Source organism: Mytilus galloprovincialis, chromosome 10 (assembly GCF_965363235.1).
Source record: "Mytilus galloprovincialis chromosome 10, xbMytGall1.hap1.1, whole genome shotgun sequence".
In the NCBI taxonomy this organism is placed as follows: domain Eukaryota; kingdom Metazoa; phylum Mollusca; class Bivalvia; order Mytilida; family Mytilidae; genus Mytilus; species Mytilus galloprovincialis.
The window spans coordinates 81,488,366-81,560,454 of record NC_134847.1 but is presented as its reverse complement, the minus strand read 5'-3'; the positions used below and the strand labels follow the sequence as shown (position 1 = coordinate 81,560,454).

General features: G+C 32.6%; 4 protein-coding genes and 1 long non-coding RNA gene across 5 annotated transcripts in view; 3 read left to right on the top strand and 2 right to left on the bottom strand.

The window, feature by feature from the left end:
- Positions 1-1,937, bottom strand: part of LOC143048557 (uncharacterized) — a 4,611-nt gene extending 2,674 nt beyond the window's left edge. Inside the window, exons 1-2 of the long non-coding RNA XR_012969879.1 lie at positions 1,626-1,937; positions 1-438 (exon numbers count right to left, since the gene is read on the bottom strand). The exon at positions 1-438 is cut by the window's left edge and continues 2,674 nt beyond it. This is a non-coding gene — a long non-coding RNA (uncharacterized LOC143048557). The remainder of the gene's footprint in view (positions 439-1,625) is intronic.
- A 7,162-nt stretch (positions 1,938-9,099) lies between these two features.
- LOC143049381 (uncharacterized) lies at positions 9,100-18,679 on the top strand. Its single transcript, XM_076223041.1, has 8 exons — positions 9,100-9,224; positions 9,644-9,805; positions 10,720-10,845; positions 13,071-13,199; positions 14,111-14,236; positions 17,168-17,293; positions 17,775-17,900; positions 18,569-18,679. The coding sequence occupies exons 1-6, from the start codon at positions 9,131-9,133 to the stop codon at positions 17,275-17,277; spliced, it is 747 nt and encodes a 248-aa protein (XP_076079156.1). The 5' UTR covers positions 9,100-9,130; the 3' UTR covers positions 17,278-17,293; positions 17,775-17,900; positions 18,569-18,679.
- A 25,749-nt stretch (positions 18,680-44,428) lies between these two features.
- On the top strand, positions 44,429-47,243 carry LOC143048556 (toll-like receptor 2 type-2). The gene has a single exon (XM_076222303.1). It carries the CDS (start codon positions 44,478-44,480, stop codon positions 47,037-47,039), a length of 2,562 nt encoding a protein of 853 aa, XP_076078418.1. The 5' UTR covers positions 44,429-44,477; the 3' UTR covers positions 47,040-47,243.
- A 1,438-nt stretch (positions 47,244-48,681) lies between these two features.
- LOC143048555 (toll-like receptor 2 type-2) lies at positions 48,682-55,181 on the top strand. Its single transcript, XM_076222302.1, has 2 exons — positions 48,682-48,738; positions 52,481-55,181. The coding sequence occupies exon 2, from the start codon at positions 52,572-52,574 to the stop codon at positions 55,155-55,157; it is 2,586 nt and encodes an 861-aa protein (XP_076078417.1). The 5' UTR covers positions 48,682-48,738; positions 52,481-52,571; the 3' UTR covers positions 55,158-55,181.
- A 5,377-nt stretch (positions 55,182-60,558) lies between these two features.
- On the bottom strand, positions 60,559-69,272 carry LOC143048554 (eukaryotic translation initiation factor 3 subunit H-A-like). The gene is made up of 6 exons (XM_076222301.1): positions 69,158-69,272; positions 65,804-65,960; positions 63,570-63,737; positions 62,765-63,014; positions 61,871-62,006; positions 60,559-60,897 (listed from the first exon to the last, which is right to left on the bottom strand). Exons 1-6 carry the CDS (start codon positions 69,212-69,214, stop codon positions 60,676-60,678), a joined length of 990 nt encoding a protein of 329 aa, XP_076078416.1. The 5' UTR covers positions 69,215-69,272; the 3' UTR covers positions 60,559-60,675.
- Positions 69,273-72,089: the final 2,817 nt, after the last annotated feature.

The window sequence follows — 72,089 nt, the reverse complement described above, 5'->3', positions numbered from 1 at the left end:
ATTGATTACTTCTCATTGAAAGCCACCTAAGTTTGGTTAGACCATAGAATGTTTCTTTTTCAATAATCCCCAAATTAATATAATCAATCTTTAATATCTCTAAAAGTCTAAATCGTTCAAATACATTGCTTCCGAGGATCGATATATTATTATAATTGAGATCAAGCTCTGATATGTTCAGTGGCAAATACTTTGGTACATCATGTAATCCCATACTTGTGCAATCGGCCACAATTTTCTCTTTTGTTTCTTTTAAACGACATGTTTTGGACGATCCCATATAACAACACAACATAAGCAAATATAATATCAGTATATCAACATTCCTCATGACGTGAGATATAGTATCAGTATATCAACATTCCTCATGACGTAAGCTTCTATTGTGTGGAATATTATTGTTTGAAACGTAGAACAAGATAGCAGCTTATCCAAGATCTGTCAAAATAAGAATAGTATAATACAGTTGAATATCAAGAACTGGGTTTGATTTGTTTTATGATTGTAAAGGTTGCTTCTAAATCGCTAAACAAAGCAACTAATAAAAATATGAAAATAAAACGCGTAGCTTACGTGACATAAAATTATAGTTATGAAGACGAAGTCCTCATTAAAGGTAAACAATCCAATTAAAAGAGATAGCAGCATAACAATCAATACACTAATAAAGACAAAACAATTGTGCTTGCGCATTACCCTGTCGCTGTTCCGTTGATCCCCACTGCCATGTTGTAAATCAAACTATTTCTCACAATTGTTTATCTGATAACCAAAACAATAATGTCAACATTACAAGCGAAAGAGGAATTCGTAATACGGAATTAGTAAACTGTTGATACCGAATATATCATGTGAACATAGCGATATATTTTTTTTAATTACAATAGAAATAAAAACTGGAAATGGAAATTGTAGTTAAGAATATGTCAAGAAGACAACTACCCGACCTAAGAGCAGATAACAGCATAAGGCCACAGTGGGTCTTCAACACAGCCAGCTATATATCAACCCTCAACTATATACATCTACCCAATGAAAAATAAATAAAAACACAGTAAAACTAAGTTTAAAAGAAGTCAGAGTCCGATGTCAGAATTGGTACCAAATGGAACAAATCAAAACAACAATGATACACACATTAACAAAGGACTACAAACCGTTACTGACATACCAGTTCCAGACCTCAATTAAACTAATTGAAAGAAATATTTGTTTCTTGAAAATAAAAATAACATCAGTATTAATTTGGACCCTGTCTTTTATTAGATCCTATATCAAATTTATCAACGTTTTTGGAATACATTTGGTAATGAAAGCCATTTTCCATTTGAGCCATATGTGTTTAATACTACAGTGGTAGTAATACAGTTCATAGGTTAGTCTGACATCCGTGGATAATATTTCAGTATCAAACTTACAGACGATGTAATGGAATTCATTAAATTTTAACATGTCTTTCTTATTATGATTATAGAAGATACTCAATTAAGCCACAATATTGTATTAAGAGAGCACGAGTTTCTGTATGATTCAAACATTTGTCATGAAATATGTGCTTAACAATAGATGTAGACTTACTGATCGATTTGAAATGTTTACGTTAATAAAAGAAATTATTTACTTACTTTTATTTTTTCTTAATGTTGATCCATTACAGAGCATACTTTTAGTCCTATTATACGCCTGTTTGACATTTATTTAATATATCTATGATGTTTCTTTATAGAATTTAGTTTTTGAATCGCAATAATTGTCACGTTTATCAATTATATAACAAAATATAACGGAACTGTAACCAACTGTATTGTAGAAGGGCAGTTAAGCTTGCTTTACAACCAGCACTAATCCACCACATCTTCATTAGAAATACCTACACAAATTTTAGAATATTACTTTTGTTTTTAAGTCGGTTTTTTTTTGTTGTTGATAAAGTTGAGTGGTTAAATTGTTTCAGGTTTGAAGTAGATCTACTGTTTAGATTTACCTTAGAGTTTGTATTTTCTTCGTTATCATATATTTTTGTTTTTAAAAAAAGTATGTTTTTCTAAATAATCTTAATAGTCAATCGGTTTTAAATTACAAAGACATATTCACTGCCTTTGTCAAACATTTCAGTGATTATCTTTATGATAATAACTTTCTTATCAGCATACTACATCCGTGTTTAAAATGTTACGATAGAATACAAAAGCATACAACAAACTGATGTATAAGAAATTGAGGACACAAGTACTATCTACGTATAAGAAATTGAGGACACACGTACTATCTACGTTTAAGAAATTGAGGACACAAGTACTATCTACGTATAAGAAATTGAAGACACAAGTACTATCTACATATAAGAAATTGAGGACACAAGTACTATCTACATGTTTAATGTTTAAACAATAAACACGTAATGTACAAAATTGAAGGCATAGCTTTCAACTATTTTAGACCAAATATAAACCATTTGTTTAGACAATAATATAAAAGTAAGAAACAGTCTAAAAAATGTAGATTTTTTTAATTAAAAAATAATTCCTTCATGTCATGCTCTATGCTCATTTTAACATGGGTAGGCATTATATGTGTCGATATTTTACACTGAGCGTAAGCGAGGTGTGAAATTTTTGTCAAATATAATGCCTTCCCGTGTTAAAATGAGCATAGAACATGACATGAAGGAATTATTTCGATTCTAATAGGACAATTACAGTATTTTTGTAGGTCGAAGCGTACGAAAATACTGTAAAAATGTTTGGCTATTCCTGTTTCCTCCCCAAGGAGTCTGTACATTGCATTTCATATTTGATCAATTTAAAAACTACGAGCAGGGTAAATATATGTTGTTTGATTAAAATATATAATCAATGTTGATTTTAGCTGCTTAAATGTATATATGTTTAAAAAGGATAACGATGGAAATAACGTTAATTAAAAAAGTAAGTTCGTGCACATGTGTCAAACATATAATTTGTGCTAATTAGAACACGGCTTTATTTATTGTGTCTGTTTAGTTAACGCATCAATGTAAATATAACGGAATTTGATGAGACTGTCATCAAAGTGAGAGGCTTAGCGCTATAAAACCAGGTTTAATCCACCATTTTCCTCATTTGAAAATGCCTGTACCAAGTCAGGTATATGACAGTCTGTTTTTGATGCGTTTTGTTATTTGAATTTGCCATATGATTATGGACTTTCCGAATTGATTTTCCTTTAAGTTGAGTATGTGAATTAACTTTTTGTTTACATAGCGTAATAAGGACGTCATATTAGAATTGTTATTGTACAATTGAAACTATTAACATGCATGTTGTGTTTATATGATTTCTTTGTCTTTTCAAACGAAAGACACGAATACAAAAATTTACCAGAGCACAATAACACGATGACGGGATGAGCAACGTCAAATGGATATTAACAAAAAAGACTAAACAGTAAAAGTTATTATTTACAAAACAAGTTAAAGAATACAATAAGACGTTATGAAGATAATGAACAACTTTCTCTGGTGATTTTCGTTGTTAAAATAAAGTAGGCAGAACTTCTGAAGGAGAAGTGTTATTTTCAACTGAAATGTCATTTGCCTGCGGAACACAACTATCCAAACCGGCTATATATCTATGCACATGTCCTGAGGCAGGAGTCTGTTGTTCAGTAGTTGTCGTTTGTTCGTATGGTTCAAAGATATTTCTTGGTTTGTATTCATATTTTGTCGTTGGTTTTCCTCTTTGAAATGTTTTACACTATAGTCGCCGTCAGCTGAAATTCGTAGCGGTTATCGGTATAAATAATTTACACTATCAACCACGTTCACTCGTGATATAGTTTTTAACATTCCATTCATAAATTGCCAAAAGAAAAACCACTACTGACCTACCTTTTAAGTGATTGCACTGTGATAATCCTGACCTTCACATTTTCCAAGACAATTTTGAATAGTTGAATCAGCCATTGTTTTTACCGGAAGTGTTTCCATGGATTTCAAGTTCAGAAAATTTGAATAAAGACCGGAAAACTTTATCACACCAATGACAAGAATATTACAGGAAACTCCGAAAGTGACATGTAAACAAAGGATCTTCATAGAAACAAAGATGACGGAATTACAATAGAAAGCATTCTGGAAAATGTGAAGGATAGAGTTGTGAACAATTTGAACTTATCCTTCAATTTTCTGTGAAACAGATTTTTCATAATGGTAAACCCACTGGTGATGGCGTCCGTAAATTAACGAAGGGATGTATTAAATTTACTACTTGAAATGCTTGGTTTATTACCTTCCTCATGAGCATTAACCTTCTATCAAGGAAATCATTATAAAACATTCTGGATATTGTATCAACTCGGAGGTATGTATTCCATTGGCAGGCACTGCTGGAATGTTGCTACTTATAATTGCAAAAACCACAATTATGAAGCTGAAATCATTTCTTTTTGTCGTACAGTTTTGTTCCCAATCAACTAATATTGTCAGTCTCTAGATGAACGTTACATTGAGAGTCAGACTTAAATGTATTGGTTGTATTCGTTAACACAAGTTCGAAGGGACAGACGTGTTTTACATAGTCACCAAACTCAAACAATTTCTTTATTAAAATATAAATCACTTTAAAAAGAACAGTTGTTATCTCAAACATACCAAACGAAAAGGGAGTTCCCAGTTGTTAGGTTTGGTTTTTTTTTTTTGGTTTTTTTTTGTGGGGGGGGAATACATATTTACCTTTACGGGTATATCAACATTGTTAGTTTCATTTGCTTTATTAAGTTAGTTATAATAAGATTTGACTTCATGAATTAACATGTTTTTTAGGATGTGTGAATCATCAACGAAATAAACATGTCTATAAATATGAAATTGACTTTGTGAGGAAATCACGAATTGTTTATTTCAACGACATTATTATCTGTTACATATAATTGATTTTAACCGATTAAATTTTTTTTTAAACTTTTCATGCAAATTCAAGGTCGTATGATTTGATGGTCTTAACTGAATACCACCAATGGTTTAAAAGTTATAATAGCTCAAAGTTATAATGTATTTTAACAAACTGTCAACAGATCTGAACATTTCCCCTACTCAAGACTTCTATTAATATAGACCGAACCTATTTTTTAAGGTCACATTTGATAATTATCAGAAATCTTCTAGGTGTATACAACTTACGGTTTCTGAGTTTAAATGGCAACAGATATCGGTTAATTTTCAAAAGCATAACACTAATAAGGATTCTTTTGAATGTGCTATGTCTCAAACGGGTACTAGCTACGAGATATATAAAAAATTTAAAACATGATTCTATTTTGTTTAATCAAAAATAAAAGTAAAATAGTGAAATAATAATTTGCTTTTAGCAGCCAATACGGTTTAATTTTGTCAAAATATGTTTCGAAACATCGATGATGAATTATTCACTTGCAGGTGAATAATTCAACCTCATTGTATCTGTATTCATGTGAACTTCAACCCTTAGCAAATGATGGATCACATGAATTGTGCGTATTCTGTTAGAAAAAAAGGAAAAGAATGTCAACATTGATCAAGTGAAACAAAGGTACATCATTTGATTGACTTACTCGATCCACAAAAACTCATATCTATACAAGTAAAAACGATTATTAAAATATATTTTCAACCTATAGTATGAAATTAAAAAGCCCTACAAACATCCATGAGATCTCTATCTATTTATATATATGTTTATGTTTTTATTACTTATATGACCATCGACAGTATTCGGAGATCAACTCGAAAGTTAATTACTAGTACATTGTGTCTAGACTAAAAAACACACGAAACGATGAGACATATTATCGACCATAACTATTGTGTATTGTTTGTTTGTGACTTTCTATAATTTGAATAAAAGTTTAATATTATGGTAAAAATCAAATATAATAATTTGAGTCACTTCGGTGACTATGAATTTGACAACTAGTGCCCCTTTTATGTAACAACGTACCTTTTTAAAGTCCTAAATAAAAACCTCTTTTCTGTTTGGTGTGCCTATTACGGTTACTGTGTTTCCATTAACGGGGATTTTAGGTTTCGGATTGATAACTTCGTAGTGACATCGTAAGACTCTCATTTCACGAACTCTCATACCTGAAAATAACACTATCAATTTCGTTCGTCCGGAGAGCTTTTCTTCATAAATGATTAATCATCTTTAATACCTGAAGGACTATATGGCCAAAAGTTTCCTAACAAAATAGCCAAATTTATCTGAGGTCAACTTAGGTATTTAGAACATAAGTTTCTCCTTAACTTTTTAATATATTAACGGAAACTTTTTGAACAGTTTCTTATAAATGAATTCACTACCGGATCTGGAGCACACTGACAACTGAGTTGGATGATACGAACAAGTGCTACCCAAGTGTTTCCAAAAAGAGAATGCATTACATTTCATATAGATGCAGAAATGGAATAGAATATTTAGAAACTGTGATGTCAATCGAAAATGCATTCTCAATTCTGTTTGATAAGCACAAACCAAACCCTGAATCATATAAATGACCTTTATGCATTGCCTATATGTAAATGTCTAAAATAAATATTGCCTTTAAAACTTTTATCAGCCTAATAATTTCCGTTATACACCGTTTTATTCTAATAAATATATAAAGTGATGTAATTTTCTATGATTTGGAAATAACAAGCTTTAGATTTTATTGATATTTACTGAAATAAAAAGACAATTGCGTTTGGCAACAATGAATTTGACATTTACCGTCCAAAGGTTATATATACGAACTTAGTTGATAACTTGTTTTATAATATTTTAATACACAGATGGTAAGTTGATACAATTTTGTAAATCTTTCGTTCAAAAACTCATTGCTAACGTTATGGCTATTGACAACTCTTTCGTGTGTTCTTAAAACGTTTGCTTTACATGAACAATCATGGTCATAATTTAAAAAAAAAAGATAACTTTCATTCAGTAAACAATAATATTTTTTCAAGACTTTTCAAAGATTTTTATCTAATCTAATCTAATTGACAAAATAACGTTAGCTATCAGGTTTTTATCTCTTTTAAGACTCGACAATTCAGCAAATAAATGTTCCTAAATTCAGAAGTATTTTTCCAAGAGTCCTTCTATAAATAAGTGTTAACGTTTTCAGAAATGGCACACGAACTATTATGTGAAAATTGACTCGTCCATTTATAGATATGCTCTGACTTTTCTTTATTCTATTTACTGATTACCCATCATCAAAGTTTCAATTGTTTTTAATGTTCTAGTTTCTGCTAGAATAATTTTTTTCCTATAAGCTTCCTTGTTATGAAAATGAACACTCATATCCAGAAATCAACGCCACTTTGCTTATTTGCATATTATACTAAAGAAATCGGATACGGGTCACGGAAATTATATTGAAATGATAGGGAATTTTGAAAAAATATCTCTTTTAATTTTTATTTAAGTGATAGACTGGTTGCCGGGGCAGAAAATAAATATACACAACAATATACACTATTGACACGAAACATAATGACTGTTGTTGCAAAAATCAAGGTTCCTGAGCTATTTTAAAAATCGAAACGAGAGGCTTTTAACATTGCAGTATAAAATACAGGCTAAAATGGCTGAAACGTCAAATTTGCAAACTTCGTGTCGAAAATTGGCTAACAAGGTCATTGAGTAGTCGTTAAACTCTAGGTTCCCACGTAAAGTGAAAATGGCCCTATTTCAAGAAGAATTACTCCCGAAAACACGAACAATTGACTAAATTCGCGTTCATTGTTTTGATTTTGACCGCCTGACAACTTTACGGAAATACCAGAGTGATTATAATCAAGGACTCTGTGACGGGCAACTTATAATATCCGTGTTTTAAAGATTTTATTGATATCAAACCAGTCCAGTTCAAACTATTATTACGTGGTACAATTCTCATTTACATATTATGAATATTAATTAGCAAAAGCGTTACTAATTTCTGGCTATGTGGTACGTGTTGAACAAATTCAAAAAATCTTTATTCTACATTCACTAACTAAAGGTTAAGGCATCCCCCCCCCCCCATTTTTTCCAAACATTCCTTTCAAAAAAATATCTAGAAATTAATAAAATGAGAACAAGTTTATCGCATTGACCTTGGGATTATATCCTATATGTTTACCAATTAAATTAGTCAAAAAAAAGAGAAAAGAACAACAATTCCGATTTCAGAGGGAATTCTAAACGGAAAGTTCCAATTCAAATGATCAAATCAAACGCTCAACGATAACAATTGTCACATTCCTGACTTGGTAAAAGCCTCATATGGCAAAATTTTTGGTAATTTGCTAATTTGCATAGCGGTCATTTTGCCTTATCATGATGGCAGCCATTACAATAGGATTATATAAGCCCCTTAGATAAGAATGCCAATATGCCAATACCTATGTCGAATGAACAATTTGTTCGCATATAGGTGAATTGTACATTGTTTTTAGGCTTCTGTCCGAATATAAATTGACATTGTCTACTCTAAAATCTTTCGGCCTTTTTAGTTTAAAAATTGGAAGCGTAACTATAGTATAATTGACATACAAGATCATATAAAAAGACGGAAAATCGTTAAAAAAAATTAGTAAGATTCAAAACAAAAATACATATGCAAGAAGATGTTGTTCATCATGATTTGTACGCATATAGGGAAACACCTTGTAGTATTGATTTTTAAAGTTAAATAACTTTTAATTTACCTGCTTTCTTAGGTTTTTAGCCAAATTCTTTTAAAATCATGATGCTTTCAACCTTCCCATTTCGTAAAAAATCAAATTTTAAGCATTTTCACTTAGAATTTCTCTGCATTTTTGTAAATTTCCGCCAAAGGAAGTTTTTAAAGATACATTAGTTTTAGATACATGATAAATAAGGACTGGATTATCCGCAAATATAAAATAAATTATATTTTCAATCTTAGGCTATGGGAAGTAATTTTATCAAAAGGGACAAAGTCACGTGGTGCAAATCATTTAAATTAAGTACCTTTGATTTTGCCATATGTGTTTTTTTATGTAGAAAACCTGGTTTTACAGCTAGCTAAACCTCTCAAAAAGGCGTAAATAGACACCTTACGATATGGAAATAGATAAAACTGAACATATGCAATCCCTTTTGAATTTTGTTTTAGCTAAAGAATGATCCTCATGTATGTAAAAGTGGTCTTAGCAATATTGTGTTTAACAGTTGTCTCAGTAGTTACAGATGAACACGGAACAAGGTCCATACAAGGTAACAAATGTGATATGTTCATTGTCCAATTGATATCCGTGTGATTAAGACAGACTGCAGAAATCGATAATAAAATTGTTACCAAATTGACGTGAGGTAAACAGAGTGGAGTGAAAAATTCTAGTTTCTTTAGTCGCTCTTTTAACTTATAATTCAACAATACTGTACTAGTATATTATTGGAAAATTAAAATATATCAAATCTATCATGTTCATATACGGGTTCTTTCAAGTTTTAGTATATGCGAATGTGTTAATGTTCCCTCTAATCTATCTGTTAATAAACGTGTACGAATGAGACGTTATTGACCATCGATGTTTTAGCATTCAACTCAATATATAAGAATTATACTAAATGAAATATCTTGTCTTGTATAAATGAAATGAATGCTTTCTAGTGGTTTATACATTTAACTACAGATTGCACCCTATGGATAGCAGACGACAGTTTTACTTCCTGTTATCTATGTTTGCCGTGTTCTGATGGTTCGGGTTTTCCTGGTTACATTTCCCGTACATCATTTTGTGACGGAAAGGAAGATTGCAACAATGGTGAAGATGAGGATGGATCCTTATGTCAAAGTAGGTACACAAGAAGGAACGTTCTCAATGTTAGAACACAAACACCATATCTTGAGGTTGAAACTTTGTACTTTTACATCTTGTCATTATGTTATTATTCTATGATAATTCATTTTTTGCTAAATGTGCTTAGTCTGTATGCCTTTTAATGTTTCTTTGATACATATGACGTGGCTCTGTACTTATACATCCCTTTATTGTGCTATTGTAAAACATTTTAATTTGTATTCTTGTCTTTCATGTTTGTCAATGTACTTTGTCTATAAGCGTATTTTATGTTTCTTTGATACATATATGACGTGGCTCTGTAATTTAACATCTCGTCTTTGTGTTTATGCTATGGTAAATTTGTGTATAATGGTCTTTTATTTTTGATAATATGCTTTGTAGATATACCTTTTTGAGCTTCTTTGTTACAATTTTTTTTCTTTCAAAAGTGATAAAGATTATAATACAGTGTCGACTGCAATACCCCTATTTTTGACATTTTTATGTACTAGTATTGTGTCTGTACGATTTGGTTCGCACAACGTTGTCAATATAATGGAATTTGATGCGAGTGAGAGATTAAGCTAGTTTTTAAACCAGGTTTAATCCACAACTTTCTATTTAAGAAAATGCCTGTACCAAGCCAGGAACATGATAGTTGTTATCCCTTAGTTTGATGTGTTTGAACTTTTGATTTTGTCAATTGATTAGGGAGTTACGTATTTTCTTGATTTTACTTGTTGATTATATGAAGTTTTATTGACTTTCCCATTTTGTGAATTTACCTTGGAGTTTGGTACTTAATAAAGTTATATCAAATATAAAAAGGAACATTCATTACCAATATTCTAATTTTATTTAAGCATATTGAATGTTGTATTAAAGAAACAACAACAATGATCAAATAAAATAATGTATCTCAATAGCGGAACCTTGTGCAACTTCCCAATGGCGATGTAGCGATGACAAGCAATGTATCCATCCATTTGCACGGTGTGATGGAAAAACAGATTGTATAGACGGGTCGGATGAGGATCCTAACGCATGTAGAGGTAAACGAATTTCGTTTATACAGATAATCGACGCATTTAGATTTAAAAGAGTATTTCACACAATGGAATAAACTTGATCCAAAAATTCGCAGTTTCGACTCTATTTCTAAATTTAAGAAAGAATTAAAAAACGATAGTCTATTATGTAAAATTGAAACGTTTTATTTGTACGGCCCAAGGAAATTAAATATAATCTTAACGCAATTGCGATGTTCCGCTTCATTCTTAAACAATGACCTATTTAGAGCTAATATTATAGATGATCCTTCTTGCCATTGTGGGTCCGATATTGAGAATGTCTACCATTACTTCTTCGTTTGCCCAAAATACACATTATGTATAAAAACCTTATTCCATAACCTCAACTGGCTATCTGAAAACTTTGTTTTAGATACAAAACTATTAATTTGCGGACACTTGGAACTTTCGAACGAACAAAATATTCAAATTTTCAAACATGTTCGAAATTTCATAAAAAGGTCAAACAGATTTCTTATGCCTTGATAGAACGTTATTATTACTGACACGGAACGTCATCATTGTCATCAATTCACAAGTCATCGTCACAGAATTATACGACTTTTCAAACGTTCTTTTTCTCTTTTTACTTTCTATCCTCTTTGTTCACCTATCAAAGCTAGTATTATATTGCATAAATTGTTTGTTTTATATGCATGTCCATTATATTATACTATTATTGTAACTTTATATTGTATTATGGAGAAGACTTCATAAGTATGATTTACTTGTGTCTAATCCATTTTGCTTTAATTCAGCAAATACAATATGTATAAACTAAACTTTGTCATTTGACAAATCTATGAATTTAGATAAAATAATATATGAAATACAATGCGTACACATTGACTAGAGGTATAGGGGGAGGGTTGAGATCTCATAAACATTTTTAACCCCACCGTAATTTTGCGCCTGTCCAAAGTCAGTAGCCTCTGGTCATTCTTAGTCTCGTATGATTTTTAATTTTAGTTTCTTGTGTATAAATCGGAGTTTAGTATGACATCCATTATCACTGAACTAGTATACATATTTTTAAGGGGCCAGATGAAGGACGCCTTCCGTTGCGGGAGTTTCTCGCTACATTGAAGACCCATTGGTGGCCTTCTGCTGTTGTCTGCTCTATGGTCGGGAACAAACGACAACCACTGAATTACAGGCTCCTGACTTGGGACATGCACATACATCGACAATGTTAAACATATAAGCGGGATCCCAACCCTCCTCCTTACCTGGGACATTGGTGTAACAATACAACATAAGAAAGACTGTTTACGTTGGACGCAATATTACATGAAAAAAAACATGGATGGGTGCGTTTTAAATTCATTTGATATTTGTACTGTATAGTTTGTCTTAAAACAATTACAATTTTGCATCACAAATCTTTTGTATTCTAGAATAAAGCTTTATATTAAAGATACTTTTTTAATAGTACCATTCTTATAAGATAAAGTTTATCTCCGAAATCTCTAAAACAAATCGAATACGAAGGTAAAGAGTAATAATATGCATTAGAGTATATATATAAGACTTAGTGTCCCGCAAATTGAAAACTCAATGCAGCAAAATTACCACACCATTTGTATTTTTCAAAACACGCAATCTGGTGGGCTGTTGATACCTTAAGGAACAAATCAACAATCAACGTTGACATCTACCTAATGATTATAAAAGTCATCAAAGATACCAGTTTTAATATTTTAAACTAGACGTATTTTTGAGTATCAACAATGACACAATCTCTCCTAATTACAGAACAGATTATCGAGAAGGCGTTTTGTATTGTTATAGTGTAGTATAACATGTGTCGGGTAAAACAACGCAGAACAGGCGTAACATTCCAACATTGAGTATTAAAAATATTAGTACGTAAAATGAAGGATGGTTAAGTAAAGAAGTTAAACCCTTACAATTTCGTATTCTGCCAATGAACTGAATGTACCTGAAAACATTTACATTATGTGACGTTATATTTCAAAACACTCGATCTTCTACTCATTTCAAGTTTAAAACACGACAGAAATATTTGTTTTGAATTCCCTTTTATATTTAAATTGTTTACACAAATTTTCGAGACAAGATCTTTTAGTTTCGCACTTTTATAAAATTATGGTGCAACTATTTTGAAAGAACAGCTAACGATATACGAGTAGATGATGATTTAAGATTGTTGTAGTCTTCATTCATAATTTAGTGTTTGTGTTTAGATTTAAAAGCACAACTATGCTCGGTTTATGAATTGGAATGTGCCAACAAACTGGTGTGCTTCAATGAGAATGGACGTTGTGACGGTTACCGTGATTGTAACGACAACTCAGACGAGGCTAATTGTACAGGTATTGAAAACTATATTTTTGAACAGATACTAATGGTACGATGAATCGCCTTTTTTTCGTATGCCGATTGATTTTCATTTGTTCTAATATATAAATTAAATGAAATACGACAGTTCCTTACGATATCTTTTAGAACAGAACGATTAATCAACAGGAAGCTACAACCCCTCATCGTCCCTTTTTTTTAATTGAGGAGTTTAAACTGATAAGCGTTCCATTTCAATCTATCTTATTGATCAAAATAGCAACCATTTTGTTTTATTTACTTTTGTATATTCTAACAATTTTGTCTTTCACTTTGAAATAAAACATACAACAGATAGACATAAGAAGATGTGGTTTGAGTGCCAATGTGCAAATGAAACAACTCTCCATCCAAGTAACAGACACAGAAAAGTCTACCTCATATATCAAAAAAAAATGACAATGAGGTTCGGTCGAGATCAAAACTGTAAGCTAAATAATTTCTTTGAAAATGTTACGAGTGGCATCACAAATTAGTTGATAGTTTTGAAATGTTTGATACACTGATGATAATGCTACGTTGCAATCGTCGTAACCGCGATCCTGTTCTCTTTTTCTCACATGTGACCTACACAAGAGAATTTCAACCACAAGAAGTTGACGTGAATTAAAATTCATGACAAATTTAGTTTCCTTTATATTTTTCGGAGCTGAGTTTGACATCCATTATGACTGACCTAGAACACACTTTTGTTAAGGGGCCAGCTGGAAAAAAAAACTCTTGGTGCGGTATATACTCGCTGTATTGAAAACCCAATAGTGACCTTCGGCTGTTCTCCTCTTTTGTCGGGTTTTTGTCTCTTTGACATATTCTTCTCAATTTAAACTGTACATAAAACATTACAAAGAAGAGATACAATCTATTGATATTGAGTTATATGCTTCAGAATTTCAGTGTCCTGGCAATAAGTGGAAGTGTGACGACAGACAACAGTGCATCAGTAGGAAAAGGGTTTGTGATGGTTATAACGATTGTCATGATGGTTCAGAAGAAATCTTAAAAACATGTCTAGGTAAATGAAGAAATAGCATTTGTCTTTTGGATTTCCTCTCAATTATTTTTTAAAATGTTACACCTAAATATTACCTCCCAAAACCGATGTTCAAAACATTATATTACTTAACCGAGCGAAACGTCGCAAAAGGAAGTTCACATATTCAGAGGAGAACATGATACTAGTACTCAGAGGGGGTTATGATACTATAAAGGGAAGATGCAGATGTGTTCAACGTCACGTGGAATTGTGTCAACAAATCAAGTATTGATTTTACTATTAACATGTATATACAGTCGAACAATAAGGTTTATTGCACTTACTGTAGTGACTAAAATAGAAGTATCATCCCACCCACCTTTAAAAAGGTGCAAACTTCTCACCTTCCAGAAAAGAAACCGGTACTTACTAGAAAACCTAGAACAAACCTTACACATGTTCATGATAAGACACCAATATAAATGTCCCACAACATTATGAAAGTTAAACATTTCTGGATATTATTAGTGACACAGTGTGTTATTGACCTAATATGATTACTGACTCGTATATATCGTATAAGGTTACTAACACAATATGTAATGAATTTATCTTACCGACTATCTTTATTTGTTGAATTTAGACTAGAGTTGTCTCATTGCAATCATACCTCTTTTTCTTATTTTTATATTAAAGTGTTCAAGTAATCAATTTTAAGATAAAATTGAGAATGGAGATGGGGAATGTGTCAAAGAGACGACAACCCGACCATAGAATAGACAACAGCAGAAGGTCACCAATAGGTGTTCAATGCTGTGAGAAACTCCCGCACTCTGAGGCGTCTTTCAGCTGGCCCCTTAACAAATATATATACTAGTTCAGTGTTAATGGACGTCATACTTAACTCCATATTATACACAAGAAACTAAAATCAAAAATCATATAAGACTAAGAACCTACTTTCATTGGTGTGCACAAAAAACAAAATAATGTCAACAGTTACAATTCAATATCAACAACCTTGATATAACAATATCAAACAGATCATTTAATACATTTAATTAATAAAAGAGTGCCAAAGTCAACTACTAACCGTGTATTGAAATAAGCCCCGTCTCCCTACTAGCCTAATATGTAATATACACGGTCTCCGATGGTATCCGGTCTAGAAATGTATAGGAGTTAAGATAACGTCCTTAACTTGCGGTATTCTATGAAAATATTGAAAATGGTTGAAAAGTCGTATTTAAGCATTTATAAATGTATTTTCTACGACATTCATTTCTACGTATACATAGTGTTACGTGTATACCAGGTAAGCATGCCTGTATAAATATGTACAAGGTTATTTACTTGTTTAATAATGAATCCAAAATCATGATGTTCTATTTAAAAAAATATATATGAAAATTATCCAATAATTAATATGTATCAATAAAATAATATCAATGAACAAAATATGTACAACTGCACTTTACGTTCTTTAATGAACTGTCTTTAGATATCCTTCTTCAAGTACATATAAAACAGATGCAAAATTGTACAATTACAAACTTTTCCTAGGTCAGAATTAAACTTTTCCTGTTTGTAAAATTATATTCCTTACACGCATTCACACTTGTTCAGTACAGTACAACATTGCAAAGCTTCTACACGTCCGTAATTTTCCTTATAGACACCAATCCATTTAAGATCTAAAAAAGAAGATGTGGTATGATTGCCAATGAGACAACTATCCACAAAAAACTAAAATTACACAGACATTAACAACTATGGGTCACCGTACGGCCTTCAACAATGAGCAAAGCCCATACCGCATAGTCAGCTATAATATGCCCCGATAAGACAAAGTAAAACATTTCAAACGAAAAAACTTACCGCCCTATTTATGTAAACAAATGAACGAAAAACAAATATGTAACACATAAACAAACGACAACCACTGAATTACAGGCTCCTGACTTGGGACAGGCACATTCATAAATAATGTGGCGGGGTTAAACATATAAGCGGGATCCCAACCCTCCCCCTAACCTGGGACATTGGTATAACAGTACAACATAAGAACGAACTATAAAAACCAGTTGAAAAAAGGCTTAACTCATCAGTTGGACAAAAATACAAGTGATACAAGTGGACGTGGCCGGGTACTTATACATCCCGACACCAAAAGACACAATGGACAGATCTGAGAGTACTCGCAGTTATTTGACAGCTAGTTAAAAGCCACTAACAACTAATAAAAAAATCATGTATCTAAGACTAAACTATAAATCATTAAACATCCAACATCCAATGGATTTAGTGTAAAGACGTCATAAACAGCCAGAGAAAAACATGACCTTGTGCAATGCCAAGTTACAGGTATCGACAGATTGTAGATCCATGAATGAATATATGTATATAACATACTAGTAATATTTAGTTAGCTTTTCATTTACTGATAACAAAATCAATATTTATACCAATAAAAACAATATTCGATGATCTTATTACAGTGTTGAATAGGTAACCTTTTAAAATAAGTTTATTTAAAGAAGCGACAAGTTTACATGGATCATTAGAGACTTCAATAAATCTCAAATATCCACGTACCATACCTTTGTCGTATGTCTACTGAGATTTTTTCAAATGACCGTAAGTGAAAATCCAGGCCTGCTTATAAACGACTTTGGAAGCCGTACAATTATTGAACATATGCACTTTTTTAACGTGCCTTTATTGTGTATTAGAGTTTCGTTTACCTCCTTACTAAACATGTTATATCGCAATATCTTCCTCCTTTCTACGTTTTATCTCAGTATATACAAATACTTCAAATAAATATTCTACCGAACAATAACCATGGTAACTACTCTTACTTACAAAATTATCACAACAGTATCCTCTTATGTAGTATTAACATGTAAACTTATGAATGTCTACTGACGGAATTATAAACTTTTTTTTTATACTTTGTTTATAATATAGACTACACGTGTTCCCAAAACCATTGGAAGTGTTCGAATGAACTGCAGTGTATCCCTGAAGAAGGATTATGTGATGGTTATAGCAACTGTAAGGACAAATCAGACGAATAGATACAAGTTTGCAAAGGTAAAGTATATATATAGTAATAAAAGGAACAAATTTGGTGGACTTGAAAGAAAACACGTGGGCTCCAACTGACATAGACATGGTTAGTTATGTACAAGTTGTGCTGGCGTAAAGAATCCTACCTAGACGTTGAAAAAGACTGAAATCAATTATTGTACACAAAATATCGATAGGCTGCAGACATTTAAGTCTAAACAAATATTTGAGATATAAAAACTTTGTAGATAAAAGATAGTTGAAACAAATCAACACAACGAAATATTTCTTTTCAAACAACAATTAACTTTGATCATTTAAGCAGCTGATGTTATCAACATGGATATAAATGTACTAAAACTAAACGATAAGATCATCGGTTCTTTTTTTGTGTGTGCGTTATTTTTTTATTTATTATAAATTATTATTGTGATTGCTTCTTTTGCTATTTCTTATAAATAATAATATATAAATCAGCTTTGCAAAGTTGTATTCCTTTTTTCAGATTACACCTGTCCATGGTGGCATTGGAAATGTAAAGACAATGAAAAGTGCATATATGATCTAGAGGTTTGTGATGGTAATTACGACTGTACAGACGAGTCAGATGAGAATGAGGGTTTTTGCAGAGGTATTTTTATGCCCCATTGATGGGCATTATGTTTTCTGGTCTGTGCGTCCGTTCGATTGTTCGTTCGTTCGTTCGTTCATCCGTCCCGATTCACGTGATTCTTATGAAATGATCTTTCTAGTTTTAACGCCAAATTAGAGATTTTATCACATTTTCACGGTCCACTGAACATAGTAAAAGATAGTGTACTTAGGACACATTCTTGTTCGTTATATTTATTGATGCGAATCTTACGTGTTTTGTCAGATTTTTTTCTTTTTCGATTTCAGAAACGTTTATAAACTAAACGTTTAAGAATGAGTCCTGTTTGTTTTGAAATAACTTAATATGCCGTGTTCATATCCTTTCTCTTTTTTATCAATCGAATTCTACTATTTTGTTTAACATGTTAACATGGTTAAATATTTTATTTAAACTCAGCGGTATAAGTTTATTTGGCAATGGAACAAAATGCGGAGAAACATTCATTATCTGTATTCGATTTATCTAAACACCATAACGTTGGTAGTATTAAAGTAATAACATTTCCTACAAGATAGCCAATTCGAAATAATTCGTTGATTATCCTATTTAACTATGGAAACTGAGTGACTCATGAATTGTGCTTTAGTTGCTTTTTATATGATGCATGTGAATGCTTAAATAAATGAATTTTATTATTCTGTAAGATTACCAGTGTCTCGGAGGCAAGACTAAATGTGCCGACGGATTACAATGTGTTTCACAGACTGATGCATGTAGGTGTATGTTGCCCGGATGTAGGACGGCAGTGGATGTGTGAGTAAACAAACTTCATTGCGAATCTTACATAGACGCTAAAAAATTATCGAAATCGATTATATTACTGAAAAATATCGACAGACTAGACAATTGTGGCTAAATCAACGTGTCTCCGGGGGGGGGGGGGATTGGAGTGCGTAGACATTTTAAAAAGAATTTGGCCCTAGATTCTAGAATATTTCATCTAATTCATATATATGTTTTTAAAAAATCGATATTTTCTTCACTACTTAATTGTTGTGTGTGCTTGTTTTTTTTAATATTGTTTTATAATATTCTTTTGTTCTAATATGTTTTGAATCTTCTTTTAACCAGAAATATTTCGTTATTTTTCTGTTTATACGTACATATCGAAAAAAAGTATTATATAATATTTAGGATCGAGTGTGTGCATGGGAACACAATTTAGTTAATCAGTAATATAAATCGTGTAAATAACGTATTAACTTTTTAATTGCATATACATGTATAGAACATAGTTCTCTTTTAACAGATCCGTGTGCTTATCCTGATTGTGGATACATTGTGATACAACTATACAGAAATATATCTGGTTCATCGATGATGGGTCCTGCTGGTCCTCCAGGATTTCAAGCGTGTCCTTGACTTCAAACTTAAAGAACATATTCACAGAATAACTTAGCATAAATACATATAGCTGTATATATAACTTTATCTTACCTGCTATGCAATTTTTAGAATATCATTGATTTAAAGCAAACAATTGAAAACAGTGTAAACTTAATACCAGGTAAGGTCGAATGTTTGTCGCAACTTTTCTATTCCTTTGTAGACGAAACGCGCATCTGGCTTAAATACAAAATGTAATCCTGGTATCTATGATGATTTCATTTCCTATTATGTGTATCATGTTATAATGATTGTGACCTACCGAATTAGAGTATTTACCGGATTTGTAATCACATAAGCAACACGACGGGTGCCACATGTGGAGCAGGATTTGCTTACCCTTCCGGAGCACCTGAGATCACCCCTAGTTTTTGGTGGGGTTCGTGTTGTTTATTCTTTAGTTTTCTATGTTGTGTCATGTGTACTATTGTTTTTCTGTTTGTCGTTTTCATTTTTAGCCATGGCGTTGTCAGTTTGTTTTAGATTTATGAGTTTGACTATCCCTTTGGTATCTTTCGTCCCTCTTTTATAAAAAGTAAAATGACAAATATACCCATCTACAAGACGGGGAGTCAACAATTAAACGGAAAAAGCTGGAAACACATCAAACGAATGAATAACAACTGTCATATTCCTTACGTGGAACATGCATTTTCTTGTGTAGGAAATGGTGGATTTAACCTGAAGAACTGAACTGGCACAACTCTAAAATTCCAGTTGTGCCAGTTCATATCGCAAATTGCTATTCTTATTGTTGTGCCAGTTCATATCGCAAATTACTATTTTTATTTTGGCATATATTTGCAGTCTTTGTGTCGTGATTGGAAATTTTAATAATGTACCAGCTTCTCTGATGTTCGCTTTAGCTGGGTTTTTTTTTGTATAAATTTCAAGATTGTGATAGTTTTATAATTAGAATAGATTGACATGATTCATTTCACATCGTGATCATACTGATGAAGGATATCTGTTATCCGAAATATCTTACATATTGTTCGTTTTATTGTTATTCTATGGTGATGTTGTACCCTCTTAGACTTGTTATATATTATATTTTGTTGTGTACTATATCAAAATTCTATAAAGTATCGCCCCGTAAGAGTCATCGTTGACTATTATTCAGTCAATAAACAAGCATTGGCCATGGCACAAAATCAATGACAGGATGTATAAGTACAAGGCCATGTCATTTGTAACAAAACTATCGTCCCTTAACCTATAAAGGCTTGATATTTTCTGTTTATGTTGGAAAGTCCTTAAAATACTATTTAAGACTTCATAAACTCTCAGATCCGTAATTTCAGGTGATAAACTATTTCCCATTTGAACTCCAGTTGAAGTTTTTTTAAATTTACCATTGATCATAAATTCATTATTTTCAAGAACTATCTTTAGAAGTTCCAATATATATCGCAGTGGAGGCAATACTATCATATGTTGACATTTAATTATCGTAGGCCAAGCATGCTTGACTGCGTCAATCATTTCTACATGGGACATATTGTTGTACATTTCTTTTATGTCAAAACTGACTAAGTAAGCGTCAGGTTTTACCTGCAATTTCTCAATAATATTTATAAATTCTAATGAGTCTTGTTTTACTTCTGCTGGGAGCATGAATTTATCCAAATACTTCCCTATTCTCTCTAAAACAGTACCCGATAATGAAACAATAGCCCTTCCTTGAATTCTGATATTTTTATACAGCGTAGGATTCTGTTAAACCCTTTTTATTAGTTCAGAATCAAGTTTGTGCAATTTAGGCAGAAGATACAACCTTCCTGGTTTGAATTCTCGCTTAGCAGAAAGATAATTAAACGTTATTTCATCCATGACCACTGTTCTATGCATTTTAAAGATATAAGTATTGATTTTCTTGTTGGTCTCTATTATGTTTAATTTTGCAATTTCTATGAAGTGAGAAGCACTACTCAATTGCCTCAGTCCTTCATTTATATATTCTGTTTTATTCCAAATCACTGTGGTGTTATTTTATCTGCTTTTCGAATAAAAGATGGACGAAAGATACCAGAGAGACAATCAAACTTATAAATCGAAAATAAACTGATAACACCATGGCTTAGAATGAAAAAGACAAACCGACAAAGAATAGTACACATGACACAACATAGAAAGCTAAAGAATAAACCACACGAACCCCACTAAAAAGCTAGGGGTGATCTCATGTGCTCCGGAAGGGTAAGCAGATCCTGCTCCACATGCGGCACCCGTCGTGTTGCATATGTGATAACAAATCCGGTAAATAGTCTAATTCGGTAGTTCACATTCATGAAATAACAATTTTTCGTTTCGTTTTAGGGGGAAATTGCCTTTGTTTCAAACGTAGTGAGATTATAGATGATAGTATTACTGATGCTTTATCAATTGACCGTACTGATTTATTACAACAAAGAAAAACAAACCATTCCGTTTGTTTTAATAACTAAATATCATCCATATATACGTAAAATAAAGAAACGTATAATAAAACACTGGCATTTATTACAGTTTAACGAAGACTGCATGTGTACAAACATTCAATACATGTACAGCACCAATAGTTGCGTATAGCAAACATAAAAGTATTGGATATATGCTTAGTAGATCAAAGTTAAAGACGTTAACATCAAATTGACAGTTTGACCCCTCATGATGTAGATCTGTCATAATAACTAGATCTATTGAAGAAGAATTAAAATATAAATATATCAATATAAACATGAATAATTTTCATATTTGATCATATTCAAATAATGCACCTAAAATGACCATCCCAAGCTGAACAGCCGAAACAATAAAGTAGTGTCGGGACCTATCATGCAATATGGGATGCGTCGTTGCATGGGTGTTTTATTATAACAAAATATTGGCATGTCCATGCAAATAACAAATTATTGCAGTTCTTGGGAAATGGGCAAAATATCTGCACATAGATCGTCGACAATTAGTTAACGACTACGATGATCAAAATTTTACGTGATAGGTACATCCAATTTGTTTCAATTAAAATGTACTTGTATATTCACCCTTCGTATGAAACATTGAAAAACAGTGAAGTTAAGCGTTCACTAGTTTATTGATAACATTCTGGCAAATCACAAAATAAAAAACAACTATTTACGTCTCATTTCATTGGCTGAAAGATTCACGTGAATTGACACATGTGACGACTGACAATGGAATGTACTACGTTACTACGAACGTCAAAACAATGACTTGTATAGTTTAAAAATCTTTGGTCAAAATATTTAAATAAATGTTTTATGAATTTCAAATAGTGGTGTCGAAATATTATACATTTATTACTGCAACAACACAATTATCTTCAGTGTACATCATTATGAAAAATATAAGGATAAAATAAAATTCATGAGCCGCTTTTATACGGATTATAAAGGAACCACTTTCACAATTTCTTTCAATGTCAAAGTTAATTATAATAAGGATATCATAATATTGATCCATTAATTACAATAAGGTTGCTCATTCCTATTTTTAGTGTTTTCATGCTATAAAACGAACACCCAGAATGTTACAAAGTAGCTAATCGTTTGGTCATTCAGAAATTAGGTATCATAAACGGAGCAAATTGTCCCCGAAATGTAGAAACAATACAACAATAATCGTATCATTTGTTTTCGTGAATGAAGACGTAGTATGCAATGTACTATCATGGTCACCACGAAATGCCAATGAATTCAGTGAAGGCATGTTGGTGTAAAAAGAATTGAAAAGTTACATCGGCGAAGATTTTCCTTTTGCAGGTGTGGAACTATATATAAAACAAATGAATACTTGTGAGAAATATAGGGAACAATATAAATGTTATGTAACGTTTTCGATTTTAATTGGATGCAAACTTATCTTTTAATTTCATACCATAAGAATAGTGATATGCATAACATTGTTGAACTATCCGCCAAAGTGACGTGTAGTATGCATGCGTATTTAAAATGAAATACAAATTTAAACATCATACATGTATGATAAACTGACAAACGAAATATTAATAAATTAAGGGTAACTGAATGCATGTACAAGAAGGGACTAACTTTTTTGTCAATACATTTCATAAATAAACACGCTTTTTAAAACTGATAGTTTTCTATGTAACCATTTAAATATTTACAATATATAATTTATGTTCGTTTTTCAACCGAGAATAGCAAAACAGTTAATTATAAAATTCACGAAGTATATTGCTGGAGTTTATAAAGTACATTTCCTTGCGCTGTGCCATGATTGGCCATCTCCATTGTACTTTAAACAAAGCATGGTTGGTTACATGTTATCAATTTTTACTCAGAATGTCGGGATTTTTTTTCTTCAAAGTCAAGTAAACTGAATCAGAAAATAAACACACTATCCTTAGTCGAATACCAAAAACTTGCGAAAGACATGAAAAGGCCGGATGAGCAACTCGGAAAAAAGCCAGGATGACAATTTATGTAAAAAAAATCCGGAAAAACTTATAATAAAAGGCATGACCGAATAAACTGAACAATAAAAGTACAGGACAGGGATTACAACTAAAAAATATAAAGAACCAAACGTTTAATCCAATCCCCCCTCCCCCATCAAAATAAAATGGTAGATATCGTACTCCAAAACCAACTGAGAGGAGAGAGTTGAATTAAATATTTCGACGTGAAAACTGCTAAGATTTTAAGGCTTAAAATTTTACTATTGCACAAAATTATAAAATCAATGAATTTTACATGCACATGTATAAAAGCTAAAATTGCTATGGGATCATCAAGAACACAATAAGTGAATACGACGATGGAAGGTTATAACAGCCTTGACCGGCTACGTGAGTACAACAAATGGAAGTTTTTAACGACCTTGACTAGCTATACAGCCCTTGCACGGTCGGTACGTGAGTACTGATCAGTCCATTCAACTTTATAGTACGCGTGTTCTATTTTCGCAGGTGTGAGGTCGAAGATTTGAATTGACCAATGAAAACGATCGTTCCTTTACGAGTTAATCTAATAAAGTTTTCTTTGACTGATTACGTCAAACTACCTTTCGCTAAGCTTGGCTGAATTTAAGTATAATAATACGACAGCATAGTAATGAATACAAACAACACCACTCACTTTCAAAATACATTAAGTTTAAACATTTTGTCTTGTCTAGATTGGTTTTCAAAATCCTTAATGAACGTGGGAGTTCAATGTTCAATTTTGACAAATGCAAACGAAGGTTGAACAAATGAATGTATGATTTTTAAACACTAACTTCTTCTACATTCGTGTAAAATTATACTTTAATAAGCATCATACTTTGAGGAAATTGATTTATATCGTTCTCGGATACAGGAAAAGTTTTTTATATCATTTGTAAGCATGCAAAATATTGACAATATAAAATGCAGAAAATTTATTTTCTGTATCTATAATGATTGTTAGAATCAGGGAAGATAGGTAAAGATATTTTGTAGGTTGAAATTATATTCAGCTCTTGATTTATAGCAATATCAAAATATATCATTAAGCGTTTTTTTATTTTCATGTTTGTATTCATTCTGAATTTGACATAAATGAATATAAGTTTGTCTTAATGTGTTCCTCGAATATTCTGCACTTTGCATCAATATAATTGTATACATGATCAACACAGCGGATTCCACATGTTGATTTGGATCTGCTTACCCATTCGAAGCACCTGATTTTTTATGAGGTTCGTGTTGCTAAGTCTTTATTTTTCTGTGTTGTTTATTACTTTTGATTGTTGTTTTGTCATCCATGACGTTGTCAGATTTTTTTCGACTTATGGGTTTGAATGCCCTTCTAGTATATTTTGCCTCTCTCTTCCAAACCTGCATTCAAATCTTAAAATGAAAAGTTCCCTTAAAATATTTATATTGTGGGATGAAAGTCGATGAAAAAAATCCAATGAATGCCGTCGGAATTTAGAATACAATAGTGTTATCTCCGTTATCCTTATATCATACATTTACATTCTGTGATACGTAGTCTGCACTCGTGCGTGCGTTCCATGTTATCAATTGTAAATTGATGCCATGAACATTGGAGACGTAGCCAGTCCAATCAAAATGAACTTTACAAGCTTTGATGCATTAGGATTTAAAATGAAAACAGGAAATGTCAAACAAACTTAAAAGTGTCTATAATCAAAATAGGTAATATGGTCAATTGGTGTTGTGGCAATAGTTTTATTTTGGTTTAATTGGCAAATTAAATACACGTAAATAACGCAAAAAAAACCAAACAAAAACGCCTAAATTGCGTACCGGTCTGAAAATATTGTAATGTTAATTACTAGATATTACATACAAAAACATATAATTTAAGTGAAATGAAAGATATATTTCTTATAGATATAGGAAGATGTGGTGTGAGTGCCAATGAGACAACTCTCCATCCAAATAACAATTTAAAAAAGTATAATAAAAAATAGCAGGCGTGGATGAGTATCAATGCATCCAAACGTCGTAATATTGAATAAACAATAAAGATTTAAACATGTGAAAGCTCTCTCACAGGCAAACAACCAATAACTAAAAAATATAAGGGCATACACTACATTATGCTTGGAATTAAATCCTTGATCGTAAATAGATAAACATTTTCTGCAAGAGAAATAATGATTATCAAAATTTATATAATGACCACGATATGTTTTGTGATTTTAATAATTGTACAAATTATCTGTTCAAATCCTCATTCAGCTTTGCACCCTGAGATACGGAATTATTTTACATTCGTATATGATTCCTTCTTTAGTTTACTTTGTCATGTTACAAGTTTGTGCAGTAGGTAATTAAACTTTATCAAAGAATTCGGATATTTCATCATTAAATGGGTTCATAAAGTAAATATGACATTTTGTTCAATAATTTAACACATCAAATGAACGAAGCACTAATCAATATACATTTTTAAAAATGCCTTTTGAGAGAAAAGCGCAAAATATCCCGACCCCAATATCTACCTTTTCCAACTATTGGCCAACGAAATATTTAATTGTCAAATTATATATACAGTTTTCTATAATATAACTGATTTAATTGCTATGTGTACATGTAAGAATGGTTTTTGTAAAAAATTTACTGTCTAGAAGTAAAGACATGTGTATTGTAATTAGTGTATTCTTGTTGGATTACTCCTATTTCAAAACAATAAAAATATCAAGCAAAAGATTGCCGACATGTTCAAATTATCCTTCTTCAAAATTACAACTGTCAGAACTGGAACTGGAATCGCACATGTAGTAATCTTTGAATTTTTAAACAATAAATTGTAGCATAATCCACTGTCGACAAATTTTAAGAAATCTATACATTTTGCAAAAAGTTAAATGACATTATTTCTGCAAAAAAAATTATGAATATTTATTTAAAAGATTATCTTCAATATGAACTTTCCATCGACAAAGTCTTGTATATATATCTTTAATGTCAAATATAAAACTGAAACGTCAACAGCAAATGTTTCCTATCATGATATTAAAAGTATATATTAACTTAGCATGTTCCTTTGAAATATTTTGTTCAGTTGACCTTTGATTCGGCCACATCTTAAGGTTCTTTTGATCATTTAGCTCTTTATCTGTTTTACATTCTTGGCTATCAAATATTCGATTTGGAGCGTTCAAAATTAAGTGTAACCTAGAGAAGTACTCCAAACGGATTGAATTTACAACGTGCTATTTCATTATATTTAAACATGTTAAAGGAAGAAAATTATTTATCTTATTGTTTTTTTATTGCTTATTATTGTCTTGATTTTAAACGGGTGGCATCATCAACTTGTAACTGATCCGTTCAACATTTGATTAATTTCTCAATTTGGTGTCTAATATTTGCAAGAGAAAACAATTGATTGTTTTGACTGTTTTCCAGTGATTACCTGAATTGAAGAAGAGTCTTTTCCCATATACATATACATTGTTGAAAATATAAAATGTATTTGTACTCTCTACGAAACGTGACGGATAGCGAGACTTTGTTTTTATCATGTAATTTCACCCGGTTCCTCAGCATAAGTTGTTTTAATCTGAATCATTGCCTCTTATTTTTCAAACAGTAATCGACATAGTTGAAATGCAAACCTCGTAGAGGTGCCAACAATGAACTGTTACATAGAAAGAAATAACCATGTTACCGCTTGCGGAATGTATATATAAATGAGTCACCAGTGGTCATCTACAGTCTAGATGTCTCTAACTGTATGCATTGATCGTTTTATTAGTTAATATTATAAATGATGCCATGTGGTTAAAGTCTTCTAACGATGTCAAACTAGTCTCCGCTACACCTGTGGACTATACATGGCGTTGCACTTTTCAAAAAGACTCCGTAAACAATGCCATACGTAATTTATCCCAACCAGTTTCGTCATTAGTCCAGTCTATTATTATCACATGTTGTAAATTGTTGTCAAATTTGTATAAAATTGGAGACACGTTTGCATCTTTTACAATAACAACAATTTTTTGCAAATAGTTTGAACATTTTTCATATTCTACTCTTTCAATTTCAAATTTACTCCACTCTTTCTCGTTATATATATCTGAAATGATGAAAATGGCATGTTTACTTCCCGCAATAGCATAAGATATTGCATCTGCTTGCGAAATTCCAAGTGGAAAATCCCGATCCTCTAGGCAGACAGTCATATTCCATGAATTTTCTATTCGTTGCAGGAGAACTTCACGAATCCATTGAATACTGTCATTTGCATATGCTATGTAAATGTCATATATGAACTTTCTTTCTAATCTATTTTCCACTGCTTTTCTAACATTTCGGTATATCCAATATGTGATTTTCCATCGAAAGTTAACGATAACACCAACAATAATAGTTAAACCGAAAGAGGAAACAATTAGTCCAATCCCCACACGTAACCAACGTTTGCTATCACAGTTACCGAAATGGTCATGAAACCGGCTATAAACCAACAATGTATTGGTTTCTGTTCCATTTGTCAAAGTACAATTGTATCGTTTTTTGTTCTGATCGAAACCAACTTTCGTTTTGAATAACCATTGAATGACATCGGCTGTATCACACGTACACTTCAAACTATTACCTTTTATAAGAAGAAGAAACTTTCTACTTTCACTTTTCGAATCAAGCCAGGTTCTGAATGTTTGTCCAATTGTCTGAATACGATTATATCTGATATCCAATCTATTTAGGTGCGATAAACTCATCACTGCCTTTGGAATTGTTGATAGTAAATTTTTTGCCATGTTCAGGTTCGATAGTCTTGTATTAAATGAAAAAGAATCATCATCCAGATATAAGACATTGTTGTATGATTATCATTGATAACAAGAATTTTTGGTTCTTCCCTCGCCGGGATTCGAACCCATGCTACTGTGATATCGTGACACCAAATCGCCTGCACTGCAGCCGTCCCGCTAGACCACACGACCACCTGGGCTCTCAAAAAAGAGCTTTCGGTGGGCATGTGTTACCTTTCCACGTCAGTTTTAATCTAGCGGCGTACTACAGTACATGATATATAAGGCATGAAGATGTTATTGTTACAGATCAGCTAAATTATCTATAGTAAAGGATCCTACAAATTAATGTAAGATACAGTCACAGAAAATAATTATATTCATAAGTACGTCTGAGTCAGTGACAACCCTACAACAGATGTATCCATCGGATCTCCATCAATGATGGTGATACATGGCTGTGTACATAATGTATACAACTCGTCCAAACATCAACCCAACAATGTTAGATCTGTAAATTTGCTTTCGCAAATTTTTGGTTCTTCCCTCGCCGGGATTCGAACCCATGCTACTGTGATATCGTGACACCAAATCGCCTGCACTGCAGCCGTCCCGCTAGACCACACGACCACCTATATAGAGTCTATAAGAATCTACCAACCAGTAAACTTAATAGGTATTGGATCATCAAAATTGACAATACTACACAAACAGGAAAAATTATATGAGTCTGAAAGATTGTGTAACAATACCGATAAATAGATGGAAAACAAAACACTAAAAAGTGTTGAATATCATTGCACAAAGATGGAAAAACTGAACAGATGATATAAATTATACAATAATTGCAAATATTTCGGCTCAACAAATGGCCTTCTTCGGTGACAAAAGTTTTAACAATAATGAGATATAATGTATAAGGTGTAAACATAGATCACTAATAATACAGGTAAGTTTTGGTCGATTGATTTTAATCCAAAATCCTGAATATAATAATATAAACACTAGACTGTAAATTTAATTATTTCTTTCTATTGATTCCATCTGGATGGAGGACACCCAGTGTTTTTATCCAAAACCTCTCCCGATTTTCTCTTTGCCTATTTTGTCATGTACAATCCTGTTCGATCACAAGGATCTTCATGTGATCAAAATCTTTCAGATTGTGATCTGGTAACCTGAAATGTTGGCTGACAGGAATATACGGTTTTTTTGTGAGGTCACTCCTGTGGCCATTGAGGCGTTTGTGAAATGGCTGCATAGATTCACCAACATATTGGAGACCACATCTAGGACACTCAAGAACGTAAATCACGTTTGAGCTTTTGCAGTTGACATTGCAGAAGATCTTGTATGTCTTTTCTGTGGTCTTACTGTGAAATGTTGATGAATGCTGCAATTGGTTGCAACATTTGCAGCGCTTATCCCCACAAGGCTATAGTATCAATTTAAAAGTACTGTTACTTCCCTAGATCTGTGCGTTGACACGTAAAATGTTCAGCAATTTATCCCTTCAAAAAAATTATTAACTTCATGTATAAATGCTGATTCTAAGGTAGCACTCCACAGTTAGAAAATAAAATTAAATATGAGCCACAAAATGTTTTATCATATCCTATTCCTGGATTTTTAATACATAAACCTAACTGTTTGTGTTGTACATGTGCATACGCTTGTAATCAGTATCTTCCATAGATTTGATTTTCAAAAGTTAAAAGAGTGAAAATTAATTCCTTTTATGTGTATCCATGGCAACATTCTGCATTTATTTACCATAAAATATTGCAAAAAGGGGGGTAAACATGTCACATATCCCCCCAAAATTGGGATCAAACTAGAATTTCAATGCCTTTGAGTGATTCCTTTTTAGAAACTGTTGACATACATCTTCCTAATGATCAAATAAAAAATGGGTGTCTTTCACCTCAAGTTTTCGTAAAATCCAATTATAAAATTCGTGCGATAAAAAGTTCGAAAAAAACATTACAAAAATTGCCGGACCAATGTATGGTACAGACATGCAAATACGGACTGTCATACAGAAAACAGCCTATATTACATACATTACATAATCTTGATGTTCATATAAACCCAATACAAAGGCTATTTTGATACTCAGCTATCCAAAAATGAATTTTATTGCACACTAACTCTCATATTTGAAAAATCCACAGGGGCCAAAATGCGAAACTGTGGAGTGCTACCTAATGTCTTTGAAAAGTTTGATACGTTTTTAGCAAACCGTGCCTAATTTTTGTTTAACGTTACTTTCAGCACTATTTCATAGCAGTCAGTTTTATATTGCTGGGGGAAAACCGAAATGTCTGTAAAGAGGCACTGACCATAGATTGTCAATTACGATTGTGGTTCACCTGACACGTGAAGGGATTCGAACGCACAGCACCAGTATTTACAGATCAGTGGTTCAGTAGTTTGACTATTTAAACCAACAGGACAACAATGATCTAGAGATTGTTAGTAAACATATTTATACATGTTATAATCATCTGTTTGGATATTTTAACACTTGTCCTTTTGGATCCTTTATAGCTTTCTGTTCGGTGTGATCAGTTGCTTCGTGTTGAAGATCGTTCTTAGACCTTTTATGGTTTACAATTTACAAATTTGGACTTGGATGGAGAGTTCATTGGTACTCAAATCTCATCCTCTGATATATAATTAATCTAAGGAAGGTTACTAGGAAAATCCTTCATGAATATAAAGTACATATTTCGGCCGTTATAGGGCTAACCGGTTAAAAATAAATATAATGTTGGTTAGACAGCAACCGATGAATTACCTTACGAAAGATAGTAGCAATACAGTCTAAAATGAAATAGTGTATATTAACTTTACGACAAAAGAGATGATTTCAGCTTTCCAATTGTGAACTTTCCATTTCTAAGTAGCAACATTCCAGCAGCACCTGCATACGGGGTATATATCTCCCAATTGATACGATATTCCCGTGCTTGCATTTCCTATCATGATTTTCTTGGTAGAGGGTTACTGCTCACAAGGAAACCATTAAACCAAGAGTTCCAAATGTTGAAGTTGAAATCATCCCTTCGTAAATTTTACGGACGCCCTCACGAGTTGGTTGACCGTTATGGAATAACCGTTTCACAAATGATATCGGATATGTTCCTTACGTCGTAACTACAATCCCCTTCCCTTTCATGAATGTGACCTACCGAATTAGACTATTTACGATTTGTAATCACATAAGCAACACGACGGGTGCCACGTGTGGAGCAGGATCTGCTTACCCTTCCGGAGCACCTGCGATCACCCCTAGTTTTTGGTGGGGTTCGTGTTGTTTATTCTTTAGTTTTCTATGTTGTGTCATGTGTACTATTGTTTTTCTGTTTGTCTTTTTCATTTTAAGTCATGGCGTTGTTAGTTTGTTTTAGATTTATGAGTTTGTTTGGTATCTTTCGTCCCTCTTTAAAGTATGTCATGCTCTAAATCGTCAAAAGTGTTGCAATAAATATAATAAATCGGCATTCAAAATGAAAACCCATCCGAAACGTCATCCACATATGACTAGACAATTTTGAGTTTATAATATTATAAATTGTTAAATTACCGATTATGTCGAGTCTATATTTTGACAGTACCACTGCCTTTAATTATACAATTTTTGATTTATGTAGATGGATGGAATGCATTAAGTACACAACTATTTATTTGGAGTGCTTTGTTAACAGTTGTAAACATTAAGTTAAATGACAAACAATCGTCTTGAAAAGAGTAGATAATTTATTAGCTGGTTCGACATTAAACGAATACCATGAATGAATGAATGAATCTTTATTTCCTCCATGTGTATGAAGATTTTGCATACAAAAAGAAATTAATAATTATTTACACAATAAACAAAATATCATACATTTTGAGATAAATACCCAATGGAAAAAAAACGAAAAAAAACCAACATATTTAGATAAACACACAATACACATATTCCAGTATAGACAACAAAAACACAATGTTTTTCAATCAAAGTCTATTCAAAATTCAAAATTAAACCTGTTTTCAAATAATACATGTCTGAATTTTTTAAACATGGGGTAAACATGTTTTGCTATGTAATACATCATTCTAGACCAATCTATAGGATCGAGATCGTATACTATATCATTAACAGCTCATAATAGTGTGACAAATCTGGACTTATTATTGTTATTATTTAGCGTATTATTTATTGTATATTACATATATTTATTTGAATATTGCCGGGTGGTCAACTTCTCGGGTGTGCTGAAATGCATTGACTTTCATACTCATGATTTAAACTATTTGTACTTTGCAAGCGATAAGGGTCAGTTTTATATGTATATCTTGGTAATGTTTACCTATGTAATACTTTGATTATCCCGTCATATAGTGGTTTATGTTGACAAATATCGTCGTGAGATTCAACTTGTTTACATCTGCCATGACACCGTTCTGTACTTTCACTTTGCGATCTCATATTATTATTTGTTTAAGTTAACACTTTATCAATGCAGATTAATTGCGTATTTATTATGTTTGTGCCTCCCTTTTCATTAACATTGTCTTTATTTATGATAGAACAGGGTTTTCATTGATCTTATTTAAGCATTATATCTAATGCGTAAGGTTATGTAAATTACACCCAAGTTCCTACGCCGTATCGAGAAAGGAATTTACTGTCCGTTTAAAAATAGCATTATGTAGAAATGTCCTTTTGGTTTTATTTGCTTTTAAACATAATTCGGACAAATAGGACAAAGTGAGGACAACTCAATAATGAGTCTTTATTTAATAATAACGAAATCTGATTGTCTTCTTGAACGTTTCAAGCCAAAAGACATAAGAAACGTTGCTTTTGATTGGACGATTAGATGTTTACTCTAACGTCATAGTAAGTGCCAAAAGACATAAATAGGAGCCTGTAGACAGACATGTCATTTCTGAATCAATCTCTTGAACCGTCAACTACCTTTTATATTGACCACCCGATTTATTGCTTTATCTGTTGAATGATGAATGTGTATTTGATGTTTATTATATTGAAAGAAGAAGAGTCAAAATACTGTTGAAATAAATATCATTGTTATGTTTATTACAAATCTGTTTCTTCAGACTGCCGTCGAATCCCACTCCTCCTGAATGATGGTTTAACAGTTTATAGTAACCCTAGGTTTGTTACAATAGTACTTCAAGAAGTTCATCGTCGTCTAAATTGAAAATGTCCACAGATTTTTGAATGGGAAGATCATCTACAATTTTATAAAACATAACATTTCTCTCTGTTAATAGAACATGACACTCCATGATTAAATGTTTAACGATATCAAAAGACTGTTTGTTACATAGAGTACATGTAGCTTTCTTAATGGCTGCCGATCCTAAAGCCACAAGTACTAGCAGTTCAAGTTTTGCATCGGGATATAAAACTGTCAACCGAATTAATCTATGTTCACAAAGGGTAGGGTGAATTTTGGAATACCTTTTGAGTTCATTTCTATTTTCTAAATTACTTTTCCATCTGTTCTCTTCATAAATTTCAATAGACTGACGGACAATTTTCGACCACAGGACTTTTTCTGGTATGTAATCCTCATTTACATAGGTTTCAAGGAAAGAAAATAGATCGTATTTAACAAGAGTTCTTATAAGATTATAGGTTACAGAGTGTTCGGCATTTTCATCCAGAATAAATTGACTGATGCACATGTTGAACAATTTTTTATGAGTTGTGCCCGATTTACTCCTACATAATCGCCCAAAGAATAAAAGTTTGAATTTGTCGATTACAGCTTCCAATGACCATAAACCAAGGTTGCTTGTAGTTGAGTCCGTTGGGGAATATTTGTCCATACACTGTATATATCGCGCAACATATCGTTGTGTTCTTTCTAAAAGTTCTATTTCAGAATTAGAGAGTTGTCCCCATACTTCGCAAGAGTATAATGCTGTAGGAAGAACAACACGCTTCCATATTAACGTGTTTGTAATCAGCGTAAGGCCTTTCGGGTTTACTCCAGCACTATACAATGAATGTAAATTTTTCTTTAACTCCTTAGCGGAATTTTTTGTCCTTTCAAAAGATTTATTATTGTTAGTTATCAATGTACCAGTATAAATTGTATCCGTTTTACACGCTATTTTTGTATTTCCAAGCTTAATGTCAACATCTGTATTATTATTAAAAGCCAAGACACAACTTTTTGTTCCGTTATATTTAAGTCTCCATTTACAAGCATAAGTTTGTACACAGTTGAGAAGACCTTGTAAACCTTGTGGCGAAGCACTAAGAAGGGTTGTGTCGTCCGCAAGAAGAATGGCAGGAATGTTCAAATAACCAATTCGTATTCCACAATTTGTCGAAATCAGCTGTAATATTACGTCATTTATGTACAAAGAGAATAGCCAAGATGAGAGTACTCTCCCTTGCCCTACACCCTGAGAAATAGAGAAATTGTCACTAGTAAGTCCATTATATTGCACATGTGCACTAGCAGATTTGTAAGACATAAAAAGTATGTTCCATAATTTACCAGTTACACCGATTTCTTTTAATTTCAGAAAAAGTCCGTCGTGCCAGATCTTATCAAACGTTTTCTCGTTATCTAGAAAACCAACATAAAGTTTAGATTTACTTTTCATAAAGACGTTAATACATTCTTTGAGTGTGTATAAAGCGGGGATAGCACCATGTTCAGTAACAAATCTAAACTGTAAAGGATCAGGAAAAGTCTTATCAAGTGCAGTAAGCATTTTATTTATTCGACGAAGGACTGTTTTGTCATGTAATTTTCCAAATACGGATGTTAGGACAATAGCTCTGTAACTGTTCGGATTACTCTTGTCTTTGTTATTTCCTTTATATAACGGAATAATTATGCCATGTCGATATAGTAATGGAATATATTCGCATTTAAGTATAATATTAAAAATATAACAAATCCATTTCAACAAGGTATTACCACCGTATATTATATGTTCGTTGCATACATAGTCCGGTCCTGGAGCCTTACCACATTTTAAAGTTTTAATTTGCTCATATATTTCATCTTCAGTGTAGGTCACATCGAAAAAAGCATTAAACGGTTTTCTACTTTGACTGCTATATTCACGAATTTTTTCTGTGACATCCATATTAAAAGATTGATCAAAATTGTCATTTTCATATTCATTAGGAGTATACAAATCACTAAAATAGGTACTCCACAACTTGCAAATATCCCCGTTATTAGTAGCTGTATTTCCATCATAATTCAAACAAGTTGCTGGCGATTTTTGTTGTCTATGCTTTCGCACTACACGATAAAATTGTCCAATGTCCATTTCGGCTGCCTTTTGCACATCAGCAAATTTTTCAGATTCCCATAATCGCTCTGCATTACGTTTATGCTTTCGAAATTCTCTTTTCTTATCTTTATGCTGTTTATAAAAAATATTGTCGTTGTTTCGTGTTTGTCCCATTGACAGCCAAGTTTTACGAGCTTGTCGTTGTTCATTATGGTAATAATCTAAGCTGTTACTTTTCCAGTACGGTTTTAAATAGTGTCTAAATTTTCCAGTGGGAATACAAGAATTTGCAGCGATATGCACAACATTTACAATATTTGAGTTTATATGTTCTATGTAATTTTCGTTTATTTCACACGAGTTCAAAGGTAAAACTTCAAAATTTAGTAATTTGTCTAGTTCTGTTTGATAATATTTCTTCTCCTATTCATCACATCTTGACCACAGTAGAACTTTACGATAAAGATGAAATTTATTTGATGTATTACATAGCAAATTCATATCTAAGAAAATCAAAACAGGATAATGATCTGAAACATTAAATGGACAGTCATTTCTGACTTCTAAATTTGTAAAGCCATTACAAAAGAATTCTGGAATGAAAATATAATCAATCATAGTTTAACGTGTCATGTCTTTAGACCTAAATGTAAAATCAGGGCCTTTACGACCGGACATCAATGGGACAGGAGATAAATTATTTTTTGTAATGAAGTCTATGAAAGGAGTAGGTCCGGTAAGGACCGATTTTGGCCTCAAATTTCAGGTTCATCTAACGAAAGTTTTCGGCCACTTTCTAAACACTTAAGTGTCTATTTTAATCGATTCGATTAGTTAATGTGAAAGATTTTAACTGATTTAGTCCTTGAAAACGCTCTGACTCAAGCGTAAATATGAAAAATCTATCAAATATGCCAAAATACGTCACTTTTCAGATTGTTTTCGTCGAAAATGAAAGTGGCCGCATCCGTGATTATCCTCAATCTTTATATATGTTGTGTATTATCATCAAATACAACTTACATTTCAATATTATGAATGAACACGAATGCGGCCACTTTCATTTTAGACGGACACCGTCTAAAAATTAACCAAAATGTTAAAATTTTGAAGATTTCAGTAATTTAGCACGACTTAATGATGCTAGAACGCGATATTTGCGCATTGTATTGTCAAAAACAGCACTTATTTATGTAGCAGAAGCATTTTGCTTTCCAAAATATAGCTTAAAGATTACATTTCCACAATTTTCTAAAACTGCTATATTTTGGGGCCAAAAAAGGGTCTTACTGAACCTACTCCTTTTTAGATTTACTACTTAAACTTGTTACTGCAATATCAGTATTAAAATTACCACCAATTACTGTTACACAATCAACTGACATTCTATCATAAATACTACACACAGTTTGAAAATATTGTAAATACTCTTCGGCTGAATGATTTGTTGATGGTAGTAAAGTACCTATGATACATAAACTTTCATAACCATGCTTGGATAATTTAACAGCACAAATTCTGTCATTATCAACAAATAAATTATAAGTCTTAAATCCAAATTTTTTCCTTACAAGAATAGCTTCTCCACCGGAGCCTCTGTTTGAATTTACTGAACTAGAGGTAAAGCATGAAAATACTCGAAAATCATTTGCTAACTCATATAAAAATGTAATGTTAGTTCTATTTAACCAGTGCTCAGTTACAATACATATATCAGAGTATTTGAGCAAGTTTTCAAAATATGAGGTGCCATACATAGCGCCTCTCATATTCCATGTTGTTATTCGTAACAACATGAGTAAAATACCTTTAAGTATGTCATGCTCTAAATCGTCAAAAGTGTTGCAATAAATATAATAAATCGGCATTCAAAATGAAAACCCATCCGAAACGTCATCCACATATGACTTGACAATTTTGAGTTTATAATATTATAAATTGTTAAATTACCGATTATGTCGAGTCTATATTTGGACAGTACCACTACCTTTAATTATACAATTTTTGATTTATGTAGATGGATGGAATGCATTAAGTACACAACTATTTATTTGGAGTGCTTTGTGAACAGTTGTAAACATTAAGTTAAATGACAAACAATCGTCTTGAAAAGGGTAGATAATTTATTAGCTGGTTCGACATTAAACGAATACCATGTACAAGGTAAGAAGCATAATATATCTTGTGCTGTTATAGCATTATGTTGATACTATCGTAAAATAGTTGTAAACTGCATATCAGTATAAAGATGCAAAAAACTGAGATGATTTTGCCTTATGTCTGCATGCAGTTCTGAACTGAATTTCGTGTCTTTTCTCTGTTGGTGAAAACTATTGGTCTATGGCTGTTCAGTGATACTTTTCGATAATTTGTTTTTATGTGTTGTTTTGTTTTGTTTGTTAGTGTTTATGTTGTTTGTTTGTTCAATGATCAATGGTTGTTTGTCCTTAAAGATGTATACCATGTGTGCTGCTTTGTTAATATTGGTCACATAACTCTTGTCGTGACTCGATATTTATTCATCCAGTTTTAAACTTTTGGTGTTTTGGTGCAAATGGGTCTAGATGTGCGATTCGGACCTACAGGTTTTTACAGTTTCGTTATAATTTTGTAAAAGCTTATGTCTGTATTTTACTTAATGTGTACACGTTCAATAAGGTGTGTACTTAATATTGCATGAACTATAAACTACATAAACGTTCGTTTCTGACGTTTATGGAAGATAAACCAGGGGCGGATCGAGGATTTTAGATTAGGGGGCGCAAACTTTTATATTAGCCGAGCGGAGCGAGGCGAAAAATTTTTGAGGTAACATTATTGAAATGTTCTTCTAAAGGGGTGGAATATAGGTATTTTACACTATTGTGAGATTAAATAAGCGAGACATTAAAGTTTCAAGAAGAAACCACCTAAATCCACCCTGACAACAATCTACAATCACTAGTGACTGACTGACGGATTGACGGACAGAGGTGAAACAATATGTTTCTGTTCCGCGAAGAACCTTCGAGTTATGGTGACAAGGTCTCCTACAAATTAGAAAAATCTACAACAATCTCCTAAATCCCCTAACTTATGCACTAAGAGATTCATATTGCATATATATTTGTTTATAAAGCTGCAGCCCAAACAACAGAAGCTGAAGATCATTTTATTTTGATACTGTGTTCCTATGCAAACCAATCTACAATCAAGACATGCACCAGCACTTGTTGTAAAATGATCTATAGAGCAATATTAGGTAATACATATCTCAACCAATCCTTGAAAGACACGATGCTGGTAGTTGTGACAAAAAGAAATACAGAAACATAACAAAAATAAATAACCCTTGTTTGCAGATCGTCAATGTGTCTATAAAAGCCAATTCTACATGGTTTCAATAATGTGAAATGAAACCAGTTCACTTAAGAATGACTTTAACACTCCGTAACACCAGCCCAAAACTTGGTTAAGACGATGTAAATGTGAAGAGTTGACAGATAGGCGGGCGGACCGACGGAAGCAAAGGGAGACGAGACAGATCACAACAGCTCACCTGACCAATAATTGTATTAGATTTTGCAAACGAAAATTTCTACTTTCCGCTGTGATTTTTGATTGTCTTTTCAAGTCATAATATTTGTTTTAACTTGTTTTGATTTTCGGTGGTCGTGCCAGACTTTATATACATGTGTTCGCCACAAACCACTAAAATCAGAATGAGATGCATTTGCGAAGTTGTGTTTATTTTCTGGGGTACCCATGGATGTAACACGGTACATAATTCGGCAAAATTTTAAGGTTGCAAGTAAAAAATATATAAAGACACAGAGATACTAATTATAAACTAACCTTTCACTTGAAACAGTATTTCTATCTTTCATTAAGGACATTAAGAAAGCATCTCATCTGGACTGTTTTCTTGACCGTGCCATAATGAAATTGTGAAAGGGAGTAAGGGCTAGGGATGTTTTGGAACTTCGATTATCAAAGAAATTGATTATAAAAACCGCAAATACAATGTCACAATTGTTTGTACTTAAACTGCTAAATACCTATTTATTTTTTCATCAAACACACCTCCGCGTTTGACATCTTCCTTTGGAAGTATAATATAATATTTATAGAACTTAAATAAATCGTAGGTCAGTTGATTAGTAATAAGGTTGATTCTGTTAAACTGACTGTTTTATATACTTTGAATGTTAAAAAAGATTGAATGGTCTCTTCTGATACTCAAATAAGTTGAAGACAACCCATGCTTCGCAAATTTTAGGTGGGGCGCACGCCCGCCACGCCCCCGCCTAAATCCGCCCCTGTAAATACTCGTCTTATTGTTTGCATTTAAGGTCAATTATAATGTATGTATGTGGTGTGTCATGTAAGATAACACAGTTTTGGCTGCTCGATCTGAACTATTGACACGTTACTAGTAACTGGTTATATCTGATCGGTTTACTCATCCAAAACTTGTCAATGTAAATCATACGATTTAATAGCTGTAAACTAGGTCCAGCCATCTGTATTCTACGGTAATGTATGTGCCAAGTCACAAATATGACATGTGATTTCTATCGTTTTAAAGTTTTACGTTTGGTTTTGTCAGTTTTAATGGATTTCTCCTTTTTGAATTTATTTTGGTGTTAGTCATGGTTGTTATAAAAAAAAATATTAATCATGGAATTCCCATGTTAAATATTTATGACAGATATAAAAAAAAATATAGAATCCTGTCACGTGAAACAGTTACGCCCATTTTTTCGAACAGTACATTTTTTTCTTATTCATTTTAGTAAGGAAAGATAATCTTTTGTTTACTTTTACATTAAGTCTTGTAGGTAAAAGGTACTGTGATGGCGTCTTCAAAATGATTTGTTTTTACTTACTTTTTTTGCATATTAATTCTAAGTGAATTCAATTGTTTTGACAATATTGGACCAATATACGTGTTTTCATTCAGGTTGTCAAAAACATAGTTGCCGTTGGATGTTGACTGCCCTCATCACTATGTTGTTTTCGTATTTAGTTTACTCCCCTTCAAATTATTCTATATCAATGTCGCATATTGAAATCTGAGGTAAAGTTTCCAATCATCAAACCTTCAGTTGCATTTAATGGTCAGAAAAACCTGAATTAGAGAATAATGTATTAGGCAGGGAAGGTAACGAACTATATTTAAATGAACCTTTTAATGGCTTATACTTATACACGTAAATATTAATAAACAGAAAAATAGGGGGTCAATGGGCAAAATGTTTAAGACATTCAAATAGCGAAAACAAGAGGATTCCGGAAATCTGACAAAAATTTCAAAGCATGACAAGCGAACATCCTTAATTGCCAAAATATGTGTTTTTCAATGGAATTGGCGTGGAATCTGCACTCCTAGATGTTTTCCGACAAGTTTGTCTGAGATGATGGGATTGACTATACATTCCAACTCGTAACTACTACGGTCTTAATCGGATGATTCTGTCATGTTAATTATTGGTTTTCTCCCTGACGTCATTGGTTAACCATTCGGTATTATATGTATCTGGCTGATGTTTTTAGTTCCCTGAACTCGTCAATAAGTACCACTCGGTTTTCTTTTCTTCGGTGTTCTTTCTTATATATGTTTTGTCAGAAAGATATTGCAAATAGTTTTCTTACTAGCACATTATTTTAAAAGGGAATGAAAATACCAAAAACGAACTGACAATGCCGTGACATAAGGAAAGAACAGTCTAAAATAATAAATATAACAAAAAAGGATAGAGCAACACAAACCCCGTTAATAACAAGAGGTTATTTTAGGTGATCCGGAAAATTTAGTACGAAAAGCAGCAGACCAGTTGTTTTGCTCGTGTAGGTAAATCCTAGTGATCAATCAAATTCGGTATGTCATATTCGAGGAAAAGAAAACGTTATTATGTCAATGACAATTATGAAATAGGTAGTCACTTGTAAAGCAGATATTACATATCGGTCAACCAAATCAAGATGGCGTCCTTGAAAAAGGAATAACTTTCACCATTGAATTGATAGCTTTCTTGTAAAGCCCCTCGTCACATCGAACCCACGACACATCTATGCAGCGCCACGACATGAAATTTGGTCAAATCGTGTGTCATCTGTGATCTTCGTATGGCAGTCGCACGATATTTTCAGCATCGTGGCGCTTTCGTTTGTCGTGGGACGAATATTGAACATGCACCTTTTTTTTTTAGCTCTACGATTTTTTGTCGTGTCACTGTCTTGTGGCTGTCGTTAGAGTGTCTTACCACAGTCGTGCGATAAACACATTGTCGTGGGTACCTATTTAAAAAAAAAACAATCGTACAATTATCGCACGACTGTTATACGAAAATCTCACGACTGTCCGGAGACACTCGTGATACAGTCGCACGATTACCAAATTTCGTACGATGCTCGCACAACATTGATTGTATATTGTACGACGACAGTGGTACGTTCGTCGTGCAACACAGTTTCGTTTTATTTTGTCCGTAAACTGCTCCCCGTCCCCCGTCACAGTGACGACATTATCAGCAGGGTCGTCTCCAGCAGTTTCCAAATCGTTTAAGCTTATGGTAGGGGGTCTTCATCTGTTCAACATCACCTACGTTTCTTTTTTTTTTAATTTTTCTTTTCGGGTGCAACCTGGTTTAAATTCACTAAACAATTATAATAAACTAAAACGTCGTTTATTTGGACCGAACTTAGCATATAATGACACTGAACAATATGGAAAGCAAATGTCAAATAGCACGCAATAAATCGGCCTTCTTTATAGACCAGTAAATCGGAGTTAAACCCGCGAAGGGCCCACGAATGTTGTGCGACAGTCGTTCGACAGTCTTTCGACAGTGACACGACTGTACGATTACAATTCTTTATTTTTGTACTGTATCCATCGTGGAACCATCGTTGACATGTCGTAGCTGATGTGACCACTCGAAATACTTTTTGATATTTTGCACGACAGTGCCACGACAACTATTTTTTAGATCTTCCACGACAAAAACTAGTACGATCTGTTGTGATCGGATTCTAATGTCCATGTTTTATGAAAGGTATTAATAGCAACGGCGAGTATAAAATTATTTGTTAATAAAACAAGTGGGACGATAAACAAGGACGTTGGTGCGCAATGTAATATCTCAATAAAAAATTACGTAAGCGGTAGAATAATTTTCGTATGAATTTGTTTAAATTTTGATCTCTTTGAACAAATATTGACATATCAGACACTCACGATAGCAAGTAATTGCACTGATGTTTGACCTATATGAACAAGGTACCCATCTATGTAAAGGGATTATGAGGACCGCACAAAACAAAATCCAAACTTTATAAAGATGGCCATATTTTTTTAATATAATCCAACATTTTGATGAGAAATTTTTATGTACTTATAACATTGCTTCATACTTTAATTTCAATGAAGGAAAGGGTGGCATTGAACGATATAGGTATTTTTGTTTTGTGTTTTTTAGGGTTTTTTTTGCTTGGGAAATAAAATATTCTGTACATACAATCCCTCACATCTTCAATAAAAATCTAAGTATTTTGTCAGTATTACAAAAGAGGGACGAAAGATACCAGGGGGACAGTCAAACTCATAGATCGAAAATAAACTGACAATGCCATGGTTAAAATGAACAGGACAAACAGACAAGTCCGGAGCCTGTAATTTGGTGGTTGTCGTTTGTTCATGTGTTACATATTTGTTTTTCGTTAATTGTTTTATACAAATAAGGCCGTTAGTTTTCTCGTTTGAATTGTTTTACATTGTCATATCGGGGCCGTTTATAGCTGACTTTGCGGTAATGGCTTTGCTCATTGTTGACGGCCGTACGGTGACTTATAGTTGTTAATATCTGTGTCATTTCGGTCTCTTGTGGACAGTTGTCTCATTGGCAAACATACCACATCTTCTTTTTTATATAAACTATAGTACACATGACACAACATAGAAAACTAAAGAATAAACAACACGAATCCCTCCAAAAACTAGGGTGATCTCAGGTGCTCCAGAATGGTAATCAGATCCTGCTCCACATGCGGCACTCGTCGTATTGCTTATGAGATTTTTTCAGATTTCATTCTGATCACTATTTTGAAATAGATATACGTATAACTATTTGTTATTTTCTCTTTCATATACCTTCCTTTAAAACAGATTGGAATTGGTTTTAGTACAACTAGCGATACTATATTAAATTTCGCAAAATGGTTTAAACCCTAACATGTACATGTTTGTTTTTTTTTTAATTTCAATAATATATGTGAACATCCCTGTTCAAGGTTTTTACTCTTTTTGATATTACAGGTGAGAATTTATTTAAATCACATAAGGAATCTGCAATGTTAAAGCAAAATTTAAGACATTATCAATACTTTTTATTACAATTAAACCGTGGTAATATCTTTTATGGAAAGAAGCAACAACCACCGGTTTCAAACACAGAAGATAAATAGATATATATGTAAACAAAGGCATTAATAGGCAAACAGTTCAGATTGGATTTGTTGGATTACTTAAAAATTGAATTGCAATAATCTGTATTATTTCTTTGTCCTTCGACTTTAACCATTTGTAAAATTTAATTTTTTTCATGATATATTTACATTTTGTATATTTCAGAATTCATCTTGTATTTCAATCAAAATTAAGTGATGAGTTAAACAACATTTATCATGACGGGATCAGTTTATCTAATCCTTTTGATAGTAAGGTTGACCACATTTGCACATAAATGTCAAATAACACGACACGCTGATCAAATAATTGCAGATTGCACCAGACTTGAATTAAAAAATGTGCCGACAGGTTTACCGCTAGACATATCAGGCCTTGATCTGAGCTACAATCAGATTTCGACGATACAAAAGAAATCCTTTGGATCATTCTCAAGTTTGACAGCTCTGTCAATGGATTTTAACAATATTAGGACTATAGATGGTGATGTCTTCAATGGTTTGGAAAATGTAAGATGGCTCTCAATGACGCACAACCAACTTAACATATCGTCTAAAATATTTGACGTTGTATTTAAATCGTTAATACATCTACAACACTTAGACATCAGATACAATATTGATAAAAGGTTTAATCAATCAAAACCAATGGTCTATCCCTACTTTGGAAACCTTCATAATTTAACCAATTTATGTATGGATCTTGCACAAAACCCTGTATTCAAGTTAAGTGGATTCGAGAAAATAACAAACCTGACCACAATAAGATTTGCAAAATGCTATTTGAACCAGATGTCTAATGATACTTTAGTAGAATTACCACCAACTATTACTGCAATATACTTTCACGAGTGCACCGGTACAATAAAGATTGTAGAAGCAGATTTTTTAAAGCCGTTTCCATCACTTGAGATATTCAATATGGAAGGAGTTGCTATACAATTAGAAGATGCGTTTAAACTTCTTTATCCTTTTACAAATAAATCAATGACCTCCATCATATTCAAAGACATTAGACCTCATGTTCCTAAACCTGTTTTCTTATATCAAAATATGATTAATTATTTGTTACATATTTGTGTTAAAACCTTAGTTTTAGCAGAAAGTGAAATTGTAGGATATGAGAACGGTCTTCTACTTGATTTTAAATCTCCTGAATGTCTCGAAAATGTTGTTTTATCGGGCAATCGATTTTCAATAGCATTAGGTCCTCATTTGCAGGAGCTAATGTTTATTATGCAGAAGACGACCAATTTGAAATTTTTTGACTTGTCGTATAATTCAATTAACTTCAACAATATAGAATACTGCAACATAAACGTGCTGGAAAATCCTTCTTATAGAAAGGAAGTATATAGAGAAGGATGCCAAATTAAATCTGAACCTAGAAATGAATTTACAAATTACAACTATGTATTAGAAAAGGCTCAAATGGTTGATATACCTACATACACGATTTATTTACCTGGTAATCTTACTTTTCTTCGTGTTTCCCATTATATGACATCGTATATTATGACGGGACAAAAGTTATTTTTTGCGAATGTCAATAATCTAAGATATGTAGATTTCTCATACTGGCAGATAAAGCAGTTTCCAGAAATTTATTCAGTTACTCCTTTTAATGTTAAGTATTTGGACATTTCGGGACTTAACTCAACAATACTTATTCATAAGACGTCAGTACCTTTTTTCCAAAATGTCCAGACAGCAATTTTAAAAAATGCAATGCTGGGTCTAACAACAGGAAAAACTGGTAAAATATTTTTCCCGGCTGTGGAAAAACTAGATATATCTTACAACAACTTATGGTATCTGGATGAAGATGCCTTTGAAAGAAACTTAAATTTGTCAATTGTTAGTATAGCACACAATTTACTGCCTGCTATACCTATAGCTTTGATAGATTTGCCTCATTTAAGTAAATTGGATTTAAGTTACAACCGCCTTCAAACCATCAATAAAGCATTTAGAGACTGGATGGATAAGAAAAGTCAAATTTATAAAAGGACATTTAATTTCTTTATAAAAGGGAACAGTCTGAAATGCACCTGCGAAACTTCTGATTTTATAAGGTGGCTTTTCAACACAAATGTCGTTTTTGATCAGGTCAATAAAAATTTCAGCTGTACATTGACAAATGGATCAGAAAGTAACACAATTGATGTCTACAAACGATTCCATGAGCACTTTAGCACCTGCAATAGCAATAATTGGTTGCGCCTAGGAATAGGACTTCTTGTTGCATTCGTCATTTTCACTGTTCCGTTTGCAGTGATTTTTAATTTCCGATGGAAAATAACATTTTGGATATATCGGAACTTTAAGAGAGTCGTAGAACAAAAACTAGAGAGAAAATTTAATTATGACATTTACTTGTCATATGCAGATGACATGCTTCAATGGATTCAGGTCGATTTTCTCCAGAGAATTGAGAATTCATGGAGCATGAAAGTATGCATAGAGGAGCGCGATTTCCAAATTGGACTTACCAAAGCAGATGAAATAGCAAATGCTATAGCTAGCAGCAAACATGCAATTTTTATCCTTTCTGAGTCGTACAAAGATAACGAGTGGAACAAGTTTGTAATCGAAAGAGTCAAATTTGAAAAATGCAGAAATTATTTGCAGAAGATAATCATCCTGGTACAAGACGCTACAGCATCATGCGTTCCACATGAACTGGACGACATTCTACAAAATGTCACCATAATAGACTGGGAGGACAACGAGACAGGCTGGGACAAACTGCGAATGGCACTGTTTACTGATTCCTTTTAATTAAAGGAATACGAAGTTGACTAAATACCACTACTGACTATACATTATAAAAAAATATGCAGCTAAAACAATTGTTGGAAGTATATCTTCGCCTATTCATAGCTTTACAACCAGACTTGTCTTTTTTCTATGATATTTAGTCTATCGTGTTACGGTATATGTATATTAAGTATAAAGCATACGTAAAAAGTTATATATATATATATATATATATATATTTACGATTGTATTGTCATACACGACGATTAAGGTAAAAACAAATCACATGGTGATAAAGACTTTTTATAAGGTGTAACTAAATAAATATTGTAAGCATTTATATGAATTTAAAAAATGCCTAATTATGCATAATCCATTCATTGGCGCTTAGAATTTCCATTTGTGTTTATTTTCAACCCTTCGTTTGATGTTTCGTTACATAATCCAAAAATATTGCGAAAAGTATACAAATATATATATATAAGTTTTCGAAAAATAGTATAACTATAAAACTGGGAACAGTTAATTAAATATATTTCTTTTTAATATAACTTTATAACGGAGAACTATCAACATAAATGTTGTTTGATAACGTTTCGTGCTCCCCTGGACAATGCCAGATTTATGAAACAGGTTATTATAAATGAAAATTTGTTTAAAATTAAAAAAAAAATAGATAAAAGAGATTTTCCTTATACAAGTAAGCACTTCAGATAAAAAAAAAACATTATTTTCTTAATTCCGAATTTATTAACTTAACAATAACAGCACTTGTAAATTATATAATACGTACCAAAATTGCTCGAAGATAATAAATCATGGTTTTGTTACCGAAAGCTATGGGACTGTAATTTATTTGAGGTTATGCTTGCCGACTTTCTCTCTTCATTTATAAACGATATTAAGAGGCTGTTTTAATTTTCATATAATCTACAAATAAACTATGAAATTATTGGCGCAGATTTAAAAATTACGATGTTAGTATATACTAGTAATACAAATGTTCATATCGATAACATTGGTTTTAGCACTGATCGTATCGCAGAAAAAATGTTTTAATGTTTTCATTTCCTTCTATATGTTTTGTTTTCATTCAAAGAAATATTGAGGATGGAAATGGGGAATGTATCAAAGAGACAACAACCCGACCATAGAGCAAACAACAGCAGAAGGTCACCAACAGGTCTTTAATGCAGCGAGAAATTCCAGCACCCGGAGGCTTCCTTCAGCTGGCCCCTAAACAAATATATAATACTTCAGTGATAATGAACGCCAAACTAAACTCAAAATTGTACACAAGAAACTAAAAGTTAAAATAATACAAGACTTGGGAGAGGCGCAAAAATGCGGCGGGGTTAAACATGTTTGTGAGATCTTAACCCTCCCTGGCATATATTGATTTGACTTCTATTAAAAATATTGTTCCCTAGCTCAGCATTTCAATAGATGATTCCCTTTTGTTAATAAAAAAATCCTGCAGGTTGTTTCTGGTAACGATCATTATATAAGACTTTAGTTATAATTCACTCAAATGTATCATATTCAAGAAAAAGAAAATATATATGAAGATACGTCTTAAGTAATACTTTAAACCATTAAGACATAATTTAAGTATCGTTTCCGAAAACTTGTTATATTCCTTCCTTTGGCTCTTTTTAGCTAAAAAATATCTTCCTGGTTTGAAAAAGAAATCAACATTTTCCGTTTGAGCTATTCGCAGGTATGTCGAAATTAAAAATTATTTGTATTAACAAAATAATCATGAAGACTTTTTTATTATTGTATTTTGATATTTTTTTTATTTATTTATTTTCTTTTTATTTATTTATTTTTTATTTGTTTTAGTCGAGCTCACTATACATATGAAATTAAACCCTTTATTAATGTGTTTATAAGTGTAAGCATATATTTTAAGTTTTGAAACTAGTCATCGTATCATTTCAATATTATGAATATCTTGATGGTCTTCTGGTAGCTATACTACACATAATATCAAACCTTTTGTCTCCTGGAGCGGTGTTGTACTTGCTACAGATTCCAGATATACACTGATTGTTTGAAGATGTTTACAACAAATTATTTAACCAACAGTCCTATATAGGTTAAAGATCAGAGCGTTGGTGTTCAAATCATTTACATGAGTTTTATGTTATTCTTAAGATGGACCCGTTAAACAACGTATTTTCCAAATAGACTGAATAGTAGGTGAAAAATTTCAATCATGTGCTCATTTTTATAAATTTCCTGTTAACAAAACTTTGTATTTTTCGAAAAACTAAGGATTTTCTTATCCCAGGCATAGACTACCTTAGCCGTATTTGGCACACCTTTTTGGAATTTTGTATCCTCAATGCTCTTTAACTTTGTACTTGTTTGGCTTTATAAATATTTTGATATGATGAGTCTTATGTTGTCTGGCGTACTAAATTATAATCCTGGTACCTTTGATAACTATTATTTAGCAGACCACAAATTGATGCCACAGCTCATTACCAACATTTTCATACTGTTCAATGTCGTCCTTCATTTTAAAAAAAACACATTTGGCGTTACATAGATGGATGAATTTAACACGTATTTTAACTTCGATCTGCATAATGAAATGAATGCTAATTTTGAAGGTTTGTGGATATTTCATGAATAAATTGAAAACAAAATAAATTTGCCAGCTGTAACTAAAAAACAGCCAAACCCGCATATTATTTGGAAAGATTTAAAGAGGTATCTGAGCGCACATTTTTTTTTTTATCTTGAGCTCTTCGGTAACATATGAAAATTTCAGAGAGAAAAAATATTATCTGCACAAAAAGTCAGTTAGTTCAGTTTATATTTAGACAAATCAACTGGAATCAAATTAAAAAAATATATTCTTAAAGATTTATGGAAGTCATCAAGTGCGTATATGACATAAGTTTACTTCAAAGGAAAACAAAACTCTCTACTTGTGAAATTATGTCAAGACGTTTTCGTAAAAAGTATGTTGAAGATGTTTTTTCGGAAAATTTACACACTATGATTATAAAAGATTGTTAAAGTCATATGAAGTGAGTGAGTGGTGAAAAATAAATGTTTATCCAATTCTTGAACCAATGCATGTATATATCATAAACTTAGTCCTCTGTGCACGATTTTATAATTTTTTACCCAAATATATCGTATAATCGTCAAATTTTTTTTCTCTCTGTCTGTTATCATTTAACAATTATGGATGCTCATTAAATGCCGTGTTTTGAAGCCGAAGTTTAACGGTTGTCACCTTATAATAAAAAAATAACAAAAAGCATGGGTATTGAGCACGTGTTTAACATGTACAATCAGATAATTGTTTATTTTAATGACAGATCCATGCGTATTGCGACCACCGGATTTTTACGGGGAGGTTACGCTCAGGTTACTATGCATACGGAAAATATGTCGGCGAATTGCTTCCTGGAAACAAACAATCAAAACTAAGTAAACTTCTTCTAAATGTGGACGAATTAAAGAATTTTCCTCAGAAAAAAGTATATGTACATAAGTTGTATGATGAAAACTATCCATTTAGTTATAAAAAAAAAACATATGCATATTTTTTTTTTTAATTTGAGGTTTCTTATGACTTTAACACTCTTCGCTTTAGTCGCTTTCTATTCCCATGATATTGTCAATTTTATTCGACTTATGAGTATGAATAATCCTTGGTTATTGTCGCCTCTATTGTAACCCGGATTTGAATTTTTCTCTATCGATAAATGAATTTTTAACAGCGGTATACTACTGTTGCCTTTATTTAAAAACACAATAATTTTGCATAGTGAGAAATCAAAATAACGCTCTGACATTTTGATAATACACACCGAGATTATTAATAAAAAATTCATGAAATGAAGAAAGAAAAAACAATGACACAAGTGAATAACACTCAATGATTTCAAAATTCACATATTGTGAATTTTCAAAACATGCCTTCAACTTAATTTTGACGAGAATGGTTTGCCATAAGAGATACCTGTCATTGGCAATCCATCATGCATTCACGTCTCAGTCATTACAGCTGAAAGGTCGTACTGGGTCAACTCTCCCATACCCGCTATCTACGATGAGGGTTTACTGGTAGATTGATCAACGACTTACTACTTTCGATGACAGAAACCAATCCAACGCTGTACAGACTACGTTAGGCTTTATCTAATAAATACTCGTGTCAGCATTCATTCCGTTACCCATTATGGATGGGGAGTGTTATGCCGACTGACATCCGAGGGTTGTATCCTAGGTGTTAGATAATTGAACGTCATTTCACTGTCTCGCGACATTGGCCCTAATAATGCTTCCTGTCATCGTTATACCAACGTCCGAGATTCATGATTCATGTAAGCGGGCTACCAAGCTGACCAATATGGCCCTATAAGCAGCCGTTGTAAAGGCTGTAAACATTATCAACATAGTCAACAAACCAAAAGATCTTACCAAAACCAAAATGGCGGCCGTTTTGTTCCAACTTTTCATCATCACGTTTGATATATTTAAACGCTCACCAAACGTCTTCGGGTACCGAACCGACCGTTCGAGTGCTATTATTTCACGATTTCCATGCTATATTCAAATTTGTTGCCGTGCCAAACTGGATTTTCCCTGTTGATAATAATAAGAACAAGCTTAAAAATAAAAATTTTCGAAAAAAATTAATTACCTCAAAATGTCATAAGATATATGTCCATGGATATCGACTGAAGATTACACTTTGTTGTCAGTTCTCCTAGAAATATTTCATATGTCGCACCTCAAACTTGAAGAAAAGTTTCCGCTCATGAAAATATCAAATGAAATTGATAACTAGACCACCTGCGCACAGAAATCAATATACGAAATGTATGTAATAGACCATACCAGTTTTCAAAAAAAAAAACTCATTGATTCACAAAATATACTTGTATGCATGAAGTCACAATGGCAATAATTCTTTTCTGTGGAATGTAGCTTTATTTAGATAAAAAACATACCAAGATTTTACAAAGAATAAAAATTCTACGTTTGAAAAGACTGATAAAGATGACAATTGTTCTACTATTTTATTTGTCTGACAACTTTTTCGTTTCCTCCTCGTTGTAATTAGATAAGGGTCTGGTATTATAATAGCCCGCCTTGTCACTATATATCTTGAGCATTTCTTTGAATTTATTATGTCCGGTATGTTGTATAATCTTTTGTCAGAAATGTTTTAAATATTATTTTCCAACCTGCACCTCAATAAAATTGCATATAAAATTTAGATTGTTCTTTTAAAAATATAAAGGTCTCGCCGCATACGATGATTACCAATAACGATTATGAGATATTAGGCAAAGGGGAATAACGCTGTTAAGTCAACGAATATTGAATTTAAACGGATTAATTAAAAAATGAAACTGTAATAATCAGTAGTGTTTCTCTCACTATAACCATATGTAAATTTTTAACGTTTTTCGTTTTCTTTTTTACAGGAACTATTTTGATATCGTATAACTCTGCATTCATCAATATAACCCATCTGCAATATTACGAATGTCTCTGGTGAATTAGATAATATTAAACATGCCACGATTACTTTACCCTATCATCATGATCATATTGCTGATCAATTTTACCGTGTATGCGCATAAATGTCGGATTGAACAACAAGGTGATCAAATAATTGCAGATTGCACCAGACTAAAATTAACAGATGTTCCGACAGATTTACCGATACACATATCAGGTCTTGATCTGAGCTACAATCAAATTTCAATGATAAAAAACAATACCTTCTCATATTTTTCTAACTTGAAGACATTAACAATAGATTCAAACAATATCCATACTTTATACGGTGATGTCTTTAAAGGATTGGAAAATTTACGATGGCTTTCAATGCAGCATAACCAACTTAACATATTTACAAAAATATTTGACATTGTTATTAAACCTTTATTACATATGCAACATTTAGACATTAGATACAATATAAATAAAACGTTAGATATACCAAAGCCAATGATATATCCTTACTTTGGAGACGTGTTAAATTTAACCAATCTATATATGGATCTTGCACAAACACCTGTATTTAAGTTAAGTGGATTCGCAAAACTGTCGCAACTAAAAACAATAAAATTTGCACGATGCTATTTAAAACAGATGTCTAATGACACTTTTGTAGATTTACCATCAACTATTACTGCAATCTTCTTCCACGATTGTGTCGGTAAAATATCGATTGTAGAGGCAGACTTTTTGAAGCCGTTCCCATCACTTATGATATTGAATATGAATAGAGTAGCTATGCAATTAGGAGATGCGTTACAACTCTTATATCCTTTCAAGAATACAAGAATGACCTCGATTATATTCAAACAAATCAGACCTCAGTTTCCTAAACCTGTCTTCATAACTCGTGTTATGATTAATTACTTGATGTATATTTGTGTAAAAACTTTAGTTTTAGCAGAATGTGAAATTGTAGGTTATGAGCAAAGATCTCTACTTGCACTGAAATTTCCAGAATGTTTAGAAAATGTTGTTTTCTCAGGCAATCGATTTGCAATAGCCCTAGGACCGCATGCACCGGAATTGCTAATCATTATGAGAAGAGTTATCAATTTGAAATATTTTGACTGGTCGTATAACGCAATCAACTACAACATTATTGATTACTGCAACATAGACGTGCTGGAGAATGCTGCATATGCAAAAGAAGTTTATAGAGAAGGATGCCAAATAAAGTCCGTAGCTACAAATGAATATAAAAACTTAAACAACTCAATGTTAGAAAAAGCTTCAATGGTTGATGAATATAAATTTACGATTTATTTTCCGGGTAATCTTACTTTCCTTCGTGTTTCCCATTACATAACATCATATGTCTTGTACCCACTAAAAATATTTGTAGCCAAGGCTGATAATCTAAGATATGTAGATTTCTCATACTGGCAGATAACGCAGTTTCCTGTAATTTATTCCGAGACTCCTTTTAATGTTAAGTATTTGGACATTTCTGGACTTAACTCAACAATACTTATTCATGAGACGTCCATACCGGTTTTTAAAAATGTCCAAACAGCTATTTTAAAAAATGCAATGCTTGGGCTAACGACTGGAAAAACAGGTAAAATATTCAAACTATTTCCGGCCGTGGAAAAACTTGATATATCTTACAACAACTTATGGTATCTAGATGAAGATGCCTTTGAAACAAACTTAAATTTGTCAATTGTCAATATAGCACACAATTTACTGTCAGCCATACCAATAGCTATGATGAATTTACCCTACTTAAGTAAATTGGATTTAAGTTTCAACCGCCTTCAAACTATTAATAAAACATTTAGAGACTGGATGGATAAGAAAAGTAAAAAATATGAAGGAACATTTAATTTGTCAGTCGAAGGGAACAGTCTAACATGTACATGCGAAACTTCGGACTTTATAAGGTGGCTTTTCAGCACAAATGTCGTTTTTGATAGAATCAATAAAAATTTCAGCTGCACATTGACAAATGGATCGGAAAGTAACACAATGGATGTCTACAGACGATTTCATCAACATTTTGGGAACTGCAAGAGCAAAAAATGGTTGCGCCTCGGAATAGGACTTCTAGTTGCATTCGTCATTTTCACTGTTCCGCTTGCAATACTTTTAAATTTTCGTTGGAAAATAACATATTGGATATATCGTAACTTTCGGAGAGTCGTAGAACATAGATTAGAAAGAAAATTTAATTATGATATTTACTTGTCATTTGCAAACGACATTTGTCAATGGGTGTATGATGACTTCCTCCCAAAAGTAGAGTGTTCATGGCACATGAAAGTATGCATAGAGGATCGCGATTTTCTGATTGGAGTTGCGAAAGCAGATGAAATAGCAAATGCTATTTCTGGTAGTAAACATGCAGTATTTATCCTTTCCGAGTCTTACAAAAACAACGAGTGGAACAAATTTGAAATCGAAAGAGTCAAATTCGAAAAATGCAGAAATTACTTGCAGAAAATAATCATCTTAGTCAAAGGAGCTACGGCCACATGCGTTCCACATGAACTGGACGACATTCTACAAAATGTAACTATAATAGACTGGGCTGATAACGAGACGGGTTGGGACAAATTACGAATGGCATTGTTTACTGATTCTTTTCAATTTTGATTAAAAGTATTTTTTCATACGCAATTGATTGATTTATTGATTGTTGATTGTGCGTTATTGATAAACAAAAATAAGGCCTCAAAATACTCTATGCATGATAGAGTACTATAAATATCGTCAACAAAATCCATACAGAGAACACGAGGACAGTAAATTGCATACTATTGAATAACTGAAATAGTTTTGTTTTCTTCTTACGAGTTTGGGAAATATTATACGTCACCTGTTACTGGTCAAAATAGCAAACGATTTACCCATATCATTAGACAAAACCACTACGATATAATTGAAGGCAATTATCGATAAAAATTATTTACTTTGAACTTTTGTAAGTGTAGTTGTATTTACTCTTGTTTCATGACTTACTTGTTTTTATTTGTAGTACGTCCTTTCGTTCTTTTTGTCGTATTCCGTTGTATATACATGTACTACAATTATAGGCCTAATCCCTTTAAACTAGTGGTATGATATCAATTTCTTCCAAAGGCCAAGTAGTAAGACATACTGTACCTATAGTAGATATTATCAACGTGCTCATTTCGTATCAAAAGGAGATGAGGTATGATTGCTTATGAGACAACTCTCCATAACAGACCAAATGAAACAGAAATTAACAACTATACATGTAGGTCACCGTACGGCCTTCAAAAATGAACAAAGCCCATTCTGCATAGTCAGCTTCAAAAGACTCCGAAATGAAAATGTAAAACAATTCAAACGAGAAAACTATCTGCTTTGTTTATGTACAACAAATGAACGAAAAACGAATATGTAACACATAAACAAACGACAACCACTGAGTTAACGGCTTCTGGCTTGGCGCATACATTCAGAATGTGCTGGGGTTAAATATAATAGCGGGATGTCAACCCTTCCCTAACATTGGATAGTGGTATAACAGTACAACATAAGAACGAGCTATAAAAATCAGTTGAAAAAGTTTTAACTCGTCAGATGGATACAGTCAATTTAGTGATATTTTTTTACAACCATTCATATAATTAAGGTGTATTACGTTTAGGATCAGAGGATATTAGTTATAGATTGTGCACGACATTTTGGAAGTTTTGAGTTGTCAATGCTTTTCTGGCAGGGGTAAAATTTTCATCAGGTCAAGATCTATCTCCCCTGTAATTTGCAGACGTATCATTGTTGGGTTGCTGCCCCTGAATTGGTTATTTTAAGAAAATTTCGCAGTGTTTGGTTATTATCAAGAGTTCCAAATGATGAAGTTAAAATCGTCCCTTTGTAAATTTTATGGACGCCATCACGAGTTGGTTAACCGTTATGGAATAACTGTTTTACAGATGATATCAGATATGTTCCTTATGTCGTAACTACAATACCCTTCCCTTTTAGCAAATGTGACCTACCGAATTTACCGGATTAGTAAAAACTTAAGCAACTCGACGGATGCCACATGTAAAGCAGGATCTACTTACCTATCCGGAGCACCCGAGATTAAGTCGGGTTAGTGTTGCTTAGTCTTTAGCTTTCTATGCTGCGTCTTCTGTACAATTATTTGTCTTTTTATTTTTAGCCATGGCACTGTCAAGTTTATTTTCAATCTACAAGTTTGACTGTCCCTCGGACATCTTTCGTCTCTCTTTGTGAATATTATTATAGATTGAGAAAAACTGTAAACAGCAATAATATTAAGCAAAGTAAGATCTACAAATAAGTCAACATTACCTAATTGTCAGTTTGTTGTCCTTTATAGTCAATTCTTAACAATTTTTCAAAAATCTTCTCTGCAATTACAGGGCCTTATTTAACCAAACTTGTCCAAAATCTTCATTTGGGTATATAGTTTTAACCAGATGCTCCGCAGGGCGCAGCTTTATACGACCGCAGAGTTCGAACCCTGAACATTGGGGCAAGTATGGACACAACATTCAAGCTTGATAAAGCTCTGAATTTGGATTGTGATTAAATAGTTGACACTACACAGGTTTCTGACACATAATGAATGTGGTCTAAGAACTTAAAAACTTTAAATTTTAAATTGGACATTACCTATTATGGTCCAATATCCAAAATCTAAATACATGGTTAGATTCAGCATATCGAAGAACCCCAAGAATTCAATTTTTGATGAAATCAAATAAAGTTCAATTTTGGACCCTTAAGACCTCAATGTGGACCAATCTGATAACCGGGCCCAAACATCAAAAATCTAAATACATGGTTAGATTAAGCATATATCAAAGAACCCTATATATACATTTTTTGTTGAAATCAAACAAATTTTAATTTTGGACTGCAATTTGGACCAACTTGAAAACTGAACCTATAATCAAAAATCTAAATACAAGTTTAGATTCACCATATCAAAGAACCCCAAGAATTCAATTTTTGTTAAAATCAAACTTAGTTTAATTTTGGACCCTTTGGACCTTAATGTAGACCAATTTGAAATGGGACCAAAAATTAAGAATCTATATACACAGTTAGATTTGGCATATCAAAGAACCCCAAGAATTCAATTTTTTTATGAATTCAAACAAAGTTTAATTTTGGACCCTTTGGGCCCCTTGTTCCTAAACTGTTGGGACCAAAACTCCCAAAATCAATCCCAACTTTCCTTTTATGGTCATAAACCTTGTGTTTAAATTTCATAGATTTCTTTTTACTTATACTAAAGTTATTGTGCGAAAACAAAGAATAATGCTTATTTGGGCCTTTTTTTAGCCCCTAATTCCTAAACTGTTAGGTCCAAAACTCCCAAAATCAATCCCAACCTTCCTTTAGTGGTCATAAACCTTGTGTCAAAATTTCATAGATTTCTATTTACTTAAACTAAAGTTATAGTGCTAAAACCAAGAAACTGCTTATTTGGGCCCTTTTTGGCCCCTAATTCCCACTGTTTGGACCAAAACTTCCAAAATCAATCCCAACCTTCCTTTTATGGTCATAAACCTTGTGTTTAAATTTCATAGATTTCTGTTCACTTATACTAAAGTTAAAGTGTGAAAACCAAAGGACTTCGGACGCCGCCGCCGACGACTACGGCCGACGACGACGCCAACGACGCCAACGTTATACCAATATACGACCAAAAAAATTTCCAATTTATGTGGTCGTATAAAAATGTGTCCAATAAGCCAGTCTGCCAACCAAGATAGCTACCATGGCTAAAAATATAATATAGGGATAAAATGTAGTTATTGGCTTATATCTCTGAAACTAAAGCATATAGAGCAAATATGACATTATGCCATTTGTTAAGCTGGTTAAGATCTAAGTATCCTATAGTTTTTAGATGAATCAGACATGTTGTTGGGTTGCTGCCCCTAAATTAGTATTTTTCAGGAAATTTTGCAGGGTTTGGTTATTATCTTGAATATCATTATAGATAGAGATAAACTGTAAACAGCTATAAGGTTCAGCAAAGTAAAATCTACAAATAAGTCAGCATAACTAAAATGGTCAATTGACCCCATATGAAGTTATTGCCCAGTTTTAACTTTTTTTGTAAATATTTGTTATCTCTAATTACAAAAGTCACCTGAAAAAACTGATACAAATGAGCCAAAATCAGCATTAGTGGATCTAATTTAAAAAGTGTGTCCAATGACCCTGCCTGACAACCAACATACAAGACATGGCTAAAAGTAGAACATAGGGGGAAACTGAAGTTTTTGACGTAAATCTCTAGAACTAAAGCAAAAGTATAACAGTTGCATTATTTCATGCATCAATTGTAAATAAAAATATCAGGTGAGCAACACAGGCTCCTTGGAGCCTCTAGTTAATTTTTTTTTATGTTTGTATTCTTGTTATTTACTTTATATGCAGTCAGACAATTTTCAAGAGCTCTGATTTTCTATTAATCCCAAATTGGCAATGCTAATTTGGGCAGGCAAAATGTTGGGATGAGAAAAAGAAAATTAATTAGATTCCAGATAAAGCTCAGTTATTATTGACATGTGACGACTAGGAATACTTCAGTCAACTTTTCTTTATACTTTTTTGCAATATCAACGACTAATGATCATAAAAAACAACTGAAATTGAAATACTACTCGTAACATACCCAAACTTACTCTTGTACACAGATTTTTTAGTAATTATGTTATAAAACGGATGACTACTAAAAATGAAAATTGTAACTCTATCGTGACCATGGACATACAGCCATTGATTGGTTAGGATTATGACAGTTTGTTTTCAATTTGTTTGATATGTTTGAGCATATGATTTTGCAATTTGATTAGGGACTTTCTGTTTTGATTTTTCTTGGAGTTCGTTTTTTTTGTTATTTTACTTTTTATGGCACTGCAACAAAGTTGTTGGGCCATAAGGTTTACCCTTCTTCGTCATTCGGCCAAAAACATTATAAAGTTTAAGTTAAGTTCCCCTCTTCATATTTTTGCCAATAAATTGTTGAAAATCACAGTGATACCCCCAACTTCACACTGAAGTAACTGTATTATAATTTTTTTTTTTTTTAAACATGACAAAGTCAATGCCAGATTTTCTTTGAGATATTGTTTTCTGGGAGACACTAATGATGCCCCTGCTTATGCAAAGTTAATTTTAACATACACAAAGTCATAAAAGCACATAGGTTTATTGTTCACTGTAGGATTACCTCTTATACAAATAAAAACTCCAAAAATGACTAAGTTCAACTTTCTCCCAAAAAAACAATTCTTGATATAATTCAAAATCCTGATCACATGCACACCTTCAATATATGTACAAACAGCCAGCAAAGTGAAAACTTCTTAGAATTCAAACTTGGAGGAGTTATCCGGAAATGCTATGCACCTCTTCTGCAAGTTTATACTTCAAATATATGACAAAGTTCAATTATCTCCAGAAAGAGCAAAAATTCAGAAAAAATCAAAACCCTGGGCCTGACTTGATACACACCTTCAATAAATGTACAAACAGCCAGCAAAGTGAAAACAGCCTAGCAGTCTGTAGGAGTAGTTATGTGGCATAACTATATACCCATATTGGGATGGACGGACAGATGGATGGACAGGGGTAAAACAATATGACCCATAACTTTCAGTTGCGGGGGCATAAACCAACTTTCAGTTGCATGGGGCAAAGTGTACGCGGTTTATTTGAAAGTGTTTTTTAAGTTAATTTGAATTCAAGAAAAGATATTACAGTCATTACTTATAATTCAATTCTGAATTCCATTTGTAGTCGGAGTAAATCATGAAAACAACCTTGATCACATCACAGTCACATTAAAAAATTGTGTCTATAAGCTGATAGACACAACTCTGTCAGCCAATCAGAAGACGTGTTTCATTCAAAATAAATTATTTGACCATGTTTGTGAATAATTTAAAGCACTAAAGCCTTTTGATATGTAAGTCAAGAACAACATTATGTACACTTAGAATACTTAGTATTGCTATGAAGGATATAAAAGCCAGACTTCCAGTTTTTGATTTTTTTAATCTGACAACTTTTTTCATTCTCAATGTACTAAAATGGCTAACCATATCGATGTTATAATTATTTTCAGTTTTCAAATCTAAATTTAATCTGTTCATTAACTTTCTAATGGTTCTTTCTGTAAAGTTTCAGACATAAACAGCTTTCCAACGCTCTGTGATGAGAACTCTCCTATTTGCTGGCAGTAGTTATTAATCTGTTCAGCCAATAACAAGCTATCTAATCTAGCAGGTGCTGGTATTGGCTTGAACATCTTGTTGATATCATCTTCAGGTAAAGGTTTCTCACCTCTAGCTTCTCTGGCTGTATTTTCTTGTTGCTGAAAAATATTTCATTATTACATGATAATCTGCATAAAATTCTTACACTATAGCTATGAAAGTCTACATCTATTCTTACTAGGAATTACACTAAAACAGGTGCTAGGGGTCATCTTAAACTTGAGTTCTGAGTGTTTTGTTCCATTTGAAGGCCTCACTTATAAAATGCATATCTTATTGTACTTCAATATTTTTGTTCCAGTTGCTGCATACCTTAAAAGATTAACGAAATCAAATGAACAAAAATATTTCTCTCTCTCTCTGACTATCTTTTGCATTTCAGTATTACCAGCAGATGAGGAATTGTCTACGGACAAGACACTTGTACATACAAAGTATTAAATTCAATTATTTGTCTGCTTGTGAGATGTAGAACAGCAATAAAAGCCTTGTTTCTTTGCTTTTAGAATTTTTTTACTGTGCATATAATGATTTTCTGTCATAGGTGGATATCCCACATCCTTTTCTTTTTATTATATTTTTCAGGCATTATGACATGGTAATTTATAGATCTAGTGGTTTAATTTTGTTTGAAACAAAATCACAAGTTGACAGCAGTAAAACAATCCTTTCTATTGCCTCTCAAACAACCACATAAATAATGTTAATAAATAATTCCTTTGTAATTTGAATTTTTAGTTTCAAAAGTTGTTTCCAAACATAGAAATCGATTTACGGGAATATTTATTTCTTAAAAATTACCACAGTATCATGTTTTTTTTATGTACATAATAATATTCCATAATGTGAGAATGTGAGAACTCTTATTAATTTCATAGAAAAATTGTGTGATTTCAACAAGGAAAACAAGTGTTGTCTGCTGTATCCATATATATATCAGCTGAAATGGTGAATTTCATGTTATGGTATGTTTAACAACAAAAATCACTCAGACCAAAAATTTAGTCTCTAAAAGAAGCTCAGCTTATACAAACTGGAATCATTTTTTTTATTATACTCTTATAAACCTACCCTCTTCAACAAGAACTGCTGTTTCTGTACAGATTGTTTATTATATTGTCTCTGGTAGTTAAGGAAACGATTGGCATCCATAGCAACCTCATCAACACAATCCATTAACTGACGGAGATTTTTTTCCAACATTGAACTGAAAGAAAAAAAAGAAGTTGGTTTGCTGTCTAACTGACACCCACATCTCTTTAATATCATATAATTAAGATTTACATTGATCTTTCTGATATTCTCTAATTCTTTAATTAAGGCTGTTCCAATAATGAAGATGTATGTATGTTCGAAGTAAACAGAAAATCTACATACAATTTTATCTTGATTCGAGACATTCTTTTTTCATTTTAAAATTAATCAAGCATTGGTGTAGTAAAAATTCACCACTAGTTATTCAAATTATTGGAATTAGAAAGAAGGGTCCAACAAATTCCCAAAACATCACACATCACAACTCATCGCTGTTCAATAGTATAGAGAAATCAAGTTAATTCAACATATTGAAAAAATTCAAAGTATCTGTTACAGGGAGTAGGTATCTAACACAGGCTCTTTTCACAAAAAAAAATGTAACAACAAAAATTGTTTATCTGTTATACTGAAATGTTTATGTTTAACAAGTATTTTATCTGGTAAGTTTTACTGTGAAATGAGTCACAGATTCTAAACAAGCTAACACACCACTACTTGTTGCTTTTAAGCTGCTGAATCAATATGAAATTTATCTATTTAGTAGTATATGAGAAAGTGTGATGAAAATAATAGTTGGACAAACAGACAAACAAGATGGTTGCAACTTGCAATATAGAGTGGGGTCAAATAATTTGGAAAGTAATTTGACAAGAGTCCCTGACTCAATTTCATAATATTATTGATTTTTTCTTGAGTTATCTCTCTTACCTAGTTGCTAAATCAAGATAATTAAATTTATCTTCATCAGTAGTTTTTTCTTCTACTTCACACAACAAGGCATTGGTCAGATGAGAATTCTTCACATAGATTGGGATTTCTTCAAACATTTTTTCAAAGCTGATATTTGATTCTTTAATCGAGTCTGGACTGTAATCTCCATTTCTATAAAAGTCCATCATTTCTCTGGTCAATCTGTAGGCCTTTAATGCTAAATATCCCTGAGTCGTACGCAAAGGATCTGAAATGTTATAATTGTAATACATATAAAAATTGATTTGAAAAATTATTCCTCAGGCTGAAATACATGGCATATATATAAGTATATCTTGGTATTTATAAACTGAATTCAGATAGTGATCAGGTTATCAAAAGGTTTCACAAGAGTAGAACATAATTCATCAGACATCTCCTTCCTCTCGAGTTAATCAAAATCAGTTCAAACAGTCATTCTACATATGATACAAGTGCATTTAATTTTACATGTCTCTCTTTGTTTAAACAATACACTGTCTGGACCTGCATCACTACATGCCCTTGATTACGGTAACATCTAATTTTTCGTTGTATGTTTGTGTTATTGTGTTGTTGTTCATTGACCTTTATTCTGTATGTTTACACTTAGGTTGAATTTAAAATGCTACATTTTTTTAGTTGGTTAAATTAAAGCTGCTGACATAATTGATTAAATCCTTCAGATTGATTTACAATTTTTGACTTTTACTTTATCCCCAGTGGCGTTAGCAATGGATGACTATTAGAAATCAGAAGTGTATGGATATAATGATTACCTTACCATAAATAAGAACAACAGATTCTTCAATATTATCTTGGTAGTTGAACTGAGAGTCTAATAATGGTCTGTTGATGAAAGAACCAAAGTATGTACTCTGATACCATCCAACATGTAAATGGTCTATGTTTACATGTCGTAGATTTCTCATCATTTCCATCTGGTATTGAACTACAAAATAATACATAAATGTACATTATAATCATCACATGAGAGAGAAATATGACATCAAATAAAACATTATTATAAAAAAATATATTTGGTAATCCTGACATATGAAAGAAATATGATGTCAAATCAAAAACCACAAAATATTCAATACAATGTTTATCATATATACAAATTTAATGTCATACTTATAATCAATAAACATGTTTAATAAAAAGAGAATTTAAATATAATGACACTTATATGTAAAATATATGAAACCAAAACCAAAATAAGGTGATGTTTGCATTTTGTATATTCATTCATTTACTACAAAGTCTGAAGGGAATTGGGCAAAGGACAGAGAAAATGGTAGGGATAAACAAATTATTGACATGTAGGGTGGCAATCTGGAGCTCTGGTGGCATCTGTCCTACTTTCATTTTTTACATTTTATTGCTGCTTTGGTATCTTGAAGTACATAAATTTTTCTAAATGTGTTATACCATGTTTACCATGACAAAAAACTAGTATTATACAGCATGTACAGATACCACGTCCCTCTATTTTCAAATCTTAGAGCTCTAGATCACTGCTTGAAGGTGGCCATATTGTTTACATGTATGGTCAGCAAGGTTGGCAAAAAAGTCATGCAGCGGTAGATACCGGTAAATACTGGCATTTACTGGCAAATACTGGTCGATTGAAATTTTGGATGGACTTTACTATAAAGTTTATAAACACCACTCTCTACCTGGTCAATTGCTACATGTACCAGTAATGAAATAATGAAAGTGTTGCAGTCATTTTAAATATTATCATTTCTATTTTTATTGTAAATTAATAGTAAACAGTGATTTACAATCACTTATTAGTACAAAAGATAAAAACAGTGTTGTCCCTGCCAAGGACTCATCAGGTGCCTTTAGCACTGACTATAGCATTGCAATCATTTGCTCTGGTTGTGTTGTTGTCTTCTAATATTGTATTAAAGTTCCAGATAGGGTCTTTACTAAAGTTTCGGTTTCAGTTTAAAGTCATGGTGGTTGAACTAGATGTGTATGTAAAAATTTATTACACCAAATAATAGATTTTTTTGTTCACACCATAAATTATAAAAGGCATAAGAGTAAAGTTCCTTCATTTCCTGCAGGGTGATTTTTGTCTTACAGTTGAATACACAGGATAAAAACATTTGATTTTTTAACTTAATGAGTATCTTCAAATATCCTTTTTATTACTTTCAACCCATGTTTTGTCATCATTCATTGGGGGCTGTTGTTTTAGTAGTTAAATTATCACACCTAGCAATGCCAGGTGATAGGTAATATGACACCTGTAACTTCATTTACCTTAAGTTTTATTTACCTGTAAACACTATTTTCAAAAAAATCATATCTTAATTTATAAATCACTAGAACACACCCGCGAAATCGCGGGCATTCAGAGCGTGGTTGAAAGAATAGGTAAATTGTCATAGGAAAGAATTTTGTAAAAGACTTAATGACTGGAGAATTTCAGGAAAGGTATCAAAAGTCATAGGTACTGGGGACAGGAAAATGTTTTCTTTTATCCCTCCTCCCTTTTTTCCAAAATTGCCAAATTTTTGTTTTCTATCAATTTCAATATGAAAATACATTTAATATATGTTATCATGGTAATGAACATTCAAGTCACTGAGGAGCCTGTAATTCAGTGGTTGTCGTTTGCTTATGTGTTACACATATGTTTTTGCCAGTATTGACCACTTGAAGAGTATTGTCCAGGGCGGTAAATACCAGGGGCGGTAAATACCGCCCAACCTTGCTATGGTGGCCTAGCAGCCTAGCAGGAATTAATTCTTTGCAAGGTTTTATGGTTTGTGGCATAACTGAATATACAATGTAGTTTTCAAACATTGCTGATTTCTTTCATTTGACTTTGCTGCCAAGGGTATAATAATAAAGATATTAATTTTAACCATCAACTTCAGCTTTATTCAAACATTTACAATAGAGATACAAATTATAGACACATACCACAGACACTTCATAATAATAACTCTTTACACTGGAACTATGAGGTAAACTACAGAAAATATCTTTACTTACCTTCATTAAATTCTTCTTCATCATTATGCCTGGGGAAAGGAAAGCAGTTTGTGATTTCCAACTTGTTGTCGACGACTAGACCTAACAAGACACCCTGGACCAAATCTGTTCCACCAGCTGCTTCCTCTTGACAATGTTTAACTATCTTCAATACAACCTACAATGTAACATAGTAAAATATATGTATGTGAACGTGTTTTTGACAATGCTTAACTATCTTCAATACACCCTAAAATGCAACAAAGTAAAATATATGAATGTATTCTCAGTTGGTCCATCTCGCACATACATCCCAATGAATGTTATATATACATCTGTGCAGGAAACAAAAGGATATGTCAACTTCGTAATAAAGAACTCAGCCATCAGATCAGAAAAGTCATTCAAATTCTTGTGCATTCTTCTAGACCAAATTCTTCTGTCCCTATAATGCATATATTTACTAATTTACATTCGCTTTTTATTGATTTTGCTATTTTCTATTTTTTTGTGTGTGCAATGTACATGTATAGAGACAGAAAGCAGTTCCCATCCAAAACAGGAGATCGCGGACAATTTGTTTGCGCTAATTTTTCGCTTATTTTGTATAAATTTGTCAGATATCCGTACCAATACACAGTGGTAGATAAACGTTTTTTTCGACATTTTCATGTGCCTTATTAGAATCAACAACCTTTATATGTCAAGATAATCCACTTTTTTCAACATTTAACCCTTAGACTGCTGCATTCATTTCTATTGTACTTTTGTGTATTGCTGAATAAACTTTTAATCACTGATGAAATAAACATGTTCACTTACAATTGCTGTATCTTTGTAAATATTGAATATTCATCAATAAAAGTTATATAAAAAAGTATTGTTAGATTCTGTATTTTTTATTTATTTTATTTTTGTGTGAGTCTCTGGTCATTTTTTACCTGTACAGGTGCAAATAGAGGTAAACAAAGGTAAATTATTTTTTTTCATGTTTTATTAATGAATCCATCAATGTAAAAGTATCCATGACTTCAGAATTGAACCAATATATAAAAATCTCTTTTAAGAACTAGTTCCATTGTGATTATCAAAAAAAAAAAAGTTTCTTCTAGAACCAACAGCCTTTTTGATGCAAATATTTTCCGGTATTTTCCTCCGACTTTCACTGCGCCGACTTTTACTTCCATGTACAAATATATTTATACGACAAGTTCATTGTTATAGCTTTCATCAATAAATAATCTTGACAAACTTAAAGTTCGGATCTATCGATGTCAGTCAATATTGATTCACATTTGAAAGGCGAAATGATAAACATCGAAAATCATGTTTCATGTCATCCATTTTGGACAAGGTCTGGGAATCCCGGTGGTTCTCGCTTTAAAAGTCTTCTGTTCACAGTTTTGATAGAATATTTCTATTTCCATCTATTATATCTTCTGTTCTCGTCCAAATCCTTTCTATAGGCCGCCGCTGTTAAATTGTTATCATCGAAATACTTCTGAACGTGTTGGCCATTTCTCCAAATAATATCCGCCATTTTGTCACTTTTTTCATCAAAAATGTTCACTTTCGGTTTTATCGCTTATACATGATTTAAAGTCAAGAGACACTCAAAAGAACGCAGATTTTTAACCAATCAGAATCCATACAAGTCGAAAATGCCGCAATCTCATGAATATTGACTCCGCCCATTCCATGGTAACTGTGTAAACAAACGAGTTACGGAAAACGACTATATCTATCTATCTATCTTCATATTTCCGCACTCAGTCACAACTCTGACTATTACGTGCCGTTGCATGCGTGGCTTATTTACAATTAAAAATAAATAAATTTGTAGTAATATTACGTTACATTGCATTGGTGCTTAGAAAAAATAAATAAAGTAAAAATATAACAGTGATTTAATTTTTTTGTGGATTGTTATCCTATGTATATTTCTTGTTAAAACTATGTACATGTTATGCATTTTTTAGAATATTTGTGAAAGAGCAGATATAGAAATCTGCTCTTTGAAGCCGTCGACTGTTGTACAAAGGATTGCTGATGTAGGAAGTAGGTTCCATTGTACTATTGTATGTGGATAAAATGAAAACTTGTATGAATCTTTATTTGTTTGAATTTGTTTAAAGTGGTTTGTATGTTTATATCTTGTTCTACTGTCTGATTTAACAAGGAGATCTTTAGGGTAGATTGCTATGTGTTGGTGTATAATCTTATAGAATACCACTAGTCTTGTTTGTATACGTCTCAATTCTAATGTAGGCCACTGTAGGTGATCAAGCATGTTTGAGACAGAGCTGGTATTGTGGTATTTATTACATGTGTAGCGAGCAGCTCTGCGTTGGACCATCTCAATTTGGTTGATTTGACTTTTGGTGTGAGGGTCCCAGACGCAAGAACTGTACTCAAGCTTAGGTCTAACTAATGACATGTATGCCCTTTCTTTGATTTTTCGGGATGAAACTTTAAGGTTACGTTTGAGAAAATTCAGTTGTCTGTTTGCATTAGCTGTTACGTTATTGATGTGTTTATTCCATTTTAGATCAGATTGGATAGTCGCGCGTTGCAGTCTAAGGGTTAATACATTCTACTTTTAATCTAAATGTTTGACATATTGAACTATTTCGACCAATCAACACTGATTTCTGGTAACATGGTTCTTCTACCTTCTTGCATTCATGTGTGAATAGCAAATTAGGTTATAATTAGATATCATAGTTAGTCATAAAGAAGAAAGAAGATCCTAGTAACCGGAAATCAACATTGGATGGTCGAAATAGTTCAAGATGTCAAACTTCCGTCAAACTTGATGAGATTAAAAGTAGAATGTTTTGAATATTAACCATTTGATGCTTGATGGTAAAAGGCATTCTTCTTCTTCCCGTTAGGAGTCTAACTATGTAGTAAAGTGTAATTGAATGGGGCGCATCTCAAACAGACAGGAGGCCACTCATACTCTTTCAGAGGCAACCAATTGGATTTAAACAACTAACACTTAGGTGCCGGGTGTATCAATATAAGTGTACATTGTCAGAATTTACAGAAATATAAAATGTATTTGTACTGGCTACAAAATAGAATGTCACACTCTGGGAAGCCTGGCTTATTTTGATTTGTAACATACATAGCAGTCTATGAAAAAAAAACAGAGGAGAAGCGTTTCTAATAGTCGACTTTATTATTTACAGACTTTTATCATATTTATTGGCAGAATTTATCATGAATTTCCTGTGACTACAAACGATGTGCGACTAATGTAATTGCGTCGCCAGTTTAGAAGGTACCTATTCAAAGCTTTATTGAAAAGCTAAATAGTTATATTTAATGAGCATACACCAATTATTGAAATCTATTGATTAGAACACGTACAAGACCATCAATTTGAACATATTGTACAGGAGAACTCGTGTGTTTTCTGGAAGCCATCTTGGAAAAGGAGAGTCCGGGTTAATGAAACGCTTTCTGGACAATCTCAAAACATATTTTATTTATTCCTAGACCCAAACTCGCCCCAAATAATATTTCGTCCTTTGAGTACTAGTGTCAAAATTGTGGCGTTAACCATTATAGAACCGAATAATTTAAATGTATTGTTGTACAATATTTTCTTTGAAAAGAAAAAAATGTCGATAAAATAAAAAAAAGTACAATTATAATTCGTTTTTTTTGCATTCTGTCGATCTTATACAAAACATGTTTGAGGGGATAATACTGCTGGGCTAGTACTCATTTCCGAAATCCGTTTTTTTTTTATAGGCATATGTAGTATAACGAAATCAGAGATCTTTATTTCAATTAGATGGATGTTGATATACTAAAAAATGATCTTTTAGAGTACATACAATCTAAGACTCTTTCATCTTGCAATAGTATATTAAAACATTTGACTTTTCTACACTTTTTCACAAGTATTCCCCATTCTAAACTATAAGACAAATTGAAAAAGTTGATTATCCCTATAACTGCTTTTGTTTTTGCGAAAGAAAAAAGTGAATAGCAAGTAATTTAAAAAGAGTGGCAACATATACCAGAGGGTCAGTCAAACTTATAGATCGATTCAAACTGACAATATGTCATAGCTAAAAAAGAAAAAGACAAACAGACAAATAATAGTACACAAGACACAACATAGAAAACTAAGGACTAAGCAAAACGAACCCCACCATCATCTATATAGCGTAAAATAGAGTTAAAGGATATTGCTCAGTTCTTATCTTTCTTCCTACGAAGTTCCTGTATGAAGTCAGCCTCATAATAATAAAGAAACAAGTCGGCAAGAAGAGGGGCACAATTGGTTCCCATTGGAATGCCGACAGTTTGTTGGAAAACACGTCCACCGAACGTAACAAATATGCTGTCAATCAAAAATCAAGCATCTTGATAATGTAAGTTTCAGAGATTTTTTTGTTTGAATCAGAGTAATCCTTTACAAAGTAGGATTTATCCCTCCCAGACTGAGTTAGTCCCTTAGACAAAATACTTGTATCTACGTTGGCCATTCTTTTTTATGAAACAAAGCAATACCAACTCTTCCAATTTGTCTTTTATTTTGAAATGTGGAATACTTGTGTAAAGTGTAGAAAAGTCAAATGTTTTAATACTACTGCAAGATGAAAGAGAGTTAGAGTGTATACTCTAAAAGATATTAAGTTATAGTGCGCCAGGAATGAAAACCGTTTTGAATATATTTTTCTCACACTAATCTGATCAGGCTTTACTCTAATTCAAAAATCTCAACTGATTGGTCATGTTGATAAGCAAGTTTAAAGTCAGCGATTGTCATAGCCGAAGATGGCACTCATGACCTGTCATAATCGAGACAAGTTTATTTCATAACGATTACAAACAAGATATATGCATGTTTATGACCTAAAGTACACACACACACACACACACACTTACAAACAAAACCCAGATATAGGCGTGCATGTTTACATTGAATACAAATAGAAGTTGCTTTAGTTAAAAATCCATCTAATGAACAGTTTGGATTTTTTTCGAATTCTTCATGAAATGTTCCCAATAGATTTCGTAGAATTGTTGCCATTCATAGAATCCGTAGAAAATACGGAAATACTTTATCTATGTAGACTATGATATTAAGATGTCAGTTTCCCGAATATCTCCAAATGTCTGTCCTACTGGTGAACTTTCTTGCGCAAAGCGATTTTCGACGCCGGGCTTTTCTCCACTCATATCTCTGAGCCGTACAAGTTGTTCCACGATATGATTTTTCTCTTCTTCAAGCTTTACTGATTGTTCCTTTAAATCACTATTTTCTTTTTTAAATCTCGCTATCTCACAATCTTTTGCTATTAATTTCGTACTTGCTTCACGCTCTTGATATTGCAATTGTCTATATTTCCATACGACTCCTATAACTAAAAGCCCAAGTATAACAGATTCTGTGATACAGCATATATCTTATAACTATCATTATACCCCCGCTTTAAAAAAGGGGGGGGGGGTATACTGTTTTACCTCTGTCTGTCAGTCCGTCAGTCCGTCCGTCAGTCCGTCCATCAGTCCGTCCGTCCATCAGTCCGTCAGTCAGTCCGTCCCATGAAACTTTCGTCACATTTTTCTCAGGAACTACACATCCACCCTTTCTGTAATTTGGTATCAACATTTATATATGTCAGCCATACCGTGTGATGCGTTTTCAGATTCATCACTTGACAACTTCCTGTTTACCGAACACTTGTCTGATTTTACACATGATAGCCAAGTTGAAAATTTTCGTCACATTTTTCTCAGGAACTACAATACAAGGATTTCTGAAATTTGGTTTCAGGATTTATATAAGTCAGCTATACCGTGTGATGCCTTTTCAGATTCATCACTCGACAACTTCCTGTTTACCGAACACTTGTATGATTTTACACATGATAGCCAAGTTGAAAATTTTCGTCACATTTTTCTCAGGAACTACAATACAAGGATTTCTGAAATTTGGTTTCAGGATTTATATAAGTCAGCTATACCGTGTGATGCGTTTTCAGATTCATCACTCAACAACTTCCTGTTTACCGAACATTTGTATGATTTTACACATGATAGCCAAGTTGAAAATTTTCGTCACATTTTTCTCAGGAACTACAATACAAGGATTTCTGAAATTTGGTTTCAGGATTTATATAAGTCAGGTATACCGTGTGATGCGTTTTCAGATTCATCACTCGACAACTTCCTGTTTACCGAACACTTCCATATTTTTACACTATTAATATTATCCACTTGCGGCGGGGGTATCATCAGTGAGCAGTAGCTCGCAGTTTCACTTGTTCTTCCTTGTAGGCGA

Coding starts and splice junctions, on each gene's coding strand:
- LOC143048555 (XM_076222302.1), top strand. CDS start 52,572: ATGCCACGATTACTTTACCCTATCATCATGATCATATTGCTGATCAAT.
- LOC143048554 (XM_076222301.1), bottom strand. CDS start 69,214: ATGGCTTCCAGAAAACACACGAGTTCTCCTGTACAATATGTTCAAATT. Junction 65,961..69,157: donor ATGTTCAAATTGATGGTCTT/GTACGTGTTCTA, acceptor GTTACATTGTAG/GTTGTATTGAAGATAGTTAA. Junction 60,898..61,870: donor AGCAGTTCTTGTTGAAGAGG/GTAGGTTTATAA, acceptor AATATTTTTCAG/CAACAAGAAAATACAGCCAG.
- LOC143048556 (XM_076222303.1), top strand. CDS start 44,478: ATGACGGGATCAGTTTATCTAATCCTTTTGATAGTAAGGTTGACCACA.
- LOC143049381 (XM_076223041.1), top strand. CDS start 9,131: ATGATCCTCATGTATGTAAAAGTGGTCTTAGCAATATTGTGTTTAACA. Junction 10,846..13,070: donor GGATCCTAACGCATGTAGAG/GTAAACGAATTT, acceptor GTTTGTGTTTAG/ATTTAAAAGCACAACTATGC. Junction 13,200..14,110: donor AGACGAGGCTAATTGTACAG/GTATTGAAAACT, acceptor TATATGCTTCAG/AATTTCAGTGTCCTGGCAAT.